The 69,556-nt window shown below is 43.4% G+C and overlaps 7 protein-coding genes across 11 annotated transcripts in view; 3 read left to right on the plus strand and 4 right to left on the minus strand.

Annotated features, from left to right (window-relative positions):
• The first annotated feature begins 10,468 nt into the window (after nucleotides 1-10,468).
• On the plus strand, nucleotides 10,469-12,208 carry pdyn (prodynorphin). 2 transcript variants are annotated; one of them, XM_084014870.1, is made up of 3 exons: nucleotides 10,469-10,588; nucleotides 10,867-11,013; nucleotides 11,462-12,208. In XM_084014870.1, the coding sequence occupies exons 2-3, from the start codon at nucleotides 10,891-10,893 to the stop codon at nucleotides 12,017-12,019; spliced, it is 681 nt and encodes a 226-aa protein (XP_083870996.1). In that variant the 5' UTR covers nucleotides 10,469-10,588; nucleotides 10,867-10,890; the 3' UTR covers nucleotides 12,020-12,208. The 2 variants fall into 2 exon arrangements, with proteins under 2 accessions (XP_083870996.1, XP_083870995.1); XM_084014869.1 differs by having other exon boundaries at nucleotides 10,506-10,588; nucleotides 10,877-11,013.
• A 2,578-nt stretch (nucleotides 12,209-14,786) lies between these two features.
• On the minus strand, nucleotides 14,787-23,142 carry gmeb2 (glucocorticoid modulatory element binding protein 2). The gene is made up of 10 exons (XM_084014504.1): nucleotides 22,819-23,142; nucleotides 21,950-22,100; nucleotides 21,318-21,403; nucleotides 20,862-20,986; nucleotides 20,648-20,751; nucleotides 19,926-20,086; nucleotides 17,381-17,449; nucleotides 17,133-17,270; nucleotides 15,832-15,954; nucleotides 14,787-15,722 (listed from the first exon to the last, which is right to left on the minus strand). Exons 2-10 carry the CDS (start codon nucleotides 22,090-22,092, stop codon nucleotides 15,124-15,126), a joined length of 1,548 nt encoding a protein of 515 aa, XP_083870630.1. The 5' UTR covers nucleotides 22,093-22,100; nucleotides 22,819-23,142; the 3' UTR covers nucleotides 14,787-15,123.
• A 1,175-nt stretch (nucleotides 23,143-24,317) lies between these two features.
• Nucleotides 24,318-30,151, plus strand: tpk2 (thiamin pyrophosphokinase 2). Its single transcript, XM_084014537.1, has 8 exons — nucleotides 24,318-24,482; nucleotides 24,556-24,797; nucleotides 26,824-26,887; nucleotides 27,377-27,507; nucleotides 27,615-27,733; nucleotides 28,466-28,598; nucleotides 28,667-28,763; nucleotides 28,842-30,151. Exons 1-8 carry the CDS (start codon nucleotides 24,413-24,415, stop codon nucleotides 28,886-28,888), a joined length of 903 nt encoding a protein of 300 aa, XP_083870663.1. The 5' UTR covers nucleotides 24,318-24,412; the 3' UTR covers nucleotides 28,889-30,151.
• Nucleotides 29,885-35,913, minus strand: LOC311016675 (rho-related GTP-binding protein RhoA-C). 2 transcript variants are annotated; one of them, XM_084014540.1, is made up of 5 exons: nucleotides 35,827-35,913; nucleotides 33,880-34,035; nucleotides 33,466-33,586; nucleotides 33,254-33,384; nucleotides 29,885-31,607 (listed from the first exon to the last, which is right to left on the minus strand). In XM_084014540.1, exons 2-5 carry the CDS (start codon nucleotides 34,033-34,035, stop codon nucleotides 31,434-31,436), a joined length of 582 nt encoding a protein of 193 aa, XP_083870666.1. In that variant the 5' UTR covers nucleotides 35,827-35,913; the 3' UTR covers nucleotides 29,885-31,433. The 2 variants fall into 2 exon arrangements, with proteins under 2 accessions (XP_083870666.1, XP_083870667.1); XM_084014541.1 differs by having other exon boundaries at nucleotides 35,765-35,900.
• Nucleotides 35,914-38,541: 2,628 nt separating this feature from the next.
• kif3b (kinesin family member 3B) lies at nucleotides 38,542-50,608 on the minus strand. Of its 3 annotated transcripts, XR_014597648.1 has the most exons (10): nucleotides 50,535-50,608; nucleotides 47,999-49,506; nucleotides 47,617-47,718; nucleotides 46,871-46,993; nucleotides 45,554-45,672; nucleotides 44,437-44,553; nucleotides 43,007-43,112; nucleotides 42,661-42,866; nucleotides 40,422-41,527; nucleotides 38,545-39,087 (listed from the first exon to the last, which is right to left on the minus strand). XR_014597648.1 is itself a non-coding variant. In XM_084016123.1 (9 exons), exons 2-9 carry the CDS (start codon nucleotides 49,400-49,402, stop codon nucleotides 41,422-41,424), a joined length of 2,283 nt encoding a protein of 760 aa, XP_083872249.1. In that variant the 5' UTR covers nucleotides 49,403-49,506; nucleotides 50,535-50,608; the 3' UTR covers nucleotides 38,542-41,421. The 3 variants fall into 3 exon arrangements, 2 of the variants coding, with proteins under 2 accessions (XP_083872249.1, XP_083872250.1); XM_084016123.1 differs by having other exon boundaries at nucleotides 38,542-41,527; XM_084016124.1 differs by having other exon boundaries at nucleotides 38,542-41,527; nucleotides 50,468-50,573.
• Nucleotides 50,609-50,685: 77 nt separating this feature from the next.
• pofut1 (protein O-fucosyltransferase 1) lies at nucleotides 50,686-57,539 on the minus strand. Its single transcript, XM_084016126.1, has 7 exons — nucleotides 57,395-57,539; nucleotides 55,319-55,440; nucleotides 54,837-55,019; nucleotides 53,839-53,951; nucleotides 53,307-53,499; nucleotides 52,353-52,595; nucleotides 50,686-51,949 (listed from the first exon to the last, which is right to left on the minus strand). The coding sequence occupies exons 1-7, from the start codon at nucleotides 57,528-57,530 to the stop codon at nucleotides 51,755-51,757; spliced, it is 1,185 nt and encodes a 394-aa protein (XP_083872252.1). The 5' UTR covers nucleotides 57,531-57,539; the 3' UTR covers nucleotides 50,686-51,754.
• Nucleotides 57,540-66,999: 9,460 nt separating this feature from the next.
• Nucleotides 67,000-69,556, plus strand: part of LOC311017084 (zinc finger protein PLAGL2-like) — a 43,290-nt gene continuing 40,733 nt past the window's right edge. The window contains exon 1 of the mRNA XM_084015220.1: nucleotides 67,000-67,449. The gene's annotated coding sequence lies outside the window, so the exon portion shown is untranslated. The remainder of the gene's footprint in view (nucleotides 67,450-69,556) is intronic.

Raw genomic sequence — 69,556 nt, forward strand, 5'->3', positions numbered from 1 at the left:
TGTAGTTGAGTAGAGTTGTTTCGTGGCCATATGGTTCCCTTTGAGTACCCAGTCTATTGTTGATAAACTGACATTACTGATATTTTGAAAGGTGGCCTGATCTGCTATGACTGCTGCTTGTATTTTGTGCAGTCTTATGGCATTTTAGGCCACAACCATATTTACAAGCGCAGCCTCCTGTTGAGCATTGAAGATTTTTCTTCTGCCACCTCTAGGTGACAATGACAAAACACTACAATTACAGTCCTGTAAATACTGTATACTGTTGTTCTTTGCCAACAGAACAGGATGTGTTGGTTCACAGTACTGCAACATTGACTTTCGTACCTGTTCTCTCTCCGAAAGGTTGTGATGATGGAGGCAACAGTGCTCCTACTTAAAATTGGTTGGATTCTTTGTCCAGCCTCTCTAAATGACAAGCCATGGTTGATGACATGGTCAACTATAGTTGCCTGGATTTCATCTGAAACCCCACAGATACGCACGCCCCTTCCTCAGGCCCCTCTACCTCTTGTCCTCATCTGCCTGCAACCTCTCGCATGTTCTTGATCTATGCTTGCAAAGAGCAACACAAAGATGGCACATTTACTGTTGGTTACAGACTGATTGCAGATTGAATGATTGTGGCTAGGAGTGTCATGTAGGTGCACTAGTGATTTCACACTAATGCAGGTCATTCCTAACAGCGGATTGCTTGCTTATGTTTGCCATAGTGAAACCAATTGATTCTGGGCAGCTTGAATGATATCTGTGTGAAATGTTTTGCAAAAGAGTGTAAAAAATTAGTGAACCCAATGAGAAAGTATGTATGCATTTGCAAGGGAACACTTCAGTTGTGCTTTGGAGGGAAGGATGAGGACAACGTGCATCCTAGTTTCATTGGCAGGGAAAAGCAATTGCGAAAAACTGTTATTGGACCATGACACCCGCTTGTCTGTCAACCTGAATACCTACACACCATAAACACTGGCCATGTGATTGGAAGGTCATTCTCATACACAATTCTCAAATCATTTATAGGCTATATTCAAACTGCGTCTCATCCATCACATTACAGATTAGTTATACGGACTGGATCAATGAATAATAAAAGATGGTGTGTAAATATGTATAACATGTCTCAGACAGGAAGAACCGATAAATCAATGCCGGCACCACTGTCACACAGTGCTTCAGCCAATGCTACACTGAGCACCAGATCGAGACAATGACGAAGGAAAAGAGGATGGCCACAAAGAGAAACCCCACTCCAGGTTGCTTAGGAACCTTTTGGCAAAGTGGCAAAAGCTCATTAAGAAGGAGATAACGTGAACACTTACTGGTGGAGCCCTTGGAGAGGGACACAGACAAGATGAATACCGTACAACAGAGCTCCTTCGTCACATTTAAATATGAATAAAGGAAACGTGGTGCGTATTGCAGCACTGCGTATACTATATGCCTTGAACAGTCAGCAGCAACAAGCTCTGACATACTCCTCTGAGTGATTTACACTGACATTCTATCTGCTGGCCATCAGGGGGCGACTCCTCTCTGGCTGTATAGAAGTCTTTGAGAAAATGACCCTCATTCTGTCCTGAATTATTATCTCAGTAAACATTGTAAACATGAGTTTATGGTCTCAATCTCTAGTTTCAAGTCTTCTTCAATCCAGCATGATGTTCATTTAGTACATTATGGTCCATTTAGAGTCCAACAGACCAGAAAGCAGGGGATGCTTTAGGGGCGGGGCTACCTGCTGATTGACAGGTCGCTACCACGCTACCAATGCATTTATCTACTAAGATGACTTTAACACTTAGCTGTGCAGTTGACCTTGAATTATGAAGCTGACTTTGTGTGGCGAGGCTGTAGCAACGGCCTAATTTAGCTAGTAGGTCAGGGTCAGGTCAGGGCCATGTTGGCTGAATAACTAGCAATAACATTCCCTAATTACGTTCATGCCTAGGACACCAGGAATGCCTGAGGGTGGTGTTTGGCCTTGGGGGTCTTTGACGACCAGAATACCTCGCAATGGTATGACCTTGCCAAAATGGTAACATCCCGCTCTACATACCCCACATAGGGAATTTCTAGCCCATTGGCAACGTGCAACTGAAGCCAGTGACAGTACCTAGGGGCAGTCTGGAAATGTGGTACAAAGAAACTTTCAACAATGGTTGTAACCATAGATCCTATATCTAAAAGGAGGTTAACTGGTACATCTCTTAGCCTAACAGTTACCTTAGGGCAAGGTGCTACCAGTTTATGGGCAATGGTCTGGGCAGCTGGTCCCTGTACATCTGAGCAGTGTCCACCCCTCCTGATGTTTGACTCCTCACATCAGGGGGATCATCAGAAGTTTCCCATATCCTGAACAGCAGAGGTTGCTGCTGTGGGATGTGAGGCCCTGGGCTGCTGAACCTGGGAATCTCTGAGACGTTTCCCTACTCACTACATTTGTTAGCAGCTTCACACCAAAATCCAGATGGATCCGGATCCAGTAAGTTTGCTGCTTGGGGTGCTTCGTCAGATCCACCCGTCGCTCTTCCACAGTCCAAATTTGGTCACTTGTTTTGGTAGAAGTTTTAGCAATCATGTACATAATTATTTTTAGTTCTATTAGTCATTATTATTATTGAGTTTGTGTTTGGTCGCACACACACTCGCCCACATACAGTTTTGTTGAGTGTTCTGTACGTATAAGGAGGTCAGTGTCCTTGTTCTTGAATCTTGTGTTGTTTATCGTCTTCTTCTCATCGTAACCCTCAAATGTGTGACGTCACGTTGACTAAGGCCACTTGTTATACAGTCTATGGATGAATGCTGAGCTGAAATCAACAAACAACATTCTGATGTAGGAGTTAGTTCCAAGCTGTGTGAGGGTCCCGGCTGGCTGGAATGCTGTGATGAAGAAGCAGCTTCTCGGAGTGCCACAGGGTGGTAGTTATTTGGACGGCAGACTTTTTAGCTCCAGGGATGATGGGGGCTGTCCAGGTGGACACACAACACCAGACCTGTTATCAGGCCCATGCAGTTTTACTCACATTCACTCTCATTAGGGTTTTCCTCACATTGGCTGTGGATACAGACAGTGGCTGGTCCTCCATGATAGCGACACCGTGGAGGCGTCCCGTCAATCAAAGTAAGCCTTAATATAATTTAAAGTGGTGAGTTTTACAATGATTCACCTATTCAAATTAAATTAATGTTTAGTTAGTAGTAAAACTGTATAGTTGTCATTAACGGGGAAATTGGTTTAAGAGACTAAACCTTTTTTTCTTTGGCTCCAAGCTGTAAACATTTCTGTCTGGACTGACTTGCTTTTCGAGGCAGCCTCAAGTGGCTATTCAAGGAACTGCAGTTTTGGGCATTTTAACTTTGGCTTCATTTTTCAGCACAAGAGGCCATCTCATGGTACACTCACTTATATGATCTTTCTTCCTCTTACCAAAACCACAATTTTTAAAAAGAATATCCCAGCAGGAAGTCCAGCCTGTTCAGCTCAAACTTCTGTGTCAGGATGACATACTGGGAAAAAAAAGAAAAAGAAATGGAGCAGTGATGTTTTCCATCACTCACCAATCGTGTCAAACATTGAAAGAAAATCCAGAGTAGAACCAGGATTTTCTCAAATAACAGAAATGCTGGACAAATGTATCTGAAAAGCTATACCGTGGTAACCATAGTAACCATTATGTTCTCCATGCTCTTATTCCACCAGAGATCCATGAACGTTACTTTGTGATGTCAGATTTTGTCTTGTTCTGTATAGAGGAACTGTATTCAGTATGTTCAGGGTCGGTTCTCTTCTGTCTGACTGACTGACTGAAGAGAGCTTGTCAATAAGATGGAAACTCAGGCATTGGATTCCCAGAACTGGATGGGAATTGATTGGTGCTAGAGGAATGGTCAGGTAGTCAAAAGGATTCATCGTCTGGCGACCAAGAATATGCAGTTAATTTCACAGTCAGCTGGCCAATATGGGTGGAGCCAATGTCTGAACCTGTCGGCTATCAGTCTGAAGACAGATGAGCCTCTGGGGGCAGTGGCCTATATTTCTGGTGATCCAGTGTAGCCAGCAGATATCCGGACCAAAGACTTCCTCCTCCATGTGTTGCTCATTGTCTACAATCCGGTTGGAAACTTGAGATGTGAGACTGGAGTTGAGCACAAGCTCATTTTAAGCCAATAAAAAGCTAAATCATTATTGGACGATAGCCGGTGGGTTCCCAGGTTGCGTTCTGCCTTTTTTGCTCTACACTACAAACTGAGACTAGAATGTTCCGATACCATTAACCATAGCATTTAGTTAATTTCCTATTTCATTTTGAATTTCCCTACCTGTTGTGTCCTGTTATTGTTCGACTTGTCTTTGTGATCTTCCCTCCTTTTTTCTCTCTATCATCTAGTCAGCCTTGTTCTGCTCCTTTTGTTTCCATCAAACAGTTTCCAGCCTGCCCCCATGTCTGCCCACCTGTGTCTTGTTGTCTCATTCGTTTCTTGTGTATTCTGTCCGTGTCTTTCCCTGTGGCAGTCATGTTGTCTGCTTTAGTACAGCATGTATCTTCCTGCCTTAGTCTCTGATGTCTCCATTCCTGCATTTGTCCCTCATGCTCCTCTCTTCCTCGTGTCTTATCGGTTTGTCCTCAGTTTCGCTCTTTTTTTGTTTTTACTTTGTGTTGTCGCTGGCTGCTACCTCGGTTTTTGTTTCCTGAAGGTTGTGTTTTTTTTTCGCTTTTGATATTACAGCTCACCTTTTGTTTAATTTGACCTGCCTGTCTCATTTCGGCACTTGGGTCCTCTTTAGAGACTCTGAAATTGAGACACCCATTGCCTACAGATGCTGTACTTGAATGCTGATAGTGTAGTGGAGCTATCTTATCTTATCTCAGAGTATTGGTGACCTAAATGTTTAAGCCCTGCCACCAGTGTGTGAAAAGTGTGTGTGTTAATAGTAGTAGGTGGTCAGCCTCCTGGGTGTTCTGCTGCACACAGCAGCACCGACGATCGAGAACATAGCACAGTCACATTGTAGTAAGAGGAGGCATGTTGAACCCAGTCGTCATGGTAGTTTCCAGGGTCCCCAAGATACAGTATTGTCACAATAATGAAGTCACGATGCAATCTCATAGCATTTTTTGCGATATGTTGCAAAAAGATATTATGATATAACAGGATGTATTACCTTTACTCAACTGCAAATTATACAGTTTTTCAACATCTGTTTCATCTAAAGAAACAAGATTTTTACTTGGTTCATCTCACTTCAACTATTATTTAATGCAGCAAAATGTGTTTGTCAGTCAAGACATCTAATATTCACAATAAACTACATCAGCACACCAAGAAATGTTTCTTATTTTTGAGTCAGAAATATCAAAATCAATCCAAGTGAAAGCATTGCTATCATACCAGAGGGAACAGCGCCAGTGTAGCTCCGTTCATGCCCAAGGTTTCTCTCATTCGTCAGCCGAAACAAAGAAGACCCACGGTGTAACCTTGGTCTATCAATGAGCTTTGAAAGGCTTCGACCTTGAAACGAACGAGGCCCAGTTGTCATGTGTGGATCATTTCACTGGGTCTTCCCACTGAGCAACACAGAGCACTTGCTGATCTTATGCACAAAGCAACCTGGAGGTATTTACAGACCACATGAATGTAATGATGACATGCAGGAGGTGTCGATGTGCTAAGAGGAGAGGGAGCTGCAAGCATATTCTATTTAGTATGAGAAAACCGCCATGCCTGACACATGCATTGTACTGTGGTATTATACGGGAGAAAACCTTGCACATGTACTTACCTTGAGGGGAAAGTATTGCTGTGTATGGACAACACATGGACAGACATGGCTGCATCATGATCTCCCCTCTCAGCACTTGTTGCCAGATTGTTCTATGTCTCCAGTACTCATCTCTCCAGAGTTTCTCGGCCGGATTCCTCGGTATTGACTCCGCCTGTCCCCGACCGGTCTGCCCTGTCTCTGTCCCGGTGTTCGACCCAGCCTTCCATCCCCGACAACGGATTCTGCCTGCTCCCCACCTGCACGGTTCTGTGATGGAACCGCTACACCGGACCCCTGCGATCTCCTCTGTGGCGGTGTGCTTTGCCAGCCACACGGCTCACCGACCACATCCACGGTACTGTGTTCAGGCGAGAAACTGTTTACGTGTGTCGGCTGGCTGCCTTCGCCACACACCGCTGCCTGTCGTACTATCGCCTCCCATGGACACGTATCATTCCCTGAAGCAAGTTCAGTCTATGGTGTAGTCCATTTAACAAGTGTGTGATAGAAGTCATTACGGACTGTCTGTCTGCCTATGTGTGCTGCATTTGAGTTCTCTCCTGCACCCATTACACCAAGTTGCATCACCACTACAAATGGGTGAAGCACTGCACTAAATAAAATTGTGCTTCAGGATGAAGTCAAAGGTACAAGGCCATGGCCAGAACAAGTTAAGCAGAACAGCCGGCTGCCTCTACAGTTCCAAGTATTGTGCTTAAAGCGTAACTAAACCCCAGATTCTCGGCTGAAGTGCCTCTGGCTTGGAAAAGTTAAAAAGAAATCCCTCTAGACCAAGCGACAACCTTCGGTTCAGAACTGTGAAGCCAGCGCTGACGTGCCTTAAACTTGCATTCTCTGTGCTAGCCATCACCGGACCACTCTTCTGGGTTTACATCGAATTCTGATTGTATGCAGTCAATGAGAAAATGAGCCTACTTCACTCTTGATTTATTCTAAGTCCTCTTCAATCCATCATGATGATCATTCAGTCAATTATGGTCCATAACAGACAAAAAAACAGGGGTTGCTTTAGGGGCGGGGCTACCTGCTGATTGACAGGATGCTACCATGCTGTTTTCTTGTCTAGGACTTGCACAATTAAACCTTCCACAGTGTGTTTTCACTTCATTAAAGTTAATTGTAACATTTTGGTCTGATTCAGCATTCAGTGATCGATTTAACCCACTTCTGGTTTCAAAACAACAAGATGGCAACAGCCAAAATCCCATTCCTTAAACTCTGCAATAAAGCCTTCCACCCTCCTGGTCGTTGTCTGCACTTAGGTTCACCTGTTCTGCAGCCGGCGTAACAACGACGGTGACGGCAAAAGCTTTATCACAAATTGCACAGCTTGCAAGACCCGCCCTGTGTTGCATTCAAGCGTTAGGAATGGCCGGCTGCTCACTGAGGTAGCGGTAAAATGATTTGCTCCTCAGCTCCTCTGTCCTGACCAGGGCTGTGGTGGTAAAACCAGAGGTGGGTAAACTGAATTCTGTGATCAGATGGACCACTATGCAGAAAGGCAGACCTGGATATACCGCGCGGCGTAGGCCTATATTTTGTACCATACCGGACCGGTGTCATCAGTGTCAAAATTGTTGGTTATGGTTATGATGATATTCCTCATACAGAAAACAAAAAGGTCAGAGCAGGTCTGTTTAGAAAAACAAAACAAACTAAATCAATGGCACCTCTCTGGGAACCACTAATGTAATTACATTACAGAAGCATGCTAAACTTTAGGCTTTCCTACTCTCTTTGTTCCTCTTCTCTGTTTCTCTACATCTGTCACTTCATTCTCTCTTCCTCCTCTCTCCTCTTCTCCACTGTCTGGTGCATCTCTTTTATTTATTTTCTCTTACTATCCTCCTCTCTCTTTCTCCTCCTCTCTCACCCCTGCCTGTCTCACCACTGCCTGTCTCACCCCTGCCTGTAAAATACATGTACAATGAGTTGTATTGGAGAATTCTCCCCTGGGTACAGCTGTTAGGCAGCCTGTCACTTTATTCAGCCTCCTGGCTGATCTCCCCGTCGCTAAAAGACCTACAGCAGCATCAAGTGTGAATGTGTAATCAATGCTGCAGCCCAGCTCCACGTTCACACGTTTCTGTTAGAGAAGCATCTTAAGAAGGGGGGGGGCTCCCCTTGTAAACTTCCTGCCAGAGTGCTTGTTCTTTATTTCCCTATGAAGTGATGACATGCACTAACATCATCCTCGTTGGGACTTTATACCTGAGATTGCATTGGAAGAGAAAAACAAGCTTTGTTCCACGCTGTACAGCAACACATTCAACATAACTCACTAGCAAAGAGCTGTGTACAACAGTGGTGACGTCATCGTCTCTGACTGAATGCGTCATCTTATACGAACCAAAACAACATTAAAAAGGTGAAGTCTTGCTCTTTGGACTTCCTTTGTAATGGAGGCCTTGCTTGTATCTGTAGGAGGTGAGACTCTGCAGGACGCTTGACAAATCACCTAATATCCATTTTAACAGTCCATTCTACAAACCCCACCAATGTGTATCAGACCACGGATCAATAGAGACAACCTGCTGCTTCCTGATAGCTGCCAGGAAGTGATCGGTCACAGACACGCACCATAATGCAGTGGAAAAACACATTTAGGAAGACATAAACGTGGATGAACTAATTTACAGGTGCGTAAACGACACCCAGAGGTTTATGTGCATTTAGCCTCCACTACAGCCCTGATCCTGACCCTAACTACTCAAGATCAATGCCAAACCTTCACCAATGGTCTCTTCCAGGGACGTCACTAAGATTTTAAGACAGGGGGGGCTTAGCCCCCCAGGAGAAGCATATTTGTAGTCCTGTATTAGAACTACAACCAGTGAAGAAGTCAAGTTAGTAACCAGTTAAAAGCAGCAGACATCGTCTTCTTTCATTCTCTTGTGTTGAACAAGAGTTACTGTCATGTTAACTTTTAGACACATTAAAGCTGCATGCTGAGAACCTGATGATGTAAATGTGTCTTAAAGTGATAGCGTCTAATTCCTCTCTCCATTAGATAAACTGCAGGTCTATGAATGTACTTTGATTACAGTTCCTGTCCTGTAGATTGGTTCAATCAGAGCTCAGTAATGTTTCTGTCATAAAGTATACAGTAGAATCAACCAAGACTGGTTTAAAGGCCACAGTGAAATCTGACACCATAAATATGAACTTTACCCAGATTACTGTATTTTGTATGTATTTGTTCTGTATTTATTCCAGCAAAATGAGGATACAATGTCTGTAAAAAAAAAAAAAGAAAGAGAGAGAAAAGTACTGTTTATTCTTTCTACAGACTATGATGTTATAATCCTAAAACTCTATGTATACCCTTACATCAGTATGAGAATATTCTGAAAATAATTTTAAAAAAATTAGGGGGGGCTTGGGAACAATTAAGGGATTTACAATTACTCCCAAAAACCATGACAACAATGGCCATCCAACATGGCGATGGCCAACCAACATGGCGATGGCCAAAATGCCAAACTTGAATCAAACCCACAGGAATAGCACCAGACTCTTAAGCAAATTTTACATAGTGGCCAAACGGTGAAATTACAACATCTGAGCAGTGGTGTGGTGGTAGTTGATGAGGTGGGTGTACTGCTAGGTAGATGGGTAGGTTACAGAGGAGGAAGTGGGTATACTCTCCCATATATTCCAATGGCTTTCTGGCTGATAGGTGGGTATACTGTAAACCACCAGAAAAAGAAGTGGGTATACCCCGTATACCTGCGTATACCCTCCACTACACCACTGCATCTGAGTCATCATGTGATACCGTTGACTTTTTCCCATTTACTTCTATTGGGAAAGACACTTCTGTAACTGAGCGGATAAGATTTTTTTTTAGCTGAATCAACTGTAAACACTTGAATTGCTCTCATATAAATCATTAGGTCCTTTTTTTTAAATGTTTGTTTCTTTCCAATGCTTTCCATGTTTTATGTAAAGTTCTTTGAATTACCTTTTGTTGGAAGGTGCTGTACAAATAACACTGCCTTGCCTCACCTAAAAGTTGTAAAATTCACTAATAGAAGTTTCATAGGAACGCTGTATTCAGTTCTCGCTTCATGCTCAGTCCACAAGACACTGTGTGACATCACGGTGAAGTCCCATACTTATGTGTCTACACAGCAGAGACAATGCAGGTGAACCATGTGGAGCATTTAGCAGCTAAAAAGACAAATATTTCAAAAAATTCCCTAAGGATGGTGTTGGAGACCAAAAACAGAGCTAAACGTGTAAATGGGTGAACACAAACATCTTTTCCAACTTGTAAAGTGGTGAGGTCCGTGTTGTGTACACTGCTTGCTCCTCTGTTCACAACAAGGTGTCAGCTGAGGGTTACTTCGCTCCCTTTTTACTTTGAATGACTCAGCCCTATAGCCACAAGTATAATGCACCATGTTCATATATAGATCATTATCTTATAATCTTTCAGGGTTCACATTCAGGGACCAGTTTTCCTTCAGGAAACAGAAAACACTGCTCATTGATGTCGTGATTTACAGCCCGGGGTTTGATGATGATATTGATGACGATGATGCTCCTATACCTTCTCTGCGTGGGCGTTTTTAAAAACTCCTGAAGCTGGGAGGCGGTGGGTTTATTCACGCAGTATATTTCCCTCCCATTGGTCCCTTTATAGAAGCGGCTGATGCGCTGCGGTGACACGGCCAAGTCTCCGGCGATAAAAAGAAAGGCGACGAGCCGCGCAGGAGAAACGGAGGGCGGAGATTTGGTGGTAGATGCGCCTCTGCGAGTCCTAATACTGCTGGAAGTATCTGTCCAACTCCTCAGGTACCGACTCAACACTTTGTACTTGATTGTTTTTCCTGTTTGTGTTTCTCTGCTTGGTGTTAAATAACAACATGATGAAGGAAAGACTTGGCGCCAGTGCACCATGACGCACTGCGCACAGGTCTACATCGCCAATACTGTTTTGGTTAGCTATTATCAAAACTAGATTAATTAAATGTGTTTTCAAGAAATAGTTTTCACGAGCACAACTGACGTTATTTCTAGAGAAGCAACTCTGAGCCACTCTCGGCCATAGACGGTGTTGTTTTTACCTGCAGAGTGTGCCAGGGTTCTGGTGAAGAATGGAGTGGTATGTCCTGGTGCTGATGCTGAGCTTGCCGCCCTCCATCCGCGCTGACTGCTCCTCTCAGTGTGAGAAATGCGTTCAGCAGATCCTCAGCCCCGACGCCTCCTTCAGCAGCCTGGTAAGACTAGAGACCACCGAACACGGAGAAGATCCGTTCCTTTATTCGGCTTTTATTGCGTTTTTTCATTTGAATTGGGATGACTCCTGACGTGTGATCATCAGGTTGATAATCCAGAGTCACTCCAAACTTCCAAAAGCATCCATGTGTCTCTCCAACAGAACTTCATTTATTTGATTTGGATTTCCTAAATGCTAAACTTACAGATGCCAAATGAGTCGGTGTGCGTAAACGCGTGATGTTTTCGGTTTGAAGCTTTGAAGACGCGGATTGTGTGTTGTGGGGACTGTAAGGAGTAAACTAAAACTACTTGAACCAACTATTATGGAGTGTGTGTGTGTGTGTGTGTGTGTGTGTGTGTGTGTGTGTGTGTGTGTGTGTGTGTGTGTGTGTGTGTGTGTGTGTGTGGACCCGGGTTTTCCAGCACTCTTTTCTCTGTGTCCTGCAGACGTGCAGCGCGGAGTGTGAGGGCCAGCTGGAGAGCTGCGACCGGGCTCCGGGGCTGGCGGACTTCGGCCAGGATGAAGCCGCGGAGGAGGAGGAGAGCCAGCAAGCGGACCTGGTCAAACGCTACGGCGGCTTCATCAAGCGGATCGACAAGAACAAGAACAAAATCAGCTTCGGCTCTCCGTGGCGCGACAACGCCATCGTGAAGCCCGGAGCGCTGCCCGGCAAGTACGAGAACTTGTTGAAGACGCTGGAGGAGAGAGATGCCGACGCGCCGCGCGACGCGGAGGATCGGATGCTCCGTAGTTACGTTAAACGTTACGGCGGCTTTTTACGCAAATTCGGCCCGAAGTCGAAGAGGAGTAGTTCCACGGAGCAGGAGAGCCAGGAGCCCGAGGAGCTGCAGAAGCGCTACGGAGGCTTCATGCGGAGGATCCGACCAAAGTTGAACAACCTGAAGTGGGACAAGCGTTACGGAGGCTTTCTGCGCCGCCACTTCAAAATCTCGGTGCGCTCCGTCGAGGATCCGTATTACTCCTCCGACGAGCTGAGCCTATAGACGGGAACCGAACCACAAAGAACTGTGAAGCAGGTGAAACGCCACCATGTATCCAGAAAGCATCATATGCCTGCCTATAGCCTGTACCGCTTAACTCGGCTGTCTTCTGTGTAACTTCTCTCACCCGTTACTGACGTCACCGTCTGTCTGTCAATAAATGATGCTTGTTTAATAAAAACTGGAATAAAACCCAACGAGCTCAAAGGAAACATTTGACTGATTTCAGCCCGAGTGGCCTCCGTCCCATTGTGCCAAACTCCCTCCAGAATTTAGGCAATTTTATATGTTATTCTGCTATTTATCGACACACTCACGTCTGGGTTATTATAGATATGTCTAAAGTAAACATCAACACACGCTCCTGCATTTTAAACTTTCATCCTAACGTTGGGTCATGTTGTTATTGGAAACTATGAGCGGAGGTAGGCGTGCATAATAAAGGTGAGCTTTTAGTCATACGTGGTGTAATTTTGTACCAAATGTATCTGGATGGAACACGATATATGTGTGTGTGTGTGTGTGTGTGTGTGTGTGTGTGTGTGTGTGTGTGTGTGTGTGTGTGTGTGCGTCTTTCTGCGAGAGTTTGAGGATACAATATAATAAAACTTCAAAACACTTCACCGTGAACCAACCAAATCACTGCACAATGAACCTTTTCCAGCCAATCAAGAGGACGGAAGCATCCACTTCGTCTCCTGCAGACACAAGCCAGATGAAGTGCATTGAAAAGTGAGATTGTTGCGCCATCTTGTGGCCAAAATAAAATCCATTAAAAGTGGGTGACTGACACCGAGCGTACACGTTTGGCTATGTCTTCCATTATAGTAAAAAACTAAATAATTAATTATTTAAACAATTACAAAAAGAAATGTAGAAATAAAGCCTCTTCTCCCTCCACCGACCTGTCTCCCCGCCTCTCTTCTCCCTCCACCGACCTGTCTCCCCGCCTCTCTTCTCCCTCCACCGACCTGTCTCCCTGCCACCCTTCTCCCTCCACCGACCTGTCTCCCCACCTCTCTTCTCCCTCCACCGACCTGTCTCCCCGCCTCTCTTCTCCCTCCACCGACCTGTCTCCCCGCCTCTCTTCTCCCTCCACCGACCTGTCTCCCTGCCACCCTTCTCCCTCCACCGACCAGTCTCCCTGCCTCTCTTCTCCCTCCACCGACTTGTCTCCCTGCCACCCTTCTCCCTCCACCGACCAGTCTCCCCGCCACCCTTCTCCCTCCACCGACCTGTCTCCCCGCCTCTCTTCTCCCTCCACCGACCTGTCTCCCTGCCACCCTTCTCCCTCCACCGACCTGTCTCCCCACCTCTCTTCTCCCTCCACCGACCTGTCTCCCCGCCTCTCTTCTCCCTCCACCGACCTGTCTCCCCGCCTCTCTTCTCCCTCCACCGACCTGTCTCCCTGCCACCCTTCTCCCTCCACCGACCAGTCTCCCTGCCTCTCTTCTCCCTCCACCGACCTGTCTCCCCGCCTCTCTTCTCCCTCCACCGACCTGTCTCCCCGCCTCTCTTCTCCCTCCACCGACCTGTCTCCCTGCCACCCTTCTCCCTCCACCGACCAGTCTCCCTGCCTCTCTTCTCCCTCCACCGACTTGTCTCCCCGCCTCTCTTCTCCCTCCACCGACCTGTCTCCCCGCCTCTCTTCTCCCTCCACCGACCTGTCTCCCCGCCTCTCTTCTCCCTCCACCGACCTGTCTCCCCGCCTCTCTTCTCCCTCCACCGACCTGTCTCCCCGCCTCTCTTCTCCCTCCACCGACCTGTCTCCCTGCCACCCTTCTCCCTCCACCGACCAGTCTCCCTGCCTCTCTTCTCCCTCCACCGACCTGTCTCCCCGCCTCTCTTCTCCCTCCACCGACCTGTCTCCCCGCCTCTCTTCTCCCTCCACCGACCTGTCTCCCTGCCACCCTTCTCCCTCCACCGACCAGTCTCCCTGCCTCTCTTCTCCCTCCACCGACCTGTCTCCCCGCCTCTCTTCTCCCTCCACCGACCTGTCTCCCCGCCTCTCTTCTCCCTCCACCGACCTGTCTCCCTGCCACCCTTCTCCCTCCACCGACCAGTCTCCCTGCCTCTCTTCTCCCTCCACCGACTTGTCTCCCTGCCACCCTTCTCCCTCCACCGACCTGTCTCCCCGCCACCCTTCTCCCTCCACCGACCAGTCTCCCTGCCACCCTTCTCCCTCCACCGACCAGTCTCCCTGCCTCTCTTCTCCCTCCACCGACTTGTCTCCCTGCCACCCTTCTCCCTCCACCGACCTGTCTCCCCGCCACCCTTCTCCCTCCACCGACCAGTCTCCCTGCCACCCTTCTCCCTCCACCGACCTGTCTCCCTGCCTCTCTTCTCCCTCCACCGACCTGTCTCTCTATATCTCCATGTGTTCACTAACTGGTCTAACACCAGACAGCTGCTGAGGCTTCCAGCTGAAGTTACAATCATCAGTGTTTAAGTCAGCAGGCTGAAGTCATCCCGTGTTGAACGTCCTGTGGGTTTACAGTTTTAGTAGCGGTGTGTTAACGTAGCTGCAGTTGTGCCTGATGTCGTTCAGCCATTGGAAAAAAAAAACTCTAAACGTCATGTGATGACAGATGACACTTACATGAAACTGAACAAACTACATTTGATGTCTGAAAAAAGTAATGTCAGTTGATCCTTGAGTTTTCTTGCCAAAACATACATTTGTCTTCCTTAAGATCAAATAAATAACAGAGTAAGCTTTAAAATAGTCCAGTTTATCTCCGTGTTCACATCAGTCATTAATATTTAGAACTTATTGAAAACTGAGCATTTATTTCCAAAGTCAACAATCCTGCTATTTTCAGCCTCTATGGAATAAATCCCTACAGAAACAGCTGTATCAAATATATTAGTTACAAATACATATTTACAATAAATTCACAGCTAAGAGACACACCCGATGCCACTGTAATACAAACGTAGCTATGTGTTAAAATGAAGACTCGTGTTGTGTTAAATGACACATGAGCACAAACTGGTCTGTAAAAGTCAGAATGACAGAGAGCCGTCACATGTTCGATCCCGCGTCCTCAATAATGAAATGAAGGCAATTAGAAGCTGGAGACTGGGGAGGACAGCTGTCCTTCGTCTCACTGCCGCTCCGCCGGCTGCTCCCCGTCTTCCTCTTTAACCTGCTCTGGCTGACTCTCCTCATCACCATCAGCCTGTCCTTCCTCTTGGGAATCATCTGCAGCGGTTGCCGTGGCATCCACCACACCGATGCTGCCAAGCTGTTGTTGGATGGCGCTCTGCAGGTTGGCCGGCAGGGTCACCAGCTGGAACTGAGGGCCGACCACCTTGACGAAGGCGGTTTGGCCACCGACCGCGCCCTCCTGACCCGCCGCCGCGGACAGCACAGTCAGGTTAGAGGCGTCGGCCCCCAGCTCAGACCCAGAGAGCGAGGAGGTCAGGAAGGTGTACCCGCCCAGGTTGGTGCCAGCCGGGCCTCCGGCCACGGTCAGCACCTTGCCCAGCGGCAGGCCGCTCAGCTGGTTGAGAGGCAGTGTTATCTGAGTGGGAGCGGCATTGACCGAGGCCGGGCCGGAGATGGCGCGCGTCAGCCGGGGGCGCTTGGGCGCGACAGGTGCAGGGACTGGGGTCAGGGTCATCAGGACGTTGTTGAGGTGCTGGGATTTGCTCTTCAGCTCCTTGGCTCGCTTCCTGTGCTCGTCACACTGCTGCTCCAGAGCTGTAGGAGGAGACAACACATGATCCAGACGTTCAAACAGAAAGATGTTTCTAGAGCTACATGGATGCTTCCAGACTCTGTCCGGAGCGTGAAGACTTCTCGTACTGACCGGCGAGGCTGCGGGTGTACTGCTCTCTGTAACGGTCCATCTGGCTCTTATGACTGGCCAGAACCTTCTTCACGAGGTCCAACATCCCAAAGTTCTGCACTATATTGTTGAGCAAAACAGCATCTGGAAAAACAACAAACAGTCCTCAATGGGACACATCCATGTCAAACACTAAGATGAACTGTACTACTGCATAAAGAGTGGTGGAGTCTCGCCAGTCCGTTCACTAATACTCTACTGCACTTTCTTCCCGGAGCAAAGTTTTAAACAGTTTCAAACACGTGGTTAACGAACAAAACAGTACAGAACTACACAGTTAGGGTGAGTAAAAAGGTGTTTGGCTTAAAATGACTTGTGGGTTATGTAGGCGTCAGGTTCTGACAACAGTATGTGGAATCAAAGAGGCTGCATTCAAGCGTTAAAATGATTAAATAATGGAAAATCACATTACTGACATGGGAAAAAGTTTAGCAAAAATACAAATACTGAACGAATGTTTAAACTACCTCCTTAAGAACACCTGTTTGAGTCGGTAAATGAGGATGAAATACAGATTACTATACAGTCAGGTTGAACAAAGCTGGTAAGTCTCGGGTGTAAACAGATGTGTTTCATTACAACTCAAGTCATTATGTAAATCCTGTTTTGTGTGAAAACTAAGTGCACATTACGTTTCCAAGCTTCTTCACCAGTGGGGTGATATTAATGTGAACAATGGATTTTATCACAGATTGGGAGAGAAAAAAAACACCCAATAAGTTGATTGTGGTGAATTTCCAATGTCAGGATATTCGTAAATATTATGACTTGGAAAAGCTGTTTAGCTCTAGAGCTTGATTATATAAATAAGTTAATGAACAAATAAAGGACACAAAAATAAATGTCTTTATTTATGTAGGGAGATCTTGTGATTTATGATCAATCATGTTTTTAAAGTTATTTGATTGATAAAAGGATGTTAACTAAAAGAAAGTCTAATCCGTGATACAATAATATTCATTTCCAAAGGCAAAGTGTTTGAGTGCCATTTTAAGAGTTTTAAGAAGGTTTTGATGATTATCTACATAATATGGAGAATAGCAGTCATTTTAACAGGATAATGGTGACGTGACATTTTCATATCATCCTGTTTCTATTTGTTAACAACTTCAGAGCTTCATCAGTGGTGCTGTTCTCAAAACGACGTTGGTCTTATCAACCAAAATGCTTCTGTTATTTAGTTTGAACAGACACAGTGAGCTGCTGGATGAAGAGCTGCTACCCTTTTCTCTTTTCCAGAGAAAATGGAATGTTGTTCTAACCTTTGACCTGAAGTGGTGGGTCACACACTCTCTCCTGCAACCCCTTTAGCACCTCCTGCAGCTCATTCTGGAAGTCCTCCACCACCTCCTCCAGCAGTCCTGCTTCCTTCACCGAACGCCAGAATGCCACGGAGTCCTCTGGATGCACAAACACACACAAACACACACAAACACCATGAATAATGCAGCCGACCACTCAACCAGCTCATTCCACACGATGGTGAACGTGCACGCAGGGCGATGATCACCTCCGATGGCCGTGACCCACTCTGACGTTTCCTCCGTCACCTCTGCAAACGAGACTGCTGCTCCGTTCACTACAACACAAACAGAAAAGTTGAAATAGCCTCCACTTTTCACCATTCGTCAATGTCAGACTTGGCCCAGGCAGCCAATCAAATCCAGCAAGAGGCGGGCTTTGCTACCCAACCAACAGAACGGACAATGGCAAATGGAGACGAAAGGCAGACATTATAGATGTTTCAGCACGTTGTGAACCCTGTAATAGTTCTTCTCACATTTACTTTCTACAATCTGACTTCCCCACAGATTCCCCTCCAGTCTCCAGAATGTGCGTACGCAGGCCTCAGAGTTTACTTACAGGTACGCACACTTTCCCTTCAAGTTGGTTTTTATAGATCACAACATTTGCGTGGAAAGTGGCGTACGCATGTTTCCAGACCCTTTTCATGCGTATGCAAGCGTTATGAATGAGGCCCCAGGTCACTGGGGTCCCTCAGGGAAGGCCAGACTGTGGAAATAGAGGTTGCACCCTCAGACAAACAATTATACAATCAAACGGTTTTTGGATGAAGCTTCAAATGTCTGTTAATGTAGGTGAGAGCTTTCCTTTACAAATGTAATGTTGACTTCGGTCTAATTTGCATTTTGGAGTTTTGGACTGAGAACTGAAACAGTAGTGAATGTGTGTTTTTAAACAACGAATAAACAAACTGTTATTCAATATCAAACTTTGGAGACTTTTCTACTGTAATGTAAACTCTTTATGCTCAAATTAAGATGATTTGATTTGGTTGTGTAATTTATATACTTAAAGTATGACAAAATGTACAGTCTTCAATATTATGCTATGTTTGTTCATGGTTCAAGACATTAAAAGCTGCTTTCACCATGTTTAACTCACATTCAAGGACTTATTGCCTCTGTAACTACAACTGTGCTACATTTTAATGTTTTCGTAAGGCTAAATTTATCAGTAGCATTTAGTCACATGTAAGTCTTTGGTAAATGGTAAAAACACAATTGAATTGCCCTGCTGTGATGTTTACAAGTAGGCTGTTAGGACATGCAGTACCAAAACCGGCCACAAAAACCCCACCAATATCAGGATTTTAAAAAATCACTGCGACAAAATGAGGCAAAACACCCTCCCGATTTTTTAATATGATTTTAACAAGAATATGATCTTTCAAAATAAGTAAGTTTGGACCTGATACGTGTTGTCAGCTTTTTGGAATATGACTCTGAAGTTGGGCAAAGATGTGTTTACTTCCATTTTTTAGCCTTAATATCTGTGAAACTAATAATCTGAGAGAAACCATATTTTGTAGAATGTTTAGGCTAACACCAGAGATAGAGGCAAAAGTGATAGAAGTCTTTTATCTGTAAAAATGGGAGCTCAGCCACTCTTCAAATGTACTACTTTATTTCAACAAGCCACATTTTAAGTATACTAGGTTATCATTGAGCTACACCCCTGATATTTCATGTCTGGAGGCTATTAGTAACAGATATACACTGTAGAAATTTTGAAGGCCACAGGTGAGATAGTTTTCCAGATATTGCTGTTTAAAAATGGCTTATCAGAGTATGATGCCAAAAACTGTCTAAACTACCCTTCATTCAATGATGTTTCATGAGAAAACTGTTGACAGTAGAGACCTAATATTTTGGATTTGTCCTATTAACAAGTGTGTCTTTGTACTTGAATTTCTTCAGGACATTCTGAGATGGTCAGGTGGGAAGTTTTTCAGAAATTTGATGAAATGACACGGAATGACCCAGGTGGCATCCTATCACAGTACCACGCTGGAATTCACTGAGCTCCTGAGAGCCACACATTCTTTCACATGTTTGTAGAAACAGTCTGCATGCCGAGGTGCTGCTTTTATACACCTGTGGACATGGAAGTGATTAAACACCTGATTTATATTATTTGGATGGGGGAGGGAATACTTTTGGCAATATAGTGGGATGTGCAGGAAAACTAAATATGACATATGTGACTTTGTTTATGTGAAATCTGGACATGAGGCAAGAACGAAAAGAGACAGACTCACTTAGTTCAGTCCTCCAGGAATTTACAGAACCAGTGAAACTGCATAACTTCTGCCATTTGACTTGAGTTAGGTGTGTTAACTTGATGGAAGAGATATTTTCAGTATAGTTGGGTGTAGTAGGGTCTCCTTGTATTGTTACAGATCTCAGGTCAGTGTGTCATAATCAGCTGTGATCATGTGGCGTGTTATTATCATCATCATAGATTCCTCTTTGGTGGATTATGTGTTAGATTACAGGAGATGCTCCCACAGATTCAGAAAAGATGCCGAGTCGAGTTATCAAATTATTTAGTTGGTAAATAGAGCTGTGTTGTTATTTTCCTGTTTTTTTAATAGAGTTCTGCTGATCCAGACACCAGCTCAGAGCGGTTCATGTCCAACCCTACCACATACTAGTGCAAGCACTATTCAAGCAAAACTGTCAGTGATGCATCCTGGAACAGATCCAGCACTGAGCCCTGAACAGCTACGGTGGCTGAGGCTGTGAACTCACAATCCGCTGATGAGGGGGTGGCAGGAACCAGTTCAGCAGACTGATCACCGCCGATGGAGGTCACCTTGGTTCCCACCAGGTCTATCTTGGTGCTGCGGCACGTGTTGGAGCAGACGTTTGTATGCTGGTGGAAGTCCAGTTCACCCGAGTCCATGATCTTCCTGTGAAATACGACCCACGGCTTTTAATGAGCGTGATCAGGATTAACCAGCTGTGTTACTGAGGCCATCCTGAGGCACGTCGACCACCACGAGGAACGTAGAGACAGTTGTTCATAAAAGGTCATCTGTACAACTTCCTATTATTTAGTTTTCTCTGCCCTAAAATCCTAAACCATCAGCCGTGCTGATGAGCCTCCTTAACACTCTCTCGGTCCAGCGCTGCCATATTCTCTGTATTTCATCATCACCATGTTCCCCGTTAACATGAAGCATGTGAGAATGCTAAAGGAACTTTAGCTTGTTGACCTTACGGCAGTGTTGAATTCACTTTACATCCCTTGTTTTACTCGTGTTGAGGGTCAATCAGTCATGTAAACAGCAGAGTTGTCTGAACAATGAATGTTTACATTACAGCAAATGCTCAAATTAAATGTATTATAATGTCTGGTTTCATTCTCAGCATACCTCCAGCCCTGAGTAGCAGCCAGTGGTGAACAATATTACTACATTCCCTGGTCAAAGCAGGTGAAATGCCCCGTGAGTGGACTTGGCGAGTCCTACCTGAGCATGGTGCCGTTGAGACGGATGGCTCTCTTCCAGTCCTTCAGAGTGGATTTCCCCGCTAAACACACAAACTCCTTCGGGCTGATGAGTTGCTCGTTGAACTGATCGGAGGCAAGAAAAGAGCTGCTGATGATCTACGTAATCCTAAACTCAGTCTACGTTTCCTTAAAGATGCTATACGGACTGCTGGTTCCCCGATGACAGCGCGTACCTGCACACATTTCACGTTGATCCCAGGACAGACAAACTTCTTCCAGACCAGCGTGGCTTTGGCGTCTCCACAGGTGATTGGGTAGAAGACATCAGCTTCCACGTCCACCTCCTCCGTTAACTTCACTGCAGAGACAATATGATGGAGTCTGTTCTTTCATTTGATCACTGAAGATGTAAAAAGGATTTTCAACATTATAAAGATTATCATATGATATGTTAAAGACAGCTTACATACATTAACATACATTTGTTTATTTAATTTCCTTCAGATCATCACAGACCAACTCTTCATCTCACTGAATTACATCACTCCAGTTTACAATAAAACAAGACTAAAAGCTGAGCGTGATAGTTCACACTTCAGCTTGGAAATACAAGTTTGACAAGAGGGGGAAACATAAATAAACAATCTTCTGAACTGCCACATTTCAATAAGTCCTGCAGGTCACATTACCAATGACTGCCGCTTCCCTTGACAGGGAATCTGCCCCGCTGGCTTCAGCTTCTGCTTCCACTGCTGCTACTGTGAGGATGTCCTCCCTGCAAAACCACACGCTGTTGAAGTTTCACTACAGAAAACTGGGGTGAATTCCAGAAAGCAGGTTTAACAAACTCTGAACCTGAACCTGAACCTGAACCTGACCTCGAGTCGACCAACCCTGAGAAGGAAGACTGGGGATGCAGTTGAAAAGTAAAAACAAATTAGGTCAAAGCACATCTATACGGGTCTCATGCCCTCCAACGTGAGGCTGCTACAGTCACTTCTGCTTCCATATCGATGGGTCAGACTCCTCACTTTTCCACAGCTGGTTCAGGCTTAGGAAAAGGAAGGCGACAGATAGGGAGAAACTCTGGGTTTGTTAAAAACAAACCTGCCAACGAGCAGGTTAGGTTCAGAGTCAGTTACCATGGTAACGGATCTAAAGTTTAAGTTAACTCTCTTTCTGTAAAGGAAATCCCAGAGTATCCCTCAACAAACTCAAGAGCGTTAACAAAGCCTGTTTTCCAGAATACACCCCTGAAGTCCCCTCAAACATCTCCCACTGCGTTTGGCCTGTCACGAGGCTGCGTGTGCAGATACGTTACCCTGGCTGAGGGCTCAGCTCCGCGGTCACGAGCACGGCTTTGTCCTCGTCCACCACGGAGGGCAGGTCCTCGCCCCCCGTCTCTGGGATGGTGACAATCACGACCTCGCTCATGTCCTGCATGCTCACCTCGGACGAAGTCATGGACGGAGCTTCACAACAAAGATGGGGACAGCCTTAGTTAGTCACATCATTTTTAGAGAATATCGGAAAACGTTGAATAGTTACAGTGAAAAGGGGGGTTTATCTGGTAAGGGGTAAACTGAGAAACGAGATCAAATGACAAAAATTGTGAATCCAGAATGGGAGGTGGGGATGGACGAAGCTGGATCCCGACAAAAACACAAGTCGATCGTGCTTAATCTCCAATATCTGGATTTATGATTAATGATACCTTATTTAAGAGTTTGTTTTTCACTTACAAGGATATTCACCAAAACAAATGTTGCATAAGTACGATTTGTTTATTAACCAAATGTTTTAGTGACATTTTGAAAGTTTCAAGCACATTTAGAATATTATCAGTGTAATATTGGCAGTTATGTTGGCAGGATAATAATCCCGACATGACTTGTATGTGCACAGAGATATCATTAGATAATGGTGATGGTGATGATGATGATGATGACACAGTGAGGTTCAGCTCAAACGGGGATGGACGTTACAGTGAGCTCGCTATAGTTAACCAACACTGTCGTGTAGAAAAGGTCGTGTGTCTGTGTATAGCATGTAAGTGACAGTAACGTTGTACGATGAAGTAATTAACTAACGTTAAAGTTAAATTATGCGGTTGGCGAGCACTCTTGTGTTGTTAGCTAACTGAACGGACCGCATACGGATCAGGAATTTGAAACATTGAACACATCTTACCTTTTGGTCGTAAATGAAAAACAGTGGTGAGTTGATGAATGTCGCCTCCTCTTGTAGTGAAAAGTGATGGTCTGTGACGGTTAGCGCGAGAGGCTGGGTGGTTGCTAGCTAACGTTAGCTCGATGCTAGCTATAAGGAGAGCCCGGTTGACAGATCCGCTGAGCCGGCTGGTGTCTCCTCCATGTTCAAACACAACACAGCTTCCCACTTGCTACAGCCGCTGGGGACTACTCGTGCAATACTTTTCATGTCGGTCTCAAAGGGCTACTTCATCGCTATCCGTCCTTCTTCTTTCAAGCGTAACATTCTTCTTCTTCTGTTCAGTTTGACGGCAGCTGGGATCATTAGTGCTACACTACTGCCCCCTTGTGGAGGCAGTTATCTCCTACAGCAGGGGTGGGGAACCAATCTAGGGCCATTTCGATTTTTATATCATAGCTCACAATGTATTATCATGGCCTTTTTTAACTTAAGTGCAATAACATTAAGATCGTGATATAATATCAAAAAGCGTTGGCAGGATTGTGCAACAATTTCAGCTTTTAGTTCATCTGTTCAGTTTCTTGGCTTGAATGTCACTTCAACAACAAAAACAAATAGTCAGGGCAAGCTTAAAATGACAAAAGGAGTGACTAAAACCATCAATTTACTTATAAACGGTTTAAAACATGATGTTTTTAATCAGGGCATAGTGATAAGGAAATAATACAATTGATTATGCTGTTGGTCCTACCTGCACACACACATCAAAAATAAACTAAAAAACCTAGTCATCTCCTCCTGCAGTGTTTGTCGTGGTTGTGCTAGATGACTGATGGTGGCTGCACTGAACTTTCTGCTGGGGAATGATGCTGCTGAATGTTTTGTGTCAGCACATTTATGAGGCCTTGTGCATAAATATTAAAATGAAATAAAATAATATGATTGTGAGATCTAGCTCTATAGCTCTACCTGGTCATAGTTAGCTACGAAGTTGACCTTTAATTACGAGGTTAACTTTGTTAGCAGCTTCACACCAGAATCCAAATGGATCCAGATCCAGCAAGGTTGGTGCTCGGTGTGCCGCTCTGCTGCTTATGTTCAGATCCACCCGTCGCTCCTCCACAGTCCAAATATGGTCACGTCCTTCACTAGTTCCAATATGGTGACGGCCAAAATGCCAAACTTCAAGACTGCTGTCCACAAACCCTGTGGGCGACATCACAATGACGACTTCCCCTTCTTTTAGTATACCCTGAGTATGATAAGCAGGTAATGGCGTAAATGTCGGGTACTAAGTTATCCTCCATCGTGTAAAGTGTTAATTAATTTACAATCAAATAACATAAGTCTTTCTTTTTTAATGTTGTTTTTTAAAAAACATTTGGAACTGTTTAATTTACCAATAAAATGTTTTTTGAAGTGCAGCCTAGCAGTCCAATCTCAGGGATAAATCCCACAGTGGAAAGTGCTTTTGATAATACAGCAGTTCGAGCAGCCACGAAGAAGAAACAGACATGCGCAGCAGTGCGGACGGCTGCCGGTCAAATATGGCGCCCACACTGAATGCATTTCTTCGTAGAGCTTGAGCGGTTGTCTGCTGACATACGGGAACATGGCTAACTCTGCCTGGTCCGACAGAATACTCCAACTCCTCCGCCGAATGAATAACTTTTATTCACCAGGTACGCGAGTTAAAATCTTACACGCAGCCGACGGTATGAGGGTTTAAAGTAACGCCTTGTTCGCCCCACACAGGCTCCTGTCGCGCTGACTGCTACAGGTTTGAAATCAACCAAACACAAGTAGGTTGGATTCCTCCTCGTGTAGCGTCACTGTTGACGCGGTTTCCAGAGGTGTTCAGTCCGCCACACGGTGGCGCTGTGTCCCTGCGTCACAGCCTGGACTCGCACGAGCGGAGGTCCGAGGCTGTGGACGCGGTGCTGCAAACGGTGAGACTCGAGGGCTCCTTCGGCTGCCTGCGAGGCTGGAGAGACGAGGTGAGACGCTCAGGTGCCCGGATGTAGTTATTAAACAACGTTATAAGAAATGTTCACCATGTGAGCAAAATGTCAATTAAAATACGTTTTTTTGTCACAGAGAAATAATAATAAGGCCATGTTTACATAATAGCAGGGTAAAGACAGGCAGAGTTCAAAGATCAACCAAAATAATTACAATTCATGATATTATCCCGATCGAAAATATGCTTAAAACTCATAAAATGGCACCAAAACATTTTGAATTTACATTTTGTGAAGAAACAAAATTTGGGTCACAGATGAGACACATTTCCTTTTAGTGGAACACTCAAAGACTCTTAAATAAGATGACCGGGAATCATAAGGGCTACCTGCATCAATAATATTATAATATATATATATATATATATATATACACACACGCACACACACACACACATACATACACTATATTGCCAAAAGTATTCACTCAGCCATCCAAATAATGTAAATCAGGTGTTCCATCACTTCCATGTCCACAGGTGTATAAAAGCAGCACCTCGGCATGCAGACTGTTTCTACAAACATGTGAAAGAATGGGTCGCTCTCAGGAGCTCAGTGAATTCCAGCGTGGTACTGTGATAGGATGTGTATATATATATATATATATATATATATATATATATATATATATATATATATATATATATATCCTGGTACTGTGATAGGATGCCACCTGTGCAACAAGTCCAGTCAGGAAATGTCCTCACTCCTAAATATTCCAGTCAACTGTCAGTGGGATTAGAACAAAGTGGAAGTGATTGGGAACGACAGCAACTCAGCCAAGAAGTGGTAGACCACGTAAAATGATGGAGCGGGGTCAGCGGATGCTGAGGCACATAGTGCACAGAGGTCACCAACTTTCTGCAGAGTCAATCGCTACAGACCTCCAAACTTCATGTGGCCTTCAAATTAGCTCAAGAACAGTGTAGAGAGCTTCATGGATGGGTTTCCATGGCGATCAGCTGCATCCAAGCCATACATCAGCAAGTGCAATGCAAAGCGTTGGATGCAGTGGTGTAAAGCACGCTGCCACTGGACTCTAGAGCAGTGGAGACGTTCTCTGGAGGGACCAATCACGCTTCTCCATCTGGCAATCTGATGGGTGAGTCTGGGTTTGGCGGTTGCCAGGACAACGGTACTTGTCTGACTGCATTGTTCCACGTGTAAAGTTTGGTGGAGGGGGATTATGGTGTGGGTTGTTCTTCAGGAGCTGGGTTTGGCCCCTTAGTTCCAGTGAAAGGAACTCTGAATGCTTCAGCATACCAACAGATGTTGGACAATTCCATCCTCCCAACTTTGTGGAACAGTTTGGGGACGGCCCCTTCCTGTTCCAACATGTCCATAAAGACATGGAGGAGAGAGTCTGGTGTGGATGAACTTGACTGGTCTGCACAGAGTCCTGACCTCAACCCGATAGAACACCTTTGGGATGAATTAGAGTGGAGACTGAGAGCCAGGCCTTCCCTCCAACATCAGTGTGTGACCTCACAAATACACTTCTGGAAGAATGGTCAAAAAGTCCCATAAACACACTCCTAAACTTTGTGGAAAGCCTTCCAGAAGAGTTGAAGCTGTTATAGCTGCAAAGGATGGACCAACGTCATATTAAACCCTATGGATTAAGAATGGGATGTCACTTAAGTTCATATGCGAGTCAAGGCAGGAGAGTGAAAACTTTTTGCAGTATAGTGTATATATATAATTTGTATCCTGTATCCTGCCCTTCACTTCTTTCATGCCCCCCAGAGGATGAACCTGTTCCTTTTCCATCCCTTGACGAGCCCTCACATCAGATTGTTAAATCTGTACATGTGATTTTGGTCATGTGATTTGTTGTGGACGCTCACACTGCCAGGAGAATGAAACACTTAACTGTAGACCTGATGACGGTGATGTCATCGTCTCATAGACTGAAACTTGGACAGGAACAGGGAGAAAAGCCTAAACTGAGCGTAGATGTACTCAGTAACACCAGTAATGCTGAAGCGTTGCTGTCTTTTAGAAATACAGTGTGATGCCGAGGTTCTGTGACCCTCCGTTGATGTGGATGGAAAGAGCAGCTACAAGTAAGTGTCTGCACCTCACCGTTATCAGTTTTATCCATGAAGGTCATTATTATTTTCCGACTAGTCAATGAATCTAACGGCTAATTCATCCGTTATTCTGAAGATTGTTCTTTAGATTCCCAATTAATGAAATTAATATCAAAAACTTGTCTGATTCATATTTGATTCAATCATCTCCTCCTTAAAAACAAACAAGTAAGTAAATAGAGCTTATTTGTCAGAACAAATACTGGACCTCAAATGTAAAAGGATTGCTGTGATAGAGATGAATATAATCACTGTGTGTCCTAGCAGCAGCCCGTAACCATGACAGCAGCGGTGCAGAAATGACTTTTAACAATGAATAAATATATATTTCAGTTGACTACTGCCCACAGTAAGGGTTGGAGCTGCAGCTCGTTCTCTGGCATGCTGTCACCTTTCTTACGACAGTGATTGTAGTAGACGTGGCCAAACGGCTCCAACCCCGACTGTGATGCTCCACCGCAGGTCTTTTTGGGGTGAAGCGCTACGGAGTCCATATCAATGGCTACACCGTCAGTGACAGTGGGGAAGTCAGCATGTGGCTGGCACGTCGCTCCCCGACCAAGCAGACATACCCTGGACTACTGGACAACATGGTGAGGACACACTGGAACCGTCCACATCGACGGCCAAAACACAGATGAGAGATGTGAATGACATTCAGACTGAGAATGAATCGAGGTGATGTGTTGTGTCTTTGAAGGCAGCTGGAGGTCTGGCTGCAGGTGTCGGCATCAAACAAACGCTGGTCAAAGAATGTCAGGAGGAAGCATGCATCCCGACAGCCATTGCTGAGAAGGCTCTTCCTGTAACCACAGTCAGGTGAGCTTCCTAAGCTCATTGAGTCAGTGGCGTCATGTTACATTACAATATTATACCCAAAATCATCCAAATATGCTTGAAAATCTGCAGCAAAAATACTGGAATCACTTTACATTTAGCTCGGAAACATAAAGTGGGAGCACAATAAATAATATTGCCTCACAGACAGACGACAACCTCCCGTTCTGAAAAGTGAAGCCAAAGCTGAAGTGCATTCTCTCTGCTGGCCACCAGGGGGCGACTCCTCTGGTTGTATAGAAGTCTATGAGAAAATGGTCCTACTTCTCTCGATGTATTTTCTCAGTAAACATTGTAAACATGAGTTTATGGTCTCAATCTCTAGTTTCAAGTCTTCTTCAATCCAGCATGATGTTCATTTAGTACATCATGGTCCATTTAGAGTCCACCAGACCAGAAAGCAGGGGATGCTTTAGGGGCGGGGCTTCCTGCTGATTGACAGGTCGCTACAACAGTGTCTGCCTTGACCTCGCTACCAATGCAGTTAGCTACTATTAAGATTCCTTTAACACTTGACCTTGAATTCTGGTAAGTTTGCTGAGCGTAAAGACTTTAGAGGACTGGAGTAGACGGTTGCTGATGTCTGTCTTCACTCTTTTGATGCGCTCATGTTCATTAGATGCAAACGGATACAGTCGGTTGAGCGTTCACCAAAAACATTGAGCGCGTTCAAACTGCTCTTTCCTTGACTAACCACTTCAGTGTATTTTCTAGCTACACCTACGCTGATGAAGATGGGGTGTTTGCAGAAAGTCAGTTTGTCTTTGATTTGGAACTTCCTCTGGAGTTCCAGCCCAGAGTAGGAGACGGAGAGGTCCAAGACTTCTACCTCCTGCCCATACATCAGGTGAGCTCCGATGGGAATCCTGTGAAGTAACAGTGTTCCGTGGTATTTAGTGATCGCTCTGGTTTCAGGTCAAGGAACTGCTCGCTACTGATGACTTCAAACCCAACTCTGCCATGGTGGTCTTGGACTTCCTCATGAGACACTCGTTTATTGAGCCAGACACAGGTTTGTGGCTGTCGACAAAATGTCCACGATAAGAAAATCAGTTGATGACTTGTGTTGATCATATACTTTTCATTTCAGAGTCGTGCTATCAGGACTTTGTGGCAGGACTCCACCAGACGTTATAGAGTGAAGCTGAGGACTGATCCAGCTGCCGGAGGCCAAGACGCACTTCCATTGTGGTTGACCTTATCCCCACAAACGGAGCTCATGGCGCCCCAGGGCCGGAGGAAGTAGAAACGGGGGATGAAAGTTGAATTTAGGACGATAGTTGAGAGAAACTCCCCCTGCTAACGTTACACCCAACGCTGATGAAAATGACTGTACATTCTGTGTAGCACACAGTTCTTATTCAACCTCCTTGACAACATAAACACCCACATGTGCAGTATAAAGGCTAAGCCCCGCCCCTTCCTGTGTCCCCCATGGGACCTGATTTCAGAAAAAAAATGTACGTTGTAAACGGTGAAAGACCGTTAAATTACTGCTGTTTAAATTGTACCATGAATTACACATTTGTCAACTTAAGTGTTACACATATAGAGTTGCATTTTGTCATATAACTGTTGATTTATAAGACAAAATCTGTAATTATAAAGCATTTTCACCAACAGTGACGTGTGTTTTCTGTGTTTTCAGTACCAGAATGTTAAAATCTTTTAGTTTTTTGTAGCTGCAAAATCTAAACAAACATGGAAATTATAAATTAAAATGACTTTTTAAAACAAAATAAAACTGAATAAATTACTAATTGTATGAATGCGTAGTATGTTGGTGTTTTATTTGTGTTAAAGGTTGCAAAGAGAATTTAAATTCAGGGTGGTCAGTTTTGACATGAAAATTCAGGCAATCTTCATGTGGACTTTGAGTTTTGTATTAACAAAAATAGGCCTTTATAATATGTTGAATTTAAATATCATGTATAGGATAATTAATCATTTTTAAATGCAGCAATAGATGCCGTTGAGCATTTGTTCAACTGCTTGTATTTATGTCATTCTTGCCGTTTGGCGGTTTTTCCACGGTTGAATGGGAATCAACCATCATTTTATGAGTTTCAAATAAGGTTCAGCTGGTTTGAACAGCACGGTGTAAACGGTGTTAAAAGACAAAGCATGGGAGGATTTGGTCGTTCTCAGTTCCAATTTATTTCCTTTAGAATACATTAAAAAAGACAACTGGAGAAATGTGAGGATACATTTGTATACAAAATAATATTCCTCTTACAAATAACCAATCCTTTAAGAGTCGCGTACATTTAGCTTTTTATACGTTTTTTTTTTTCCAAAGTGTGATACCACACTTAAGTTTTAAGCTGTGTGCAAATAATACAACATAAGCCAGTAGAATATCACATAGTTAAAATAACAGAATGTAAAGCAGAAAAGGAATAGTTGTAGACATCATGAGTGGAAAGAAAACCCTTCCTAAACACCCTGGCATACAGGAACACCATCAATCTCCAAATAAAAGCTGGTATTTCAATAATGGAGTGTCCAATAACAGCTACACATTAAATAATGGCTGTATAATGTATCAATATGACATGTCATGTCAGAACAGAAATACTGTTTTTATTCGCTAACCATTTCCAGTTGCTTCCATGTTTGTTTTGTTAAGTTTCTGCCTCTGAAATGTTTCAAATTAAAAGCCTATTGGTAACGAGAGGAACTCTGTTGACCCGTAGGAAGGTTTTAATGTTAAATTTAGTAACTGAAACAGTAGTTTTGTTTAAAAACTCACACTCTGACATGACTGTTAGTGTAGTGATGGAAGTTGTGCTGTAGAAATGGACTTTATACTGAATTATATGATGACATAAAGCCTCCAATAAAACCCGGTGTGGTTCTCTCAAGTTAAGGCCCCACTTCTATTTGAACATTTGCCGTTACGGTCGAGAGGATAATACTTAATTAATTTGTTAACCCTTTAATACCCAACTGCGTACAGTGTGTTTGACAGTCAATTCAATCACAATCTTTTCTGACATTAAAGCCAACTTCATCTCAATGTGTTAGGTGTTGCATTCATAATTCATCAACAAGCTTGTATAAAACACTCAAATAAGTTGGTCTCATTACAGTCATGCATTTTTGCTCAAATGCCAGAAATTAAAATCAGCTTTTTAAATGAATGGAAGTCATATCAAAGAGGTTCAGAAAACAGAAAGGTTAGAGGTTATGTTTGCCCAGGGAAAGAAAGGAGAAAGAAAGGCTAGCACAGTCGCACTGCAGGCCATGGGAGTCTCCCAGCAGTTAGTTGGTTAGATAGCTAGTTAGTGAGTCAGGTGGGTCGCCATACATCTGGGTGCACTGATGCATCAGGTCTCAACCACAAACCACAGAGCTGTGGTTTAGGACAGAGACCACCCTTCAACCCCCCACACTTTTAAAAGTCTCTTTGCATTCTCTGAATAATATCATGTCTAATGAATCCTAAACATATTTTTATTCAAAAGCTAAAAGCTATGACCTTGCACTTAAATGTATATACTCCCTTTCCCCATTGCATGTGACCTTCCTTGTTCCCTTTAGCCTGGGTTGACTTCTCGCTCGTGCCTTCTACGCCCCATTTAATTGTGCGCACCTCGGTGACTAAGCAGACAGAGGAGGGATGTTTATCTTGGCCTGGTTTGTTTCCCCCTCCCCTCCCGATCCTGTGTGACCCTACGCTCTATAGCAGAAGGCAGCCGCCCTTCTTGCCTCGCCTCTTGGCCTGCAGCGCCGCCCTGGTGGCCATCTCAAACACCTCCCTCACACCATCCTTCGTCTTGGCTGAGCACTCCAAGTAACCAAAGGCGTTGATCCGGTTAGCCATCTCTCTCGCCTCTTCTGACTTCACTGGTTCCTGTTTGGATAAACCAAAATCATAAAAGTTGAATCACCAACTCATAGGCCCAGTCTCAGTGTCCCCCTTAGGCCTTAAGTCCTGAACCCTCAGGGAGGTAAATAGTCGAGTGTGAGCTTTAAATATGAATGGACCGGAACTTGACATGTGACATTACTAGATGTCTCTGAAAATGTGGGATTTTATTTGACATGTTTTACTGCCTGGGACTCAGCTACTGGTGATCCCTCTGACCACCACAATGCCAGAGATCACGTCTATCACATGGCTATTCAACTATATGGTTCAGGGGGCCACATTTCCTGAAAAGTAAGGGACCAGGGGACCGGCATTTTCCCTACCCCACTCAATCCCTTTCTGGCCCCATAAACACCCTTTTGGATCATTTGTGTTTATGGGTGCAATGTACAAAACCCCAGCTATTACACATATTTTTCTTCAAAATATAGGATAATAAATAGCTATGCTCCTTATCCCGGGTGCCTGGCTGTGTTTTTGGAAGAGAGACCAAATATGAATGACACTGAAAAAATATTGTAATTTCAATTTAAAAAAAAAAAGTGCTGCAATTCTACACCTAAATGTACGGATAAACCAGCCAGCTGCACTAGTGTTGATCAGTTAGATTGAGGCTGCTATGAAAACCAAGGTTGCAGTTGAATAGTCAAAAAAAGGGGGCCCAACTCCTATTCCTATTCCTTGACCTCTGGGGAAAACGTCACAGGGTTAAGGAAAGGCGATAGGAGAACTCAAAAGGATTTAGGAAAAGTCGACCGCGGTGCTCAGAGAATCCGACCGGACTTTCACTAAGCTACGTCATTATAACGCGGCCGCTGATGATTGACAGCTGATGATCGGCACCGGTGATTGACGTGCGTCTGCGCTGGAGAAACTACAATAATGGACTACAAAAAGCGCATCGTCCACTTCTCCACATGTTGGTTTTATAAACAGCTGGTTCACTGACCGGCTTCTGGTCCAGCAGCTCCTCCTTTCTGTTTGACCGGTTCCTTTATTTACTTTTCATTTGTGGTTTTAGTTTCATTTCTGTCAAATTTGTAACGTGAGTGAAATAAATAAAAATACCATTCAATTATCATCACTGTCCACACACATTTATCATCACTATTCCAATTACTATATGTCTGCATGAAAGTTAATGTTAAATATGCAAATGCACATATCGTTTGTATTCATGAACGGCCGAGGTGTGCGGCACTTTAAATGTTGCTCTCACAAAGAATTGTGGGTCGGCGTAATCTCCTTTCCTTTGGTATAGCATCCTCCATTATGCATCCTATGCTAAAGGAGCTCTGAAAGGAAGCATTGGAGCTCCTTTCCTTTGCATTTAGAGAATTCAAACAGCTCTTATCATGGCGGCCACTTGTTTACTTCCGGGTCACTTCTTCAGTTAGGAACCTTCCTAAGAGAAATAGACTATTCGACCGCAGCCCAAGTATGGTGGAGAGAGGTAAAGACACTGAGTGAGATTACTCTGAACTCTGATCATGGGAATGAATAACAATACAACAGATTTGCCACTGCTGCCCCTCTAAAACTCAAACTCTGGTTTTCAAATGTATTTATTTGTAAACAGAACTGATCGGTGGGTCAAAGGTCAAAGCATCTGAATGAGCCCCACTGACCTGTTTCATCTTGGCGAGCTCTCGACGTGTGTGCTCATCATTTCGCAGGTCTTTCTTGTTTCCCACGAGAATAATGGGCACGTTAGGACAGAAGTGCTTGACCTCAGGAGTCCACTTCTCCGGAATATTCTCTGTATCAGACACAAGGTGAACATGTTCAACATGGAGCACGTGCAAACTGTGAAAAGCAACAATGACAGAAGAAATCTCACCCAAACTGTCAGGGCTGTCGATGGAGAAACACATGAGGATGACGTCGGTGTCTGGATAGGAGAGTGGCCTCAGCCGGTCGTAGTCCTCCTGACCCGCTGTGTCCCAAAGAGCCAGCTCCACCTATAGCAGGACCGGATAGCAGGACCATATTACTACCAAGGACGTCACTACATCATTGTCCAAGTTTATTCACATTGACATCATGAGGGTCATGACAGATTAAGAAGCATGGCTCTCTAATAAATACAAACATACAGTAGAGATGTGGAGATTCCAAATGTCTGTGGTTGTTTATGACCCTTTGTAAACATGTTCAAAAAAACTCAAACACTTTAAAAAATATATAGAAATATACATTACATCACATATACATTAATAATGTAACAGTATTTACAGTATTATAGACAGCTTACCTGTTTACCATCCACCTCAATGTCTGCCACATAGTTTTCAAACACTGTGGGCACATAAACCTCAGGGAACTGATCTTTGCTGAACACGATGAGCAGGCAGGTCTTTCCACAGGCGCCATCGCCAACGATCACTAGTTTCTTTCTGATCGCAGCCATCTGAAAGATGGAAAGATGTTTACCAGCAAATAACACCAGGGATGTTTACAGGCAATTTAAATGACACAGCAGTAACTTACTTTTAGCCTGACTCAGCTATTTTGTGTGAGGAGATCATTTAAACAGGCATTATGGACACTCATATGAACAGTTTTGAGCCTGAGAAGGCAGGAACAGGAAGTGCCAGAGTGCATTGAGTGTAAAAATATTTTTGAAGCGTGTGCTCGACCCACCAAGTAGAACGTTACAAATACGCTGTCTTGGCAGAGCTCAGCGTCTCGGAAAACCACTTCTTCAAACTGTTCACATCTGCTCCTTTATCACATGCTCCTAAAATCTTATTAAGTCCAGCTGCACTGTTTCATCACAACTTGTTTTTTTTTTTTTTTTTTTAGAAAAGTTGAGCAACCCATCAATGTAAACTACCAAGTTCCCAGTTCTGCTCTTTGGCAACAGTGGTGTTGCCATTTCCTATCTTTCTCAGGTAAGTCCTTCGCTGCACTCCTCTAGCTGGGCATTCAGACCCACAACAGCCCTGCAGCAACACAACGTACACTGCTGGTTTCAACCATGGATCCATCCATGAGTTTGTAGTTTTAGCAGACACCAAACCTCAGCACAGCGGTTTTATAATACTATGAAAAATACTTAAGGAAAGATATAACAGCAATCATTGTTTCTCCTGTTGTGGTGATACACTGTTCATGTTACAAAAGTAATCTACCAGGAAAGTTGCGTGTATTTGAGTGGCAAGCCAATCATTTGCTGGGTGATGGTGCAGCCAACATTGAGCCTGGGTTTGGTTTTTTTTTTAATGCTGTGGCCTTGAAATGAGTGAGGTTGTTTCACGTTTTCATGCAGTACTGTTTACCGACCGGTCCAAACACCTGCATCACTAGTTACACCACACACATTCATTAAACAATACACATGACAATAGATCCCAGTATAACATACATACTGATGACAGAATCATTCTTATTTGGTTGATATTGATATCTTTGTTAAAAAATAAAAAATAAAAAAAAAATTCAGGGATTTGATGTTATTTGATTTGTTTTTAAACGATCTCACTTTAGTTCGTTTTAACTAACAAGGCTTTAGTTGTCGCCATTTTAATTTTAAAAACAGTTAAATGTAATATGAGAATACGTCTTCACCATTTACTGACATCAACATGGTGCCTAATTAAAATTCAACCCAAACATGAAGTGGAAGCGAGTGGATGGATGTCCAACTACTTCGTATCGAGATGACGTCATGTGGTGCAGTCTAGTCGCCCTTTAACCCCCCTAGGTGCCCTCTTTACGTCTGACACGCTGGTGGGGAAGGTTATGGTTATTACTGATCCCAGTACAGCGTTTCAGCTGCTTGGCTACCTGGCGTATCTGTAAAATGTAACTTCACTTCACTTCCTCACTGCCATTTACCTCTAATGTTAAGCACGGTTGTATCCGTCAACTCAGCCTTTGGTGATTTACTTAACGTTACTGACAACTCGCACATCTAACGTTTCCTTAATCGACATTAATATTCGTTTTCGGCCTGTGTTTGTCACTGAATCTGTGGAGTACCAGCTAATTTCTAGCTAGCAGCAGTTTCCATTCCATCTACGGAAGCTAACTGTTAGCTTGCTAACTTTGCTTAGTTTTTCGGGACAGCTGGCCTCTTATCAAGATGGACACATCACATTTTAGACCACGATATAGTATTTGATTCTAGCACCTACCCTAACATACAAAGCAGCAAAGCAGAGACCTCGTCTGAGTAGTCACTTGAACGATATTTTACCGTTTTATCAGATATCCTCGCCTTTCTTTAGTTTTCCTGTCGGACCTCTCAGTCCCGCCCCCGGCAGTGCCACGAAAAATACGCCCGCCCACACTACGTACTTTAAGCCAATGGGACACGGTAAAATCATGAGTGACGGGTAACTTAGCCAACCAGCTAATGCATATATACAAACATCCTCTTTTAGTTTGATACTGCCTTGATGAAGTTATGTGAGCCTCCGAGGGACACTTCGTTCCCAGTGTGCTGCTAGATGTGTACAAGGTTGCCCAAGTTGCATTCTTATTTCCTTAGTTGCTCTGTGAGACACAGACTGTAAATGTGAACATATACGGCTTGTTAGAGATGAGCGGCGGCTTGCCTCCAAAGTAGATGAGAGTAGCTGATTGAAGCCGAGAAGGTATCAAAAAGCATACCTGAAGCAGACGGCAACATCCGGTCTGAGCAGTGAATCCCACACTGAAGTGCCTTAAACTTGCATTCTCTCTACTGGCCACCAGGGGGCGACGCCTCTGGTTGTAAAAAGAAGTGTGACTGTATGGAAGTCAATAAGAAAATGAGCCTAGTTCTCCTTTGATGTATTATCTCAGTAAACATTGTAAGCCTGTTTATGGTCTCAATCTTTAGTTTCAAGTCTTCTTCAATCCAGCATGATGTTCATTTAGTACATTATGGTCCATTTAGAGTCCACCAGACCAGAAAGCATGCTGACAGCTTTAGGGGCGGGACTACCTTGTGATTGACAGGTCGCTACCACGCTACCAATGCAGTTAGCTACTTAGAGTAAAGTTGACCTTGAATTAAGAGGCTAACTTTGTTAGCAGCTTCACACAAGAATCCAGATGGATGCAGATCCAGTAAGGTTGCTGCTCGGTGCTGCTTGTGTTCATCAGATCCACTCATCACTCCTCCTCTGTCCAAACATGGTCACTTCCTTCACTGGTTGCAAAAAATTGAAGATGGCGACGGCCAGTAGGCGATTGATATTTTTTAACAGAGGCGATGTCCCTGCCCCAACCAACCAAACCCCAGTCTGATGGTTTCATAGGGGCATGTGTGTCTCTGACCTCGTTCCCACCTCACGTTGTTTCCCGCCAAATAAAAGCAAATCATGTGACAACACCGACACATTGCAATGACAACAATGGAAGTCAACATGCGCGATGTTTTATGATCAAGTATTACTTTGTGTAATTTGGTGTATTTTGTGAGTCAATCTCATTCTTGTGTTGCCTTTGTTATATTAAGGATAAAAAAGGTTTATTATTGTCAGTCACATGACCATGACCTGGAAGTTTGCATCGCAACACTTAGAAACAAGAGAAATGGATCAAAACCTGGTGAAAACATGCTCATGTCTGCCATTCTAATGCTGGTTTACAATCAAAGTATAGATTCAGTTACTTTATTAAGCACCGTTATACTTATAATTGTATAAGGAAATGAGAGACTGGTATGATTTCTCCATATCAGCCACTTCTTCTATCTGTCGGTGGTACATGCCAAGCAGGGGCTTGTCCTTCAATGATGGTTCCCCCTCTTCCTCCTCTGATGTTCTCCTGAATTGTGGCTCTGAGCTCTGAATTAAAGAGCCGGGGGAGGTGGGAATGTTCAAAGAGGTACATTTATGAGAAAAGATTCTGATATTCTCTGCGATTAAAGTGGCATATTTACAAGAACATTTGGCTGAACACTCCTTTCACACATTTACAAGGTTATAAAGAAATATATTTATGAGAAAAAAAGTGAAAACAGTCTCACAAATGATGGTGATAATTCATGAGAAAAAACATGTTATATGAACTAGAAAAATCCTTGGATATTTTGAGATCTAGTGTCAGATACACAAGGAATAGATATACATTAACCATACGTTAACCATTCCTGTTCGGCTCCCAGACCGTAGGAGGGAAGCACAGGGGAGTTTCCTCCAGGGCCGAAGTCGAAGCTCACTTCGAGGCTGACCCCCTTCACTCTATCTTCAGCAGCTGCAAACAACTCACGCGGAAGCCCCACTTGGTTCTTGAGGAAGCCTTTATTCACAGATAAGTGTGACCTACACTGTACATTTATTGCTAAACTATTAACTCTTACTAACTAGCCTCTCGCTGTTGCTGCCATTCATGCTACTCTTATAACACAAGGAAAGAAAATTACGAAGCTATTTTATAACTATTTCCCTTTTTTTCCTCATAAATGTATGACCTTGTAATCTTGCTTTTTTTTTTTTACCTTTAAATTGCTATTTTAATCTAAAAAAAAGTGACTTTTCCCCCCCAGAATATCACTTAGATTATTAACATTTGAAATGCTGCATTTATCTCAAAATTCATGGCAAAATCTTCTCATCATGCAACAACATGGCTGCATTGACCTCTTGTAAAAAAAAAAAAATATGAATCCACATCTAAAGACGTTGTAGTGATACATTTTTGAATGAGGTAAGTAGGGGTGTCACCATATGCTGGTATTGATGATAACCGTGCTACTTGAAATATTCATATCATGTTAATAATACACACAAAAACGTTAAAATAAATAATCCAGCGCCTCTTAAATTATTTCAAAAACACAGTTATGGTTACAGACTCATTAGAACGTTAAGTGTAATTAATTTGAAAAACAGAGAGAAAACGCAAAAAAAAACAAAAAAAACAGTTAAAGATACATTTAAGTGAGATTTTCTCTTTTTTTCTATAGATGTCATGATAATACTTACTGAATGACGTACTGAAAATCTGTTACCATGACAAAAAAAACATTAATTTTCCATAAAAGTATTTATAATGTAAAAAAAGCACTGGAATCCCTCATAAAGAGATGCGTACCCTGTGGTAAATTATTGTATTCAATTTGAGTCAGCGGGTGACATAACATGGAAACTTTTAATAAAAGAAAAATAAAAGTTCCATAAAAAACATTTTTATAAAATATTTGAAACCTGCAGTGTACCCTGGGAATGTTTTTCTGGGGCCTAACATAGTTCAACAAAGTGCTTAAATGGCTCAATTGGTGTAAGGCAAATTAAGATCATGTCTCAACAAAATGTCACAACTCAAAATCATCACAACTCAAAATTGTCTCCACCCAACGGAGGAAGAATTAAGGCTGAAACACGATTACACACACCATACTTCCAGAGAAACACAGGACGTCCTAACTGCTTTACATGGAATTGTCTTTAATCATCAAAGGAATCTAAACATGTGAAGACATGGCCAGCCACAGACAGGAGTGCATCAGCAGAATCGTCATTTGGCTCTAAAAACAAACAGCACATAAAGTTTGGTCACCAGAGTCTCAGACGTGGACTTTGGATCCAGTGATGTAGCTATGAGATACAGATGCAAACATATTCAAATTCACATTTTCCTTACCAAACTCCTATGAATGAATACTCACACAGCCAAGCGTTTGACTCAAGCTTGATAAAAATCATGCGGCAGGCATACAGCATTGCAATACAACAATCAGGCCTTACTCTAAAGATTGTTTGTGTTGGTGACGTTAAATGTACAGTGAACGTGTAAATACTCGACTGTGGCGCTCTTCTTTCCATAATCACTCTCACACTTCCACAAATCGACGATGTGCAACAGTTTGATCCTCCATGGAGGACTTATCGACTAAAGCATGTTTAAGTACACACAGAAAACAAAGCCTGTACTCTGCCGAGTACAGAAGAAGACACGTAGTACATGTATGATGCCAACAAAAAAAAACATTCAATTACGAAGCTCAAAAAATAAAACAATAGTCTATTTTAAAGAAAAAACTGAATACAAAATTATATCTACATCTGTATATAAAAACGAAAGATTATAAGTTAGATTTTTTCAATACAGAAACCCCTTTTTGTATTGTTTTTGATATATCTGCAAAAGTGACTGAGGTTTGCCTATCAACAAGGATATATTATTACATATACATAAGGTATGCAGATATGGGTCAAACAGCAACAGAAATGATTTTGTTTTAAAGTCTCAAGTTTTAACAACCGACACAATCGCCTGCAGGATGTATCTGGTGTTGGTGAGAGGATCTCTGCTGCCGTTTGACCCAGGCCTGTTGAAATGTCACAGTGGGCTGTAAAACCCGACACAGTAGCAGCGAGAGGACAGCACACCCCTTACAGTTAGAACGGGGACCAGAGAGCAGCAGAGAGGCAGCAGGACTGCATATTATTCATCTGGAGGAATCCATGTGGAATGATGTGTATTCAGATGAAGAGGTCCATAGTGTTTCGACTGAGTTTAGTGGCACCACCACACCGCTGTGAGGAGCTGTAAGTTGTAGTGTTCTGTTAGACCAACCAGTTTTTAGACCACTTCAAAGGAAAATGAGGTAAAACAAACAAAAACCTCTGCATGCCTCGACTTCCTGCGGTCCTTACCTAGAAACCTAGAGGTGGCTGTGTGCCGTGTCCACATGCTCCGCCTCTCCATGCAGCCCATTCTCACAGGAATGTCAGGAGCATGTTAAACAACAATCTCATTGCTGGAATGAATGAGTCATTCAAAATAACAACAGCGAGAGAGAAGAATGCGTGTGCACACTGATAAAGGAGCAGAGATTAAGGACACAGGTTAAGGCACCTTGGAACCCTGATGAATCCGAGGCACATTCCAGGACAGGATCTTTGAAGTGACCCGGGGCGAGGGTGGCATTGATCTGCCCCCGTGTCTGGTGGACGCCCGCAACGTCCTGCAGCCTAGAAGGTGTCCATAGTGGGTGTCGTGGTGTGCTGAGCATCTCATAGGAAGACCCCCCTCCCCTCCCCTCCCCAGGAAGACCAGCATCTACTGAATACAGCAACAGTGACACAGGACACGTCTGTAGTGTGCTCCACTGTCTGGCCTGTGTGTTTACATTCATACAGAGTTACAGGAATAGTTCAACATCTGAGGAAGTTGTGATTGGCTGAGCTCACCATAAAGACTAGAAGCAGTCCGGCCGGTCGCTCCACCGACCAACTCAGAATGAACACCTTGGATCTCCTTTGTTTTATCCACCAAGAGAATCTTGAAAATGACATGTTTTGGTTGTAGGAGAGTTGCTTACTGTAAACATGTGTTAGCCGGCGGCACTGACTTCCTCCTAGCTTCATATTTAGCAACGCCACATGACAGCTGTTCTCCTCTAACTCTTTGCAAAAAAGGAAATTAACTTCCTAAAATGTCGAAGGATTCCTTTAAGACACAAAAGAACACGTACGAGACCGATTTGAAATCTCCATTCTAACAACATTACTCCAACAATGGAACAAAAACCCAGCACAGTTTGATATGAACCCAAATGTTCGACGTAAAGACACACACACACACATATATATACAAAGCGATGCGAGGCTTCATGTGTGGCTGCTGTCTGCATGTGATGTCCTGACTCCCTCTCCGATGATGAAGGCTTTCAACAAACCTTTAAATAGTGGCGTGGTTACAGTTAAAACCTACTAAGCAGCATTAAACGTTTCTCTGTGGAATCCAATGTTCCGTCATCTCGACAAATAAACAAAATTAAACACATTCTCTCAAAGTTGAGTCCCAAAGTGAAAAGGTGCACAAGAGAAGTTGGTGGTGATAGTTGTAGAAGCTGTCACTTGTGCACCAGGCCGCGGCATTGTGGGTAAAGCGGGGATCCTGGACTTGAGGGGCTGAACGGAGAGCTCGGGGTGCTGGACTTCTTGCCTGTTCTTGGTCGACTGAGTGACGGAGAGCAACGTCAGAGGGTTCATACATATAGCAGGAATAACAGCAAAAGAAGGTGAGGCTTCACATTCTGTGGTTTTATATTAATGACTCTACTTCTCTCTTGATTTATTACCCATAACACTGTTTGCTAAGCCCCCCCCCCCCACACACACACATACACACACACACACAGAGTTGTCAGAGCTAGAGCCCATGCTGTCACTAACTGCACTGAGAGAGCGATTGGTCAACATGTGTGTTGGAGTTATTTCACTGTGTGACCAGGGTGGCACTGTGGGTAGGGCCTGGCCACCGGAACTGATTTAAGTGTGCCAGTAATGAGGCCCGGCGCGTACACTGAGGTATATTGTTTTTGAGTTTTATTTGGTTTTGAGAAAAGTTCTTTGTTTTTGTTTTTTTAATAAATGGATTGGAATATCCAACATGAGTTACTGCCGTTTTGTCACATTTATTTTGAATCAAAAGAGAGAAACAAAGAAGGCATGGAAGCAAGCCATCTAGCCACACTCACGCATGCATCAACGCCTAAACAGAAAAGGTGCGTCAACAATGTGTCTGAATGATCTAGAGACTAGAGCCGATTGGCCGATTTCATCAGCCAATATTAGCCTATTGCAGATATATCTGTATCAGCTGACATGCCAGTAGATAGAACATTTTTATATAGTCTTACAACTTGGCATGATGTTTTAAAAAACTGGGGACCAGGGCTCTGGCATCGCAGGAAATTCAATCTATTCATTAATCACTGTTTCAATCCGTGTTTCAAGCCATTTAATGTCACCTTCAGCCACTAGTGTAGCATAGAAGCACTAATGCTAGTTAATGATGTGCTAATATTAGCACCACAGTTTTAATAGTTACAAATGTAATGTTTTAGAAACGTTTCTCTCCTTCCAAGTACCACTGTTACACAGCGTTGAACCAGGACTAGAGCCAGAGACTACACACAGAGCCGGATAGCTGTCGGATGCTGCTGAGATGCTTCACTATGATGGCCAGACTGCATTCGGGGGCGGGACTTAGCGAAGGGTCAGTTCTAACACCAGCCTAGCCACGGTATATGCCACTTGAAAATGGATTTAACTTCTGGTCTTGACATCTGAAGGGAAGTTTGCCTTACCCAGACTTTGGTTTCTTGAGGCTGGCAGTGGCAGGCGAGGTTGATCCCAAGCTGGTGTGAAAGCCAGAGGCATCTACCTGGATCTCATCCTCATCCCGAAGAGCGTTCTCCAGAGCTGCCGCCACCTTTGGGGCGATAACCGGCTCCTGATACTCCTTAGTGGTGCGAGCCGGCAGGTCCATGTCCAGCATCATGATGTTTTCAGCCTGCGAGGAACAGAGCCGACGCACATATCTGAGACAGACTCCACCATCCAGGTACATGGCCATGTGTTTGCAATGAAGACCATTTGATCAGAAGTCATATTTACACTGTGAATGAACCCTGAGCAGGATGTGCAGCTTACTTTGTATCTCATATCGGGCCTCATCATCATGGCCATGCGAGCGTGCTGACTGAGAGGCCTCCTGTAGCCGACCGCAGACAAAGGCCTGGTCATCATCTGATGGTCACTGAAAACAGTCACATCAAGAATGAGTCAGTGTGTAAATGATGCCTTCACCGATCATTACTAGAGGACATAACACTAGACTGAGTATTATATAGGTACGATTATAACCTGTAAACACCACTTCAGGGTTAAATACTCCGCTCTGTGGTTTGGAAATGTAACTGCTGTAACGTACCCGAGCCCACCCACACAATCGTGAATCATCACACATATGCAAAATAATGTCCTCTTTGACTAACAAAATAAAAAATTATGAAGACAATGAACATGAAGACAAAGTCAGGCATTACATCAATTCTTATTGTTATTATATTATTACCAACAGTGGAAGCAAATGGGTTCATTGTCTTTACTTGAGGAATCCATTGAGCCCATGTATTATAAACTGACCATCAATGTGTTAACAGCCATAAATGGCATAAAGGAACACACAGATATGATAAACACATTTAGACTCTGTCCAGTCATGACTGATGAAAACCAGCGCAACGAAGCTCAGCATTTACCATCGTTACAATATTTAGTGCCACCAAGAGGAAAACACATTGTTTCTTTTCTACACAGTATTGCACTTTGACTAATGAGTCCGTCTCCAGAGTTGAGTGTGGGTTTATTACAGTAAAAACAAGGATGACTGTGTCACACATTTCACTTTTAGTGCATTATTCACATCAGTCTTGGTATGAAAAGTTTGAATGCAATAAATCGTCAACAATTATTCTGCATTTCAGTTTAGTTAATCAAATGTATCTATATCAGGGAGCATTTCATCAACAAACAAGAACAGGTAAGTGTATTTAGAGATCTAGATCTGTTCCAGATTTAGCCACTACCTTATTTCTGTCTGTAGTCCCTGTGTGGACTTTTGTTTCATCCCAGCGTGAAAAAGCCTTTAGACTGAATCATTAGCTTTCAAAGTGCTGCCATTCACCGGACATCAATCATTTTCTGTCCATAGCCGTTATAAATAGTGTGATCGCTGGTCTCTGTAAAGGCCAATCAGAAGACACATTGATCCTGAAAGGAAACACTTTCAATACTCATTAGCCTGCTCTTAAAATCGCTCTGAGTGACACAACTGGCCAACATGTTCTTTTGTGAGCTACAAACCAATCAGGCAAGAAGACACACTGATGGAATGCAGGATGTATTATATATGATACACACGTTCTCTATTGAATATTAACAACGTACGTTTCACAACACAGCTACAGAATCAGACAACACCACCTGGAAACATGTTAATTAAACCCGACCATATCCATCTGATGATAAAAGTTGTTAATCCTCCTTTTAAAAGCTGCAGAAAAGGCATGATGACTTACTCCTCGATACGAGTGATGGGCTTCGTTTTCCAGTATTCATCCTCCTCATCAAAGTAGGCCCTGTTCACGATTTTGTTCTTCTCCTCTAAGGGAATGAAGTTCTCAATGATCAGGTGCCTGAAAGACAAACAAGCAGTTAGACAGGGACAGAACCCGTTTCATTAAGCATTGCTTGCAAAGTATTTAAGGGGTAGTATCAGTGTTTCAGGGGACAGTTTGGATGTGTGAGGTGCTTCTCCATAGTCAGTGTATGACTGCAGTAGATGGAGTTTAGAGAAACAGACAGGAGTAGCAGCACTGGACTAAAGCAATGTACTACTGTGAACAGATTTAAGAAACCAAAAACCATTCAACACCACTTTGTGTCAGACAGCCTTTCTGACAGGAAACTGAAGCCCTTATCTAAGCTCACTTCCAAGTCACAAGACTCCTTTGACGAAAATAGTCATTTTAACGGTTCACCAGAACACAAGAGTTGTTTGTCTCCTGCTCGGTTGGTTTCTTTGTGTTTTAGTGTGACTTTGGCCTTTTAAAGGATTAGTTGGACAAAGTCACACGATAAAGCTAACTAACTCACCAGGGGAGGCAGTGGTAGAACCGCAACTTCTGTGTTCCGCAATGGTACTTTACTGTTTCTATCTAAAGGAGTCTCGTGGCTTTGGTTTCCGTTCCCCGTCAGACAGGACTGTTCAACAGCTGTTTGAAAGCAAGGTCAAGTTGTGAAAATGATCTAAACTAATGATGATTTCTTTAGATGGGCCTTTATTAGATGGCTCAAGGTCCCCAGCTCTACATTGCTTAGCATCCTAGCTCCTGTCCTGTCTGTTTCTCCAAACCGGTGGCCCAAAGATAAGAGCTGGATTTTTTCCCACTCAACGCCTCTTTCAGGGCACTAAGCAATACAGAAGCAGCACGCAAAACGCTTCACTCTCATGGAAAATACTTATAAAACAACACAGTCTCACACAAGCTCATGAAAACAGTCACGGAATTGAAATCTAGTGATTCGTGTGACATGTTGCTCAGGACAACCATCAAACGAATGCATTTCGATTGGAAGTATCCTTTGCTCAGTGTCTTCCTGCCAGGCCAACAGTATGATAATCAGGGTCCGTACTTGAGTTTGAGGTCCCTGGTGAGCTCGTTCTGGGACTGTTCCAGGGCCTGGCGCTCGTTGATGTGCGCCTCCTGGATGTCGTGGATTTCTGCTTTCACGGCCTGCAGCTTGGCAAACAGCTGGAGAAGGAGAGAGGAAACTGACCATGAGGAAAGCACTTTCAGAATATTCAGCCTCATGCTGTGTTCATACCAATTCATGTGGCACGATTGCATATGTGAGTCAATGCAAAGATGCAAATTGGCAGTAGGTGGCGCAAATGAGGTGAATATTCAAAATTTGCTTTGTTGAAATAGTGACGCTGTTGAATCAGAAATGGAGGAAACAAATGTCATCTCCCCTGGTCCACCAGAGGTCTATGATAGTATCTCACATTAGTCCAGAGACCAGACCAGACTATGTGGAGAACCAGAGACTGTCTGTGGTCCCCCAGAGGTCTAGATAGTAGCTCACATTAGTCCAGAGACCAGACCAGACTATGTGGAGAAACCAGAGACTGTCTGTGGTCCTCCAGAGGTCTATGATAGTAGCGCACATTAGTCCAGAGACCAGACCAGGAGAACCAGAGACTGTCTGTGGTCCCCCAGAGGTCTAAATAGTAGCTCACATTAGTCCAGAGACCAGACCAGACTATGTGGAGAACCAGAGACTGTCTGTGGTCCCCCAGAGGTCTAGATAGTAGCTCACATTAGTCCAGAGACCAGACCAGGAGAACCAGAGACTGTCTGTGGTCCCCCAGAGGTCTAAATAGTAGCTCACATTAGTCCAGAGACCAGACCAGACTATGTGGAGAACCAGAGACTGTCTGTGGTCCAAACAACAAGGTCTCTGCTGTATTTATGTCTAGATGACTTCACAACATGTAAAAGCAGCAATAGTGGTTATTTCAGCCATTGATGAAGCCTTGTTGGTGTCTAAATGCAGGTAAGCCCCGCCTCCTCTCTAGTGTGTCCAACGGGAGTGATGCAAAGAAACACAAATGACCATGCAGTCAAAGTAATGCGAGGCGTCTTCGGTGCGAACACTTTTAGAGATCTGACTTTCCTCATGAGGAGCAATCCAAATAGACAAACAGCAATAGTGTATTCTTCCCAGAGATAAAATACTACCTACTGACTGCCAAAGCATTGTATCACCAGATAAATAAAGGCTCACTCCTAAAATACTGATGCATTCACACCTGATCAAATGCACAGTTATGTTCTCAACTTATTTGTATGTATTTTATATTCATTGATAACAGCTGCCAGGACTGGAGACGGATGCAGAAACCGGTGTCATGTGTGGATGGAGGACAGGAGAGACAGCAGCCGCTACCTTTTTCAGCTTCTTGGTTTTGATGTCGACCTCCTGCTGCAGAGAACTATAGGTCTCCTTCAGCTCCAGAGTCTCTTCTTCACGACAGTCCATCTGCTGCTGCATCTCTCGCTCTCGCCGTTTCTGGAAACACACACACACACACACACACACACACACACACACACACACAGTACATCAATATAGTGTATCTGTAAAAAGTGATATTAGAATATGACTGCCACATATACGCATATATGATTAATATAGAATTTAAATTCGGAAGGAAAATAATCAAAACAAATATTAAATATTTTGGAAAATGGATAGGCTCTATTATAAAAGTCCCTTGTGTCAGATCATGATGTGATTATTTTACTTATTATTTTGAAACAAACAGCAGAGCTACCTTTGTGTTTGTGACAGCATATTGTTTTACAATCTATCAAAATGACAAATAAGACCAACACAGCAACACAGGCTTAGTTTAGTGGAGCACATTCTAACGACACACAAAAGTTGTTTTATCAACAAACGTTATTAAAGGACAAAAATTATGTCTGATATTGCCGATGGACGATTTGTCAAATCAACTCTGAGAAGAAAAAAAGGGAGGAGACGCCTGGTGTAATAATGGCCAACATCAGAAATTAATGGCCGACAAGGAGACAGCAGTGAAGGGCGAGGGTGAGAGGGTGCTAACCACTACACCGCCGTGCCAGTTACCATGTTTATTGACCTTTGACAGTTCATTTGTCATCTCTTACCTGTTCAGCGATTTCCTGCCTCTTCAGCTCGAGCATTCTCTGTTGCTCATTGGTGTGATCCACGATGTTCTTCCCTCCGACGAGCAGCTTACTCTCCATCGCCTGCATTGAGAAGGAAAAAAGGAGGGGGATGAAACCCCTTCAAGCCTCACTGGGGAGAAAAGCATTTGCAACGGACTCTTAATATATTTCACCATTTGGATTATTCAAAAGTTAACAAGAACAACATGGTCTATCAACTTATGAGAAGATCCACTGGTCTTCTGTGTGCATTTGTTGAATGCAATGAAACAGAATGTGAAATTTCAGCCTGTACCTCAAATCAAATATCCACATACATACCCACACAGAAAACACACCCAGTCTGGCACAATTGACTTACCTTCACTTTGGCTGCAAGCATCTCTGCGGCGTCCCTCTCCCTCTTCAAATCTTCCATTTTCTTCTCTTTCTCTTTAAGCAGCAGAACTTTCTCCTCAGCCACCAGACTGTGATCCTCCATGATAGCCTTTCTCTCTCTCTCCAGCTTCTCCTGCTGCTCCCGCCAGTAATCCCCTTTGTCGTCTCCATCCTCATCGTCGTCCTCCGTCTCTCCTTCCTCCAGCTCCTCACCATCGCTACCCTCCCCGGCCCTCTTCCTCTGCTTCCTCCTTTTCTTCTTTCCTGAGCGCTTTTGCAGCTGATCCTTCAGCCTGGCGATCTCCTCCTGAAACTCCCTGAGCAGGGCGTCTTTGGGGTCCTCGTTGATGCGTGGTTTATTTTTGATGTTCTTAGCTCTGTTGGAATAACGCAGCGTTGTCAAGGTCTCCTCCACATTGTAGGATGCCGGCCCAATGTTGGCAACCATGACCGTACGGGCATTGCCCCCCAGAGAGTCCTGCAGCAGACGGGTGAGTTTGGAATCTCGGTAGGGGATGTGGCTGCTCCTGCCATCCACCAGAGCCGATATGACGTTCCCCAGAGCCGAAAGCGACAGATTGATCTTTGTGGCTTCTTTAAGCCTCTCCCCCTGAGCACCAGTCTTGGTCTGCCTTTCACTACCGGCTAAATCCACCAGGTTCAGTTTGCCAACTCTGATATGGTTCTCGCCATCTACACCCAACTCACTGCATTCAACGGTGATGACAAAGATGGCGTGAGAACGGGAGCTGTGTTCATTCATGTTAGTGGAACCCACTGAACGGTTCTGGTTGCCCACATTCATGACGTGTTCGATTTCATGCACACTCTTGGTGACAAATGAGGAAAGGTCTTTAACATACACACCCGTGTCAGGCCTCTCCCTGAGCTCCAGACGGCGTGTCTGGTCTTTGGAGAGCAAGTCTTTGATCTCTTCTTGGTAAATTTCTAGGTATGATGCTCTCACCAGGTATTGCTGATTTTGGGACCTTGAAATGTGAGTGAAGATATGCTCAAAGGAGTTAGGGATCACCCCTCTCCTCTCTGGATCATTTCTCACTCCCTCCATAGTGTATGTTTTCCCTGTACCGGTCTGCCCATAGGCAAAAATGGTCCCGTTGAACCCCAATAGAACTGAATCCACCAGGGGCCTGAAGGTTTCATCGTACAAATCTATTTGTTTGGAGTTCCAGTCGTAAACTGAATCAAAAGTGAAGACTTTGGGGAGTTCGTTGGCTGAAGCCTCCCTGGGGTTCCTGACAAGAATTTGGCCTAATTTGACATCGACAGAGACCATTTTTTGAAACTTGGCCGCCCGCTCTTTTTCATTCATAGGGCGACAACGGACCACAACCTTGACCGACTCGTGGCTCTTGCTCTTGGACATGTTGCAGAGCGGATGCCAACCCACACGGATTGGCACTGTGTATGCTCTGTCTTCCAAGTGCAGCTTCAGGAACAGTTCACCAATACAAGCGCCCACATCAGAAACTGTGGGAGAAGAGACATTCAATGATTAGTACTAGGGGTGGGACTATATAGGAACTGATTGTGGATTGGGATTTTAAAAAACAAACAAAACAATAAATGGATCGTGGTGAAATTCCATCGGGATAATCGTGAATATTGTCACTAGCGACTTCAAAAAATATACATATTGCAATCATTGTAGACAAGTGAGATTTTAATATCTGTGATAATATATGACTACAATAGGACTATTTTGGCCAGGATAATCCTGACATGATATTTTCTTATCGTCCAATGCCTGTTTAGTACCAACCTGCAACGACGTTGATGGTTAATGTGTCACACGTAGCTTTACATACAAACTGAAGGACACAGTTAGGCTCAATGTAATACAAAGCTGTTGACGATGAAACAGCGTAAGCTAGCTAGCCTGACTGACACCTGCAGTTCTATATTCCCTCGTATTGATAACTACGTGTATGTGAACACACCAACGGCAGATCCCCCCCAAAATGTTAGATTCATATTAAATAGAATTGGTTACTTGCCAGGATGTTAAGTTACACACCGTTGTAGCTAAGCTAGGTGTTAGATAACACACCGGGATGCCACTCACGCTAGCTAATTGTAGCCTGTTAACAGGAAACTACAAACTTCTACTCTCGAGGATGGTCGGCGTTATAATGTGACAGCCGTTGCGAGCACCCTGTCAGCCATAGCGTGGCAATAAACCGTGGTTTTACAGAAGCTTGATTCATAGCAAAGCTTACCAATACCAATGATTCGTCAAAGTAGCGGGTCAGCTAACGAACGTTAGCCTATGCAAAATGCAGCCCGTAGAGAGCCCACAAAACCGGCCTAGCAACCACAAACACACCGGTTACCTACGCTACAAGTCCGGGAGCGTTAACGTTACCTGGCTAATGCTAGCAGCAAGGGCGTAAATCAATACAACACATCGCCATGCAAAATTAAAACTCACACAGAAACCCATCCAATGCAAACGCAGCTGTCCACCTGGCACACAGAAAGGTCGTAAAAAGATTTACCAGTGGCGAACGTTAGCTAATCCAGAACTCCCAGTCAGCCGTTAGCCGTTGCTCATCCCACAACGGTCCCGGTTAGAAAGTTGCCAGGCTACAGGACTGTATCCCCCCCAAACAGATGTGTGTACAAATATTACCCGATATAAAACATGTTATTGTGAGTCAGCATATTTATTACTGCGAAGCGGTCAATGCAGTTTACACGTCAATTGTAAATAAATGACGTGGCGGGGCCAAATACATGCATTATGAAGAATACAAGTGCAAGGTATCCTGGCAAATCTGGCAACCATGTCTCAAAGCGCTTGTCCAACATAGCTTAGTATATCAGCTGATTCAACTGTACTCACAGATAAGCTTCTAGTCAGGGAGGTAAACAGGCTGTTGGTTCTTTAAAAATGAGTGTGCATCACTTTATTGGTAAAAAACATTGTATAAACATTCCACTTCAAAATCATTCACTGCTTTCACCCCACTTGCATTTAATCAATTGACAATCAACATGTGCAAATCTACTCTTTTATCTCCCTTAAACTTCCCTGAAACATTTGTTCACATGCACTCAATAACACGACTGTCCCCACAACATTCTGTACAGGGTTCCACACATTTCATCAGTTCTGGTCCTGGTAAATTGAGAGGTGGAAAGACGGTCTCATTTTTCCTCCCTATAATTAGTATGTACAGGAGGATCGGTTACTGTGCTCTCCTTGGAATGAAGGGCAGACAGGAAAGGATACAGCAAGCTGGAAAAAGGCTTGAAAAGGTGGGGAGAGAAAGAGAAGCAGGCAAAAGAGAGAGAACATGATCGCTGGCACTTCAGTCTTTTCCAGGGTTCACTGAGGTCACTAGGTCCTGCTAACATGTCTGGACTGCAAAACATGGTTGCAGCCGCAGACCATGGCAGTAGTCTATGGCTATAACAAGTAGAATAAGTACTCAAATCTTGGGAACATAAAAATACTGAATGTTCAAGCAGAGAACAGACAAAAATAAAGTGTCCATATCATAGCATTTCCCACACAGAACACTATTGCTAACACCTGCTACATCATACTTTATAAGCCCTTCAGCCTTCCTCGCAGAGTAAAAGCCACTGTAAAATAGGCCTTCAAGGACCATCACGTCCCATATAAATAATGCTGCCTTTAGCATGCACCCTTGCCTCCTCATGGCAATCGTCTAGCGTTAGCATCCAGGGGACAACCATGTGACTTTAGTGCTCAGAGTTCTTCTTTATCATTTAATACCCCAGGCTTGTCCATGCCAAAAAAGGAGGACGGAAGGCCATTGATGCTCCGTTCTCTCTTCACAAAGGCAGAAAAGGAGGAGACACAGTTGCCGATGAAGTGGTCAGCTTGGCCTAAGATGTACAGGTCCATCTGGGCTGAGTCTGGTTGAAGACTCACAACTTTCACCTGAAAAGCAGAGTGGAGAAATACAATATTGTAACAGTAACCAAGGGCTTTCTCAATGTTTGACTATTCTACAAAACTGCTTGGTGGGAACAACACTTTACGGGCCAGAAGAAAATCAATTCTAGATTCTATTACACGGTGTATATTAAGAGCTGGTTTCTGACTTCAGCTCTTATTAGTTAAGGCATGTTTACAATCAAAGTGCATCTGTAAACCATGTAAAAAAATTAGATAATTATGATAAAGACTGTTTTCCAAATAGTGCGACAGGCAAGCCAGTCAAAACATAGCTAGTACTTCAGGTTACATTTAAGGTCATGGCAGAAACCAATGGGGCTGTATATCAAGCAGAGGTGACTCATGATGTGCTTGTGAATGCATCACAGAGGCTTTTCAAACCCACCTTGCCCTTGAGGAGCTTTTCAATCTCCCTACTGTGGGATTCAGAGTCAGTGGCGATGTAGACGGAGCGGGCGGAGGTCTTCTTCACCCACAGCTTGACAGCCCTGCGGATCTCTGCCAGGTCAGGGAGGCACATGGTCATGGTGAGAGGCAAGGCTGTCTGGCGGTTGTAGCCAACACACTGAGGAGAGGCCATGAAGTGAGACCCTGCCTCACCACTCTTCAGCATTTTGCAGGCATTTTGCTGTAAGGGGGGATTAACAAATGCATTTAGATGCAACTAGATGATGAATAGCACAGGGAGTGGCAGGCTCGGTGTTGTCATTTCTTTCTGTGGTTTTCATGAGTCCCTCACTAGCTTGGTGAGCACATCCTGGGTAGCCAAAACAATTGTATTTCTACATGCTGGTGGAACAGATAACACAGTGACCTTTTGCAAAGGTAAAAGATTTGATTAAAGTATGTTTTCACAATAATATAGTGCATGCTTCTTCATGAAGGAGATATTGCTAAACAACTGGTAGGATTTGGAAAAAAAAACAAAAACCAATGATGTGAATATGCAGGTGTACAGACTGATTAGTTGTGAGAACAGAAACGTGATGTCAGTTTATTTCCATCGTCAATCCTTTTCTCGATTAGTCGTTTGGGCTATGAAGTGTTTCCTATAGTTCAAGAGGACATCCTCAAATGTCTTATTTTTCCACAATTCAAAGATAGTTAGTTAGCTGCCACGGAGGAGTAAAGAAACCAGAAAATAGTCACATTTAAGAAGCTGGAATCAGAAAACTTTGACTCACACTCAAACCAATAATGCATTAACAATATAGTTGGCAATTAATGGATGAATCGTTGCATGATGTCCACGTCTGAACAGATAAGTGATCTGTATGTGAGCATGTGTATGCAAAAAACAGTCCAAACCCTGGCTCATAAATTGTGAAGAATATCTCACCCAGTCAATGCCAATCCTCAAATGCATGCCAACGTATGGCCTGGTCAGCAAGGTAGCGATGTGCTTCTCTCCCTCCTTTACCATCTTGTCTGACCACACCACATAGCGCTGCAGGCCCACATGCTCCTCTATCACTGGGAACTGGGCAGGAGCCCCAGGCAGCGCCAGGACAGGGTGCTCAGAGGGAGGGAACCTATTCAAACAGGGGACGCACATTGGCCCAGTAAATAATTGATCTATGGGGGATAGTTTGGATGTTTTGAAGTGTGGTTGTATAAGATTCTTCTCCATAGTCAGTGATTTACTACAGCATATGGAGTTGTGACAAACAGACAAACTATCCCTTTGACAACTCCAGAGGAGGCACTGCCTTAGTCATTAAAACAAACCTACAGAAAATGAAAACTCAGAAATCAGTCATTGTTTAAGCCAGTGACGATCCTGATGAGGACAACATATACTTTATGTTTTATGTCTTCTGTAATAACCCTGAATGAGTCTGCAGTACAGGTCTGCTCAAACATGTACTCACTTCTTCATCCACTGAGGTTGGTGGTGGGCACTAAAAGAAATACCACCAAACAGGACAGACGCGTCAAATTCCACACCGGCGTAGTCCCAGAATGGACCGAATGGGTTCCCGTCCTGAAAAATAATGAGAACCATCCATTTATACCAATGAAACATGAGCATCATAGTTAGGAGCGCGTGTATGTAGAGGGTAGCAATATATCCTCTTTTCACTTGCAATCACCATCATTCATTGACGATAAAACTGCATCTGCTTTCAAATAAAGCTCATGCTTCTTTACTTTCACCTTTAATTACAATTTCAAATCTATCAGGAAGAAGAACTGCTGCACACTGGGCTTGGGTGGTATTTCCTTTTATACGCCTTCCTGACATCCACTGGGGTACACGGTAAATGCCCCCTCCTTCAAGACCAGCAGGTAAATAAAATCACTAACTAGGGATGTCAATGGTGAGTTTTGGTCCAGTTACACAAGTCCGTCTCTCGGTTAATTTCCGTCTATATATTAACTAATTGAGCTGTTCAGACAGGACACACCGCAGCGATGTGATCAAACTATTTAGAATTAATATCAGCTGAATGGTGGCTGCACATGCACTAGCGACCTGATCATAATGTGGCAATATACAACAGGAAATATACAGGACATTTAACACAAAACATTAAAACTGGCTTAATGTAACACTTCAAAATGGCAGCGGCAGCAAAGCTCATAGGGGCGGTGGAGTGTCGGAGTAAAGGGAAGTCAATTTGGAAACAGCATCCATCTTTTTGTGCTCAGTTTCCCATTGCACTATCGAGACGACCTCTGGTGGAGTCTGCCGGTCACTACAACACATCACATTAATGTGCCATCAGGATTTCTAAATTCCCTGCTGTACCGTGAAACGACCCAAGTCAAATACACATTCACAGACAATCGGAAACCCAATATAATGAGTAGATCATACTTCATTGTAGCTACACTCATCAATCAAACTATCTACTCTGGGAGTCACCTTCATGGGGCAGGATTTCTTGTCTGCACTCCGCTGTGCAGCAGTCTCAAAACAGTAGGCTTTCCTCTGGCTTGGGGGCCAGTATTTAGGAGCCAGCTTGTCCATGAAGTCCTCCAAACTGACCACACGGTGGTAGGCTGGCAAGGCCTCCAGCTGGAAGAACTCACTGTAGGGAACATGGACCTGAACAGAGCAGAAAAGAACAAAACAGAGCACTCCTATTCAGGGTCCAATGATACGGCCGGTGATATTCTAATTTTTGTTATTGTCAACATATCCTATAGTAATAAGGTGTTATTCTGTCTCTTAATACTGTCTGACTACCCTACCCTGTCTGGGCTCTCAGCCCGGAGCCTCCATTACAGGGAACATTTTCATATTCATTCATGTGACCTGGCTGTTGTAACACTGACTCGATCTATCTACATGATATTCAATAGGCTGTCAGAGTCGGCCGCTCATAGCTCACTGCCTGTACTCACATTGGTGTAGGGGGCTGTGTGGTGGCGGTACACTATCCAGGGAGGGACTGCCAGGGTTCGGTTCAGCATCTTTGCAAAGGCCAGAGATCCCAGGAAGTGATCTGCCTGGTTTCCAAAGCGACCTGAACAATAACATCAGGCACTTAATGCTCTAATATTCAACAGTATACTGCTTCTCATGACAACAATTGCAAACTTGAGTGAGTGGAGGGATTGTTGAGTTACGCATACAAGACTGGGTCCACCCTTTGGTGTTCAGTATGGGACCATATTTCAGAAAAAAATGTATGCCCGTCCATGGTGAGAAAAAAAGTGTTTTGATTCCATTTTAACTGAATGTTTGCCAATTTAAAAGATAATTTTGCACGAGAAGAAATTCACATTTGTCATATCAAACAAATCCTACACACTTTAAAGTCAGGCAAGTGGCGCTCTCTGTGTGTTGGGTACCAGGATGTAACGTTACTATAACAACAGGTCTCTCTGTGTGTTGGGTACCAGGATGTAACGTTACTATAACAACAGGTCTCTGTGTGTTGGGTACCAGGATGTAACGTTACTATAACAACAGGTCTCTCTGTGTGCTGGGTACCAGGATGTAACGTTACTATAACAACAGGTCTCTCTGTGTGTTGGGTACCAGGATGTAACGTTACTATAACAACAGGTCTCTCTGTGTGTTGGGTACCAGGATGTAACGTTACTATAACAACAGGTCTCTGTGTGTTGGGTACCAGGATTTAACGTTACTATAACAACAGGTCTCTCTGTGTGTTGGGTACCAGGATGTAACGTTACTATAACAACAGGTCTCTGTGTGTTGGGTACCAGGATGTAACGTTACTATAACAACAGGTCTCTCTGTGTGTTCAGTACCAGGATGTAACGTTACTATAACAACAGGTCTCTCTGTGTGTTGGGTACCAGGATGTAACGTTACTATAACAACAGGTCTCTGTGTGTTGGGTACCAGGATGTAACGTTACTATAACAACAGGTCTCTCTGTGTGCTGGGTACCAGGATGTAACGTTACTATAACAACAGGTCTCTCTGTGTGCTGGGTACCAGGATGTAATGTTACTATAACAACAGGTCTCTCTGTGTGTTGGGTACCAGGATGTAACGTTACTATAAAAACAGGTCTCTCTGTGTGCTGGGTACCAGGATGTAACGTTACTATAACAACAGGTCTCTCTGTGTGCTGGGTACCAGGATGTAACATTACTATAACAACAGCTGTATTAATTAGTAGCTACAGCTGAATTAGTTAGTAGCTACAGCCGTAATAGTAACTTCAGCTGTAATTGTTAGTAGCTGTGTCCCAATTCAGCAGGCCCAATCTTCAGAGACTGAATTTCAAGACCAAATGTGACAAGGCTGTTCCATTTCAAAGGAAGTCCTTCAAACGCAGCCAAGATATGCTGCCTTGTTTTCCAGTTTTGGAGGATCCAAAGTGGATCTGCAGGAGGAGACGTAGCAGAATAAACCCTCTCAGTCTGAAATCTATGAAGCATTTCCTCCATCAGAATATATGCTCTCTATCTCCATCTTATCGTTAGTTACCTCTTCTACGCTCTCTCTCTCTCTCATCAACCGCAGCTGGTTGCTATGCGACGGGAACGGCAAAAGGTGAGGGCGGGAACAGCTTGTGACGCAAACAGGAAATCCTCTGTAGACTAGACCGCCTCATTTCGGAGAAGACCGCTCGGTTCGATCTTCTCGGGACCAGCGCAGCCCGAGTCCTAAGAAAGAAGGACGGCCGCTGAATTGGGACACACAACTAGTGTTCTACTACTTCCCAGCTCGTCTTTCATTCCACTCAGTTAGCTGTTAGCTGCTAACTAGCTACTGTTACACCGCCTCTGACGTGTTCGGATGTTCTCTAGGTTATTTTATTATCATAGGTTCCTACACACTGAACTCCTAGAAAAGTTCTACGTAGTTCTGGATTCATATTCAGCCGATAATAACTCCAATCTTAATTTATGAATTAGGGAAGTCTTGGAATTGCTAGCTTTGATCTTCTCATACAACAGAAAACAAAATCTAAGCAGCAGCCACAAAGAGTGAATTACCCATGCACGGGCAGTACAACACGTAGCCATTCTTATCCCACTGCAACTCTTCGGCAAACGTCCGACACGGTTGGAGCAGAAGTGCAAAAAGTAAACACAGTGTAAGAGCATGACATGCCTGCTCTTTAACCGCCATTATAATTCATATCCCAGAATGCAGCGGTGTTTAGTCCACTTCTTCTTATGGTCTATTGAGGATTTCAAACACACACACACACACACACACACACACACAATATAATTGTAGCTCCCCCTAGTGGGGTGGAGGTGATAGAGTCGCGTCAGTGTGGTGGTGGATGTGGTATTTTGTTATTCATATCTATCACATTTATTTGTTTTAATATAGTTGATTTTCCTATAAATATGTAAAAGTCCCTCAACAATGGTGGAAATGCTGCTACAACACAATAGATAGACTACTATTATATAAAGAATCAACAGATAAAAATAACATTTAAAAAAGAAACCAAAAAAAAGAGAGAAACAATGACATACAACACAAAGTGCACACAAGAGACAATAACAAGAGTACATTTTTAAATATCTCATCTAATGATGACTGAGCTATAGATATATTCATTTCTTTATTTCCTATTCAAATTTACCATAAAATTCAAGTACTTAGAAAAAATATATATGAACACCGTGAGAGAGGGAGTACTCTTTTTACACTTACATGTAGGATATTTACCCCAAGTAATCACAATGTTAACAGTGTCCGAAATGGTACATAAAATAAATAATATCACTGTAAGTAAATCATGTAATGACATTATGACAACCAATTATGAATAGGCTCGATCAGACATCAGACAAAAGCAAATTAGTGTGTATGAACAAAAAAGGCAATCAACGGTTTCAGCGCAACAAAAGATGGATACGAGAAACCGCCTCAAATGTAAAGAGTGTGGTATGTGTGTTATATCCCTGGGTAAAAACATAATATTTTTTCCCAAAAAAGCATTATATTTTTATTATAATATTATTATTACATGGAACTTGTTCACGTTTGTATGTTCAGCTTTCGGTTGCTTTTCACTTCCTCTCCTTACACAAGTTGTGTTTTTCATTCAGCACATAGAAACAGGAAAACTACAGAAGAATTATAGGAATAATTTCTTGACTAACCAGTCAAGAAATTTATGTTTGTAAAGAAACAGAATGATCTTTAATGGATTATCTTTGTCTCACATTTAAAGTTAGTCACTAAATAAGTAACAGTGAAATTCAAATTAGGGGGAAGAGTCTTACATATTAGTGTGGTGTGAAGAGATTAGATTGACCGTGTTCTGCTAACATGAGCATCGCCTGATGATCAGACTGATCAGACCATTTTGTTTAATCTCATTCCCTAAGGCTGACTGAGGAAAACTTGCATTCTCTCTACCTGCCACCAGGGGGCGACTCCTCTGGTTGCAAAAAGAAGTCTGATTGAATGGAAGTCTATGAAAAAATTACCCTACTTCTCATTTGATTTATTTTTTCAGTAAACCAATAACACATTTTTTTTTTCAAAATGCTTTAATATGTGATAGCTCTGACCAAACCAAATCTAACTGACATCACATTCAAAGCAAGAAAAAAGTCTTCTTCTTCTTTGGTCCAACTCCACTCTGAAGGTGCGTACCTCCACCTAGCGTGTGTTGCACTTGTCAATTAAGGCAAGTTATCGGTCGATAATCTATCAGCTATACTTTCATTATTGGAAGTAAATAATATAAATCTGACATTACTTATTGGACCTATTGTGCCTTCATAACAATAACTGAAATAATCTTACAGTATAGGGTACAATGCAAACATTGCAGCATGATTCTGAACAGTCCAGATTAATACATGAAATGAAAAATCTTAAATTATTAGGTGATTAGAAAGACATTCTTCTGTGACTCTAAGAGCATCATTTGAGTAATTTAGTGATTTTGAGGGTGAAGTGTAACGTCCCGACTGAGTCATGAATGATGGTAAGCATGACACAGCTCTTAGAAAAAAAGAGGATGTGAGAGCAAACAGCATTTCTTTACCCGTATAAGGTGTTCATCTATTATCTGCAACCGGAAGGAAGAAAAATGACAAGTTACCTTTCTACCAAGACATCTGAAAGCATTCGATGAAAACACTGGAAGCGTAGCAGGGGTGGAAATATAGGCAGGGCCGTTGTCCTGGGGCCCGTAGAGAGAGCAGGCCCTCCAACAATGTGTTGGCAGTGATCAGAAATATGACCAAAAAAAGTCAAAAGGAACTCAAAATAAATTACTAGCAGTTGCTGTATATTCCCTGGAAAGTCCATCTCTGTCATGGTTTACTTTTTCTTTTAATAGTAGCAAAATGATAGCAACAGAAAATAAGCTGGAATAAACTATAAAAACTAAATCAACTATCAAAATACAATTTAATTAGGCTAAATGAATCATTTCTTATTTTCTTTGGTATTTTGTGACCAAGACCCTTTAACAGTATTAAAAGTTGATCATGCAGTTTGACAAAAGTAACAGTAAACATGGACTCCACAGATCTGTGTGTCATAAGTGAGTAGAATATAGACTGTTGCCCATAAAGTAATAAGTAAAAGCAACGAGACTTCTTTCAGGTGGACACGAGACACGGATCACAACAAGCTTATGAATAATTATGAAGTATCCATGGAGTCTGAAATCAAGAGATGTAAATATACATATGTTTCTTTCTTGTATCTGACTCACTGTCCTTTTTCTAGCAGTTTCATTTCCCATTTTGATTCTATAAGTTCCTCAGACACGTTTGCATTGAGACGCTGCAGAGGAAGCAGTAGGTGAGGTTTGCATCATCTACAGATGAAAATGTGTCAGTCGACTCGAGAAAGGAGGCAGTGAGGCTCAAACAGCCTCCTGTTGACCTTTCTGTGTTCCTACCGACAAGCTGCCTTCCAGTTCAGCACACACCAAATGTAGTTCATGGCAAATCCACCAATGTGCTCTTTCTCCACCAAATTAAGAGCAGTAAAGACATTTTGGTAACACTTTCAATGAAGGTCATGCATGTAATGCATCATAAGCACATTTATAACACATTACAATGTATTTATAAGGCTTTATAAAAGTTGTTATAAATGTTTATAATCATGCAGGAAACTTTATAATCTGCTACGATACGTTCCCTGTGTCTTTATAACTGGCTAAGTTCTAATGTGCTGTGTAACATCCAGGACTCTTCTGTCAAACACTGGGCTCACTTGGGCATGCAGGTATAGAGCGTTATGAATGCTGGACTTAGTATACATTATGTTTCTCATTTTGGCTCCAAAGATTAAAAGCATTTCAGAACGACCTAAAGTAAAAGTGTGTCTGAATGATGATTCAGAAACAGAAAAGTAACACTTTGGGCTGGAAGACATAAAGAGTTGGAGTTGTTCAGGAAGTGAGGGCTTCTTTTGGGTTGTTTTCCTCTCAGCCTCACTTCAAAGCGACACGGGGGGAAAACATCCAACATGAAAGTTACAAAACATTTTAAAATCTTTATAAGATTCAGGGGTGTTAAAAATGAGTCAAATGAAAAGAACTGAGTGGAACAACGTGCAGCTGTGAACGTTGATTTCAATGACTTTGTTGACAATAAAAGGCCTGTTTTCACTTTTAGCTTCCTTCTCAACGATCCGTTCTTTGACTAAAACCTGAACGGAACATTAAAGCAACAGGAAGAAAGCTAAAAGTGTAAAAAATATTAAAATGACTATTTAGTGTATGTGTTTGGCTGCTGTGAGCCGGAGCTGGAACAAACTGGATCAAACATAAGTAAGAAAAGTCATTTTGGCTCTGAGGTCTGTTGCCATGTTTGAAGCTGGGATCCCCCTCACCAGCGGCGTGGCCAGGACGTCCAGCAGCCCGTTCTCACCACGCCTTCTTGCTGCTGGCGAGGGGATCCCAGCGTCCTCCCCAGCAGCTTATCTCCCGGCTGCAGACGTCTGTCTGCCACCTGATGATACTCAGACCTCACCAACCCGCTGACATCATACTCATGTTAGAGAAACTACAATCATTGGATTATAATCAAGCCTCATGCTGTTGGCTGTGTGGTGCCACTGGACATTTATGGTTGAATTATTACTATATTAGTAAATCTGCTGTATTATTATCATCATAATAATATTATATCCGCTGCTGCTGCGGTTATCATTAATTGTGTCCACTGACTCTCTGCTCTCTGCTGCTCTCGTCACATGGATCATTTATGTCATATGGAGTGACGATGTTGTCATTTTTATTGTTTAAGTACACATGATATCCATCTCACTTCTATCCATCCTGGCAGAGGGGATTCTCCGGGAGCTCTCTTTCCTTTTACCCTGTTAAACACTGTCCCAGGACCGAGCATCTCGTACTCTGTACAGATTGTAAAGCCCTCTGAGGCAAATTTATGATTTATGGCTGTATGAATATAATTGAATTGTATTATGTCACCAGAAAAACCCCAATGACGGTAAAAAGAACAATTAGATGAAATAATCCTGGTGAAAACCATGATTCTTGAGCCTTTAAACGACAACCAAGTCAGAGATCTTGACTCATAATGACTAATACCAAATCAGCCTCTTCACCGCCTTAAAAACACAGAGAGAATTAAAGGTTTTCTTTGAAAACAAGACAGAAAAACGTGTTAATGTGTTTATTGATATTCTATTATTTATCACTAGATTTGATTATTGTAATGTTGTCTAGGTCCAGAGTCCTGACCAACACCAGGGACATGGGCCACATCACACCGTCCTGAAATCACTGCACTGGCTTCCTGTGTGTAAAACGGTATATTTATCAATCCTGTTACTGGTCTAAGAGGCTCTGAGTCTGAATGGTCTCAGGCCTAAATACATCTCAGAGTTACTAGTTCAGTATGAAGCATCCAGACCACTCAGGTCACCTGGGGTCAGGGTTCAGGATCAGGACCATTTCATTTCTATGCTCCCCAAACAAACTCCCTGAACACTGTTTTGTTTTCATCATTTTGATCCTCAGCTATTTCATCTGCTTGTTTTATTGCTTTTTAATCGCACTTACTGTTTTTGTTTTTATTACTTCTCCTCTCAATAAAGAAAAGAATGAAAGTAGTGCAATAGACAAACAAAATCCATGAAGTCGGCCATTCATGATGAGGAGAACACGGCTCTGTGACGCACACCAACATCATTATCACACAACTACAATTAAAGAAGTACTGTCATGAAAAAAGTTCATTGAGGAAAATGTACAACAGCAGTCGGTGTTTGTGTATCCAGTATTCTGACGGCCGAAGCTCACAGCTACTCTGAACATAGACTGTATATAAAACGTGGACGTAGTCATGGTGACATCACACGGTTTGTGGACTACAGGTTTCAAGCCATGAGTTCAGCTGTTTTGCAACCAGTGAAGGAAGTGACCATATTTGGACTGTGGAGGAGCGACGGGTGGATCTGATGAACACAAGCAGCAGAACGGCACACTTACTGGATCTGGATCCATCTGGATTCTGGTGTGAAGCTGTTAACAAAGTTAGCTTCATAAGTGTTAAAGTCATCTTAGTAGCTAACTGCATTGGTCATGCTGGATTGAAGAAGACTTGAAACTAGAGATTGAGACCTTAAACTCACATTTACAATGTTTACTGAGATAATAAATCAAGAGAGAAGTAGGACCATTTTCTCATGGACTAATATACAACCAGACCTCTCTTTACAGTCGCCCCCTGAAGGCCAGCAGAGAAAATGCAGGTTTAAGGCACATTTTTCTCAGAATCGGAGGTTACCGCCTGCCTAGCCTCACATTAGCTTGTTACAGCCGATTGCATTCACTCTTCAGAAATCATGAAAGTGGTGTGTATTGGTGAAGATGATCCTGCTCATGAAAACGTATAAGAATCATAAACTTGTGCTCTGCATATTTCCTACAATACTCTAACCTCCAGGAGGAAGAGAGGGATCCAGTGCGATGCTAACTTCCTGTCGGCCTGCTGAAACGTAGCATCCCTGCAGCTCTGTGTGCAACTGGAAGGGATTTGTGAGTTTTCCCTCCATCGTTTCTGAGCTGTTTATCGCCCATCTCCGCTAATGTAAACCGCCCATCTGTTTTAAGCAAAACACATAAAAACACAGTCATTTCCCACCACGCCAGACCCCGAAAAAGGGACTGCTGGGTATTCTGGTGGCAAGGAAATCCACTCCAGATGTGAACAAATTGTCCCGCTTACTAATTGCTATTGTGTTCACTGATGCTGATTTTGGAACTGTGTTTCTGTTGATGGGGACTCGCCAGAATTGGATAAGTAGGTGTGTTTGTGTGGAAGCTTGAGTGTGTGCGATTAGAAAGCTGCTGGCGTTAAGACAAGAAGGGAGGGGAGGTAAACTGGGGCGACGCCACAGGAACAGTTGGCGATCCGACGAGCGTTATAGAGTCGTAAACACGGCCAGATGTTGCCGCTCGGTTTCCTGATGAGGGCACATCGTTTTCTGGCGTCCTGTCATCAGAGCCTCTGAGCGGCCGGCCTGCTCGTCCCCTAATCAGGACTGATGAGGTGTGCGGTAGAGAGACACGCAGGGGCGTGGCCGCTCCGCTGTCGTGTTTACACAGCGCTCTCTGCATGTGAGGCGGCGGCAGAATCAGACCAAGTCCACGGCATGATGTGGCATTTCATAAGACAGTTAAAAATCACTCCAATGCTCTAAATAACAGACCTCCACGCAGCTGCAATCAACCTGACTGCGGCGGCGGCGACCGCGCCGTAATGCAAATAAACATACGGTCGCTCTTTTGTGCTGGGAAATCCCTTCGCCTCATCCGTCTCCGTCATCTATTCTTGTCCACTCTCTGTTTGTTCCATCCTCGCATGAAAAGCTGCACAAAAAGAGAGAGATCGGCATCAGACTGCAGCGATACAGATATCGGGCCGATACCGGCTGAAATACCTGGAGGGGCGGTGGCGTGCGTCAGCAGCACGCTGGCAGGCCGCATAGCCGTGGGAGCTAACGACAAACACGTCAGCTGTTGGAGGTGTTTCAGACTCGCTATGCCAACAACTTTGACGGCTACTTGCAACATCTGCAACGCCAATGTGCCGCACAATAATACACAGCCAACGCAACCGAGCGCTCCAGAAGAAGAAGCACGAGGCCGCCGAAGATTTGGTTTTCTGGTGCGATTGAATGTGTTTTGTTTTTTTAATAAAAAAATCATATTTATTTGATGTTTTGTTTTACGAAGTTAGAAAAGCATTGTTGAAGTCAAGTCCGATGTTACACATGAAACTTCCACACGGCTTATTTATTAAACACCGGTATCGGCCGATATACACAACGTATTGGTATCGGCACTGAAAATGTCCCATCGGTGCGTTCCAACTGCAGCTCAACATCCTGATAACAGCTCATGTGTCATAATGCAGACAAACTGACCCGACTGAACTCAAACTCACATTTATTATTATGCCGATGCAGAGTTTCTAAATCTCTTGTCAGACAACTTTCGTTAAACTTAAATTATTACACGTGAAATAACGAGTTGCCTCTGATTTCTTTTAAGGTTTAGACACTTTAAAATTGTTAATTTACTTTTTTTATAATAGTTTTTAACGCCCAGAGCTGTAAGAGTTTAAATGTATCCGTTTTCATTGAAATACAGTGATAATTATTGACCAAAAAAAATATGTCTAACATGAAATAAAAGAAAATTAATAATTATGTAACAAAATTAAACAATTGCATCACTTTGCTACAATTGTCTGGGAGTTTTCTGTTTGAGTGTATTCATGTAATGTCCATAACGTCTATTTGAATCTTATTTTTCTAAATTGTATAAATTACAGAGATCATCTTTCATTTTGTAATAATTTGCAATTTATATTTTAAATTAAGCCCATGTTTTAAAAACGTTCTCAGTTTGAACATTCAAACACGCTTTTAAGTGTCTTAATAATGAATGAATAATTAATTATAAACTGAAGGTGAAACATGCATAAATTCGCCATTATTACTGATTACACACATTTGGACGCAAACTGCTGGTGTTGTTGAGGAGGAAATCTGCCCGTTTGTTTCCTCTCACTTCACTTATTAATTATTACCATTTTTCACTCCGACTGCTTTCACAAATAAATGTTTGCTTGAAGACAAAAACTAACTTTTCAAAGCGCAATCGAAATCCTGCCGGTGTTCACGTGGACCTGCTGTGGTTTTAGGAAACCCCCAAACTCCACCAATCACCGTCACGGGTCGTCCTGCTAGTTGTGTTGCATTTAAACGGAAGTGAATGGAAATAAAAGGTTGGCGGTGCTGACCTGAGATCTGCTCGGACAGACGTGCTGAAGATGCATCTTCGCCTGCGGACGCATTTCCCCGTCAACTTCTGGCATTTTCTACCCCGCTTCTTTGCATTGAACACGCCAAAAGCCCTTTGCTGCTTTCATGTTCTGTCGGAAATGTCAGAACTACAGGAGAGCGATTGGTTGCCAAACCCAACATTCTCTGATGCTGTAGTTATTTTTATGTAGTGAGCACACAGCTGCTGAAGTTTAAACACGTGGATTTAAAATGAGAACATATCACCATATCAGAAGCAGAAATGGTTTCATGTTGTTGGTGAAGAGGACAAACAGCATGAAAACAGCTGCTGTGTAGGAAAGTGCTTTCTTGCAGTAGTTCTTTCAGCAGCAGACTCGGTTGTTTTCTTTCTCCAGGTCTAAAACTTGAGCAGACGGGGAGCCCTTGAAAGCAGCATTATTGAAGACTCCCCCACCCCCCAAAGCTCACTGTCCCTGCACAAACACATTCATCCTGCTGGGGGAGGCGCCGGGGGTGAGGGTGATGAGGAAACTAGTTAATGTGCCCTGGAAGTAATCCCCCCCCCCCCCCCCCCCTCTAAAAAAAACAAAAAAAAACTCACAAGGTGGGAGAAACGGGACCAGCAGCAGCAGCAGCAGCACCAGTAGCCTCTGGTAGCCTCGAACACGTGAGACCCGCGCTGCTGATGGGCTCCTGATCCTCCTCCGGGGTTCACAGCTCAAAGAAAAACACACACGAAGAATGAAAAGTGCCTTTTAGTCGTTAAACCATCAGGATCGTTGTTTCCTTATTTATAAATCATTTGCATGTTTAATGTGCAAAAGGGGAAAAAAAGTAAACAGAACGCAAATAAATGCAAGGAAACTTCACAGTTAGCCTATACCACAATAGTAAAATAGTTTAGGTTAGGTGTTTTTTCTCACTTTTCCCGTTTTAAAACGAAAACTCGAGCAGAATGAACTCATTTCCTGCAACGTTTCTTCTGCAGGCGACAAAAACCTTCAGACGGCTGTTAACGCAATAAAGAAACATTCCGTGTTTATGTCGGCAGATATGGGAACCAATAAAACAAACCAAACGAATTTATATAGTTAACATTAGATCAACTCGAGTCCTCAGATTAAAAAAAAAGAAAATATATGTATAAATAAATAGCCTAACTTAAGATAGATATAGATATAGATACATACATATTTGTTGTATATGATTAATATAATTAGATTAAATCGGCCCAACTATGTATTCAAGGTTAATTTTAGACAGTATATCATTTTTTCAAATATTAGATGTTAACAGCCTATGTCATATATCAATGACTCCGTTATAAGTGAATCTGAATTGAACTAAATCTAATAATATTGACACAAAGTGATTTTTGCGGGAAGGTGCCGCCGGACAGCAGGTGTATTAAGTGCATTAATTGCTTGTGACTGGGAGGACTGCTGAAAAAAACAGCAAGCTGTCCGTGTTTGAAAAAAAAAAAAAAAAAAAAGTTTGTGAAAGTGGCCTGACGTCACACTCCCACAATGCTTACCGCCCCATAACTCCGCCGCTGCAGCAGCCTGAGGGGAGCGAGACCGCTCTCAGGCCCCGAACACACCGACGGACCGGGGAGAAACCGGATAAAACATCCGAAGAAGAGACCGAGGGGCGGAAGGACGGCGGAGCGGCGGCGTGGGCTTCTCCCACGGCGGGTGTCTGGTCCGGGACGGGATGGAAGCGTACCGGGGCTCCATGTGAATCTGACTAATGCGGAGCTGGAAACTTTTTGGTGGGTAAACTGCTCGTTTTCTCTCTCTCTCTCTCTCTCTCTCTCTCTCTCTCTCTCTCTCTCTCTCTCTCTCTCTCTCTCTCTCTCTCTCTGGTTGCACGTCCCGCTGTGTTTGCACGAAGCAACTTTTACGAACTTTATTTATCAACTCACGAGCTCGCGCTGACGTGCGTTACGAGTGCGTCGTTACTAGCTGTCGCGTTGTCGGACTTTGCGTAATTGTCTGCGTGTTTTTTTGCGGCAGCGTGGAACTATCTGGGTATTTAATTTTTATTTACGCGATCTGCCCCTCGAGGCTCTTTTTTTCGGGGGGGTTGGGGGGGGGGGGGGGGTAAATATGTTGCAAAACGCGAACGTGTGAAGTCGTCTTTAACGCCGCGGTGCACTTTGTCCGGCGGCCGGGACGGCTCATGTTCTCTGCGTGTTTTTCTGCTGCTGCTCGCGACTTTTACACAGTTTCCGAATGTTTATCAAGTGTGGCGTGTTGCTGCAGAGGAGGGGGAGATGGGGGGGGGGGGTCCCACGGTGCGTGGTGGGTTTGCGGGGGGAGGAGAAGTGTGATTAAAGGCTGTTTTTCTCTAAAAGAGTGTGATATTCCAGGCGGCCTTAAAGCCTCCGAGCTGCTGCTGACGGATGTGTTTGCCTTCTCCGCTGTTTGTCGGATGTTTTCTCTCTCTCTCTCCTTCTCTCTCTCTCTCTCTCTCTCTCTCTCTCTCTCTCTCTCTCCCTCTCTCTCTCCCTCTCTGTGTGTGTGTGGTGTGTTCATGTGCTTTTCCTTGGAAGCGGGTAAATAACAAGCAAGACCCGACGCCCCCCATCAGAAGGAGGGGGGTCGGGGTCAGAATGTGGGGGTTCAGTCATGCACTTGTTATTGATAGCTGCTTTTTATTCCGCGTGTGGTTTCTGCGCGGAAGGAGCGGGACTTTATTGCGCTGTTTTTGCGCACTTTCACCGTTTTGTTTCGTGTATGAGCTCACACGCACATTCACACGCGTGAGTGCGATATGAAAGCTTCATGTCGGGATTATCCTGCGCGACACAATTGTGATATTATGGCGATAATCATACAAATATGCTTAAAATAGCACGAAAACATACAGTTAGTATGACTAGTATAGGTGTAGTATTACATTACAATTTTTTAACACAAAAATATTTGACTGTGTCACAGATAAGACACTTTATTTCATGAGGATTGTTTGTGTGTGAAAAACAATTCAATCTTTAATATGAAGATTAAACAAAGGAGAGCCTAAATATATGAAAACAAATATTTACTATCCTGTATTTAAAAAAATAAAATCAGGCTCAATGTTTTACTTACCATGATAGTGAACTAGACCGTTTTTTTGAGGGTCTTATCATAAAAAACAAATATCTCACAATAAGTTGTGAATTTGCTTTCTCAGGATAAACGTGAATATTGTCAAGAGTGATTTGAAGAAGTTCACTGTGATGGTAGAGAAGAGACAAAAAACACAGGATACAAGAATACATTTACTTGTTCATCATTATGCAGGGAGACCTTATGGTTTATGATCATCTTATTTAAGGTTATTTGATCGTTTTTAATTAAATATCTATTTCTTATCCGTGACACAATACAGACATGTGTTTCCTAACTACATTTAAAGTGATTCCAGTGTGTTTTAGTGGAGTTTTAAGCATATTATCAGGATAATATCGTGAATTGCAACTATTGTGTCCATGATAATGATGACATGATATTTACATATCCTCCCATGCCTTTCTAGTTATGAAATATCAAGGTAGGTGGAAAAATAATAAAATGTCAGTTTTCCTTTAGCCCAAAAGTTGAGGTGTTCAACCTGGTATTTTGTGCTTTTTTTTCGGACTGATTGGTTCCACTTGCACTGACCTGATTGGTTGTCATGGCCACCATAGATGGTCATTTGAGGTTTAAACATGTATGGTTTTTGACTGATTTCCTGTCATCCCCCTGGTTATTCAAACGAGGCAGTAAGCAGTGGTGAATAATGCAGCAGTTGTGAGGAAGCAGATGAATGTGTAGCTGCTGTAGTGCACCGCTGCCTCCAAAAGATGCCGATGGATGAAGTGTGACTTGAGGTGGTTTTTCCGTCAGGGC

Source organism: Eutrigla gurnardus (genome assembly GCF_963514095.1).
Source record: "Eutrigla gurnardus genome assembly, chromosome: 8".
Taxonomy (NCBI): domain Eukaryota; kingdom Metazoa; phylum Chordata; class Actinopteri; order Perciformes; family Triglidae; genus Eutrigla; species Eutrigla gurnardus.

Excerpts from the sequence above, each read along its gene's own strand:
- pdyn (XM_084014870.1), top strand. The coding sequence starts at position 10,891 with ATGGAGTGGTATGTCCTGGTGCTGATGCTGAGCTTGCCGCCCTCCATC. Across the intron at positions 11,014-11,461 it reads ACGCCTCCTTCAGCAGCCTG|ACGTGCAGCGCGGAGTGTGA; the intron begins GTAAGACTAGAG and ends TGTGTCCTGCAG.
- gmeb2 (XM_084014504.1), bottom strand. The coding sequence starts at position 22,092 with ATGACTTCGTCCGAGGTGAGCATGCAGGACATGAGCGAGGTCGTGATT. Across the intron at positions 20,752-20,861 it reads TCAACGTGAAATGTGTGCAG|TTCAACGAGCAACTCATCAG; the intron begins GTACGCGCTGTC and ends GCCTCCGATCAG. Across the intron at positions 15,955-17,132 it reads CCCACCACTTCAGGTCAAAG|ATGCTGTTTTGCTCAACAAT; the intron begins GTTAGAACAACA and ends TTGTTTTTCCAG.
- LOC311016675 (XM_084014540.1), bottom strand. The coding sequence starts at position 34,035 with ATGGCTGCGATCAGAAAGAAACTAGTGATCGTTGGCGATGGCGCCTGT. Across the intron at positions 33,385-33,465 it reads CGACAGCCCTGACAGTTTGG|AGAATATTCCGGAGAAGTGG; the intron begins GTGAGATTTCTT and ends TGTCTGATACAG. Across the intron at positions 31,608-33,253 it reads AGCTCGCCAAGATGAAACAG|GAACCAGTGAAGTCAGAAGA; the intron begins GTCAGTGGGGCT and ends TTATCCAAACAG.
- kif3b (XM_084016123.1), bottom strand. The coding sequence starts at position 49,402 with ATGTCCAAGAGCAAGAGCCACGAGTCGGTCAAGGTTGTGGTCCGTTGT. Across the intron at positions 44,554-45,553 it reads ACCAGGGACCTCAAACTCAA|GCACCTGATCATTGAGAACT; the intron begins GTACGGACCCTG and ends TTTGTCTTTCAG. Across the intron at positions 43,113-44,436 it reads CCCATCACTCGTATCGAGGA|TGACCATCAGATGATGACCA; the intron begins GTAAGTCATCAT and ends GACTGTTTTCAG.
- pofut1 (XM_084016126.1), bottom strand. The coding sequence starts at position 57,530 with ATGGCGGTTAAAGAGCAGGCATGTCATGCTCTTACACTGTGTTTACTT. Across the intron at positions 53,500-53,838 it reads CAACCTCAGTGGATGAAGAA|GTTCCCTCCCTCTGAGCACC; the intron begins GTGAGTACATGT and ends CTGTTTGAATAG. Across the intron at positions 52,596-53,306 it reads TGAGGATTGGCATTGACTGG|CAAAATGCCTGCAAAATGCT; the intron begins GTGAGATATTCT and ends CCCCCCTTACAG.
- tpk2 (XM_084014537.1), top strand. The coding sequence starts at position 24,413 with ATGGCTAACTCTGCCTGGTCCGACAGAATACTCCAACTCCTCCGCCGA. Across the intron at positions 27,508-27,614 it reads CTGGACTACTGGACAACATG|GCAGCTGGAGGTCTGGCTGC; the intron begins GTGAGGACACAC and ends GTGTCTTTGAAG. Across the intron at positions 28,764-28,841 it reads GTTTATTGAGCCAGACACAG|AGTCGTGCTATCAGGACTTT; the intron begins GTTTGTGGCTGT and ends TTTTCATTTCAG.